Source organism: Manacus vitellinus, unplaced genomic scaffold (genome assembly GCF_001715985.3).
Source record: "Manacus vitellinus isolate BGI_N305 unplaced genomic scaffold, ASM171598v3 scaffold_0_pilon, whole genome shotgun sequence".
Taxonomy (NCBI): Eukaryota; Metazoa; Chordata; class Aves; order Passeriformes; family Pipridae; genus Manacus; species Manacus vitellinus.
In genome coordinates this window covers 24,164,555-24,236,643 of record NW_021938789.1, presented here as the reverse complement: position 1 = coordinate 24,236,643, position 72,089 = coordinate 24,164,555, and positions in this window count along the sequence as shown.

Sequence of the window (72,089 nt, the reverse complement as noted above, 5' to 3'; positions counted from 1 at the left end):
AAAGAGAAATCTTCCAAAGAAATAATAATTTGACACTTTATTTGAAGCCCTGGAGAGAAACACTACTTTAATCTTAGCTACAAAAAGAGGAACCATCCTCTTTAGTTAATAACTCTTTTGTCTCAAAGGATATAGCATTTTTAAGAGCTTAATCCTAAAGCTAGTGAATTCAAGAGATGTCTATTGTCTTTTATTATTGTCTTTTGACTTGTACCTCAGGAAGAGCACAGGTGATATACTGAGCAACTGTTTATTCAAAGTAATGTCAAGGGAAGTTTCTGGCTTTTGCAAACTGTGATCTTGATGTTGCTTCTCATTGAACAGGCTAATTTGAATAGATCTGGTATATGAGAATTTTAATTTTCGTTGCCTTGACTTTTCTGGAAAGGTAATCAATAACTATACTCTCCGTCTAGACAGTGACAAAATGTACGAGTTACTCAGATAAAGTAAGCTCATGCACATCGTGAAAAATAGTTCAGCCTAAGCTCAAAGTTAGAATAATCACAGGTTTGCTTTTTAAATTGAGAATCTAGTTCCTCAACTTTTACTTGATTTGTTCAGTTTGGATTGTCTAGGTTTTAAAGATTTAAATTCAAAGCTTGTCGAAATTAATGGCAGTCTGTCTCTCTTTTTTTTTTAATGTTTCTTTTTAATATAGGTTTACTCTGAATTAAATTTTTACAGGGGTTTGTTGGTTCCTATGGTTTTGCTTTTTACTTGAAGCAGATTTCTTTTGTGGTACATCTTCAATTCCTTGAAGCTGGGATGCTTTTTAAAACCTGTGGTGTTGGACTCCTGTTCTGTTCAAAATGCCACTGAAGGAGAAAGAGAATTAATGGAATTTTGTTCTGTTGTGTACAAATCTTTACCTGAAACATATTTTCTGCTGACAAGGTTAAAAACTGCTGAAACAGAATTGCTGCCTATTCCTCTTTCCTTTTTCCCTTAGCCTGTCTCATAAAGCAGTCAAACCAAGTTTTTGGAGTCTATCTTGATATGCCAAATGTGGCACCGTGCTCTTTGCAGTATCTTTCATTTTTACCTCTGTGACATAATCTTCACACTCAAGCATTTGAATGTAATGTAAAGACTGAGAGAAGCTGAAAAACTTTGTTCTATACTGCCTAAAAAATGATAAAAATGCATTGTATGGAACTCCATGCTGGATAGGCTAGTAAATATACTATATCCACAGAGAAATAGTGAAGTTCAGGAATTTGGGATTTTCTCCAAGCTTGGGAATGGAATAAATTTTGGAGAGGATGGACTGTTCATTTGTGTCCATCCAGAAGGGGTGATTAAATTCTTCTCTTTCAGTCTAAGTCTTATTGCTCTTATGCACCAGTTTTCCTGAATACCGGATTGCTTACCAACTTTAGAGTTAATCCTGCCTTTTCCACATCCTTGATTTCATCTATTCTCCTGCCAGAAGCCCTACAGCCTTGCTTTTCTCTGGACTTTTTTTTCCCCTCAGTCATATTTACTCCATTGCTACAGCCGTGGTGGGGGATACCTTTGCTCTTCCGAGCCTATTGATTTGAAGGTAATACAAGAGCCTCCCAAACCTCCTTCTGTTTCTTTGCATTCCTAAAACCCAGGGAAGATTAACACCAAGTCAAATGCCAGAGCCCTGTTTACACATGTTTGTTCACTATGACCGAAGAGGATCATGAGGTAGGAAGCACTGATGCACAGAAATGGGCTTAACAGATTACTCGACTGTCCTGTTTTTACGGAGCTGCAAGTGCAGAACTTGTAGTAGTGGTGATTTACTCCATTATATTTCCTTGTAGGATATATTTATTCCCTGCTTTAAGATCAAAGCCAGTTCATGTGTTATGTTTTCAGATATATTGCTGTGCTCATGGGAACTCCTCACTTTCTACAGTGTCCAGGGTATTCCTCAAGGTTTACCTCCCCATCCACACAGCCAAAGCCTATGTGAGTTCTTTGAAATGTGTGACACTCTGTAGGTCACCTTTGTAAAATTTTTATTGCATGTTTTCTTATATTTGCAAGGGTCATATGCCTAATCTTCAAATTTTATTTTATTTTTAAATTCATAAACACAGAGATCATGGTTTGACTCTTTTTTTCTTTTCTCTTATGGTTAACAGTAATAAATATAAAAAAAATGCAGTTTCTTCTGATGCAGGACTGTTGGGTTCTTAGCCAATCTTGAATTTTCCATATTATTACAAAGTTAGTAAAAAACTGCCTACACTCTGATGACAAATTGAATGGAACATAACTCTATTTGCAGGTTTTCAGACTTCACATAACAGTAAGGAGCTCACCTGAGAACACGAAAGTGTTTACTGATAAACTGTGATTAATTCCACTCTATTCTTATTGACTTTCTATTTATTTATTTATTTATTTATTTATTTATTTAGAACAAGTGCAGATTTCAATATCATAGACTACCAATTTTCATAGGATTGATTAATGAGCTGAAGTTGCATCTCATACAAAAATGTCCGAGCTTTGGTGAAAGAACTCCTTTTCTTCAAATGACTTAAAAAAAATAAATATAATGCATCAATATTTCTGCTTTTAAAACCATCGCTGTTGGTTGATCTAGTTTTTCAGGAAGATAAAGAATTTTACATCATATTAAATAGCATTTATACTGTATGTAGTATCATTAATATACCTTCCAAACATTAATCAATAATGTGCAATAATGCACATCTTTATATTTTAATAGCTGCTAACTTTCTTGACTGCATTTCGGGGAGCAGGTCGACAAACACAGAGAAACTCAGATGCTGCTCATTTGCAATTCTTTCTTCAATAGATTTTTCTAACACCTGCCCTCATACGTGTGGGCATGTTCCAACACACTTTCCAAAACAATCAGATACTGTACTCATGCAAATATGGCTTTCCCACCCACCCACTCTCCCCCCATCTTTGTGAAAAGCATACTCAATGTAATTTTTCTCTTCCTTTTCCTTTTTATTAAGGAAAGGGTAGATAAAATGCTCACATATTACTATTAAATAGAATCAGACAAGGTCTACAATGTTAAGCCCAGGTGATTAACAGCTTAAGGAAAGGAATAATTACTGGAAATATAGGAATGCAGAATGTGTCATGAAGAGAATAGATTTTTGAAATTTATAAAATAAATGGTTCCACTCTATTTTACTATGAAGCTTAGTTCTTGAAGTATATGGTAAAGATAATGTAGAATTTTAACTTACTGGCTCACTTGAAACTGACTGAGTTTTTTAATTGCTTTGAAAAAACATCACCACCTGCCTAAGACTGTTTATTTTGGTATCCTAAGAGTGGTTGGACTATTTGAGATATCAATCTTTATAACATAACATCCACCAAATGCTATTGCACTTTCTAATGATCCATGAAAACCATGAAGAGACCACTATAAATCATATAGAAAGGAAAAAAATGTTGTTCTTATGGATAGAGAAAACAAAGGTTTAAACCCAGCTATGTGATGCCCTCAGATAACTCTTCATCTTCTCAAGAAGTTATGCTGCATTTTCTGATTCCTTCTGGTAAAATACTGTCCATGTTGTTTTGAAAACTCCAACCTGATTGAAATCCTAAAAAATAAATAAATGGAGTTATGTTTTGCTGACATAGTCTCCTGCAAAAGGCTTGTTAAAATACCTGAGGTATAAACATACCCTTACAGAAGGAAATGAAAATGAACAGTTCTTATGGAAACCCCCTGAGGATTTAGTGTTAGTCTTTGCATTCACTTTGAGCATTGAACCAAGCCTCAGGAATGGGCCAAGTTTCAAACAGCTGTAACTGCTGCAGACTCCAGCCCAGGGAGCAATTTCCTCATAATCTTTTACATAAGGTGTGTCTTCTCTCTCTTTCTGCATTAAAGTAAGCCTGCTCTCTAGAGATTTACAGCTCCTATGCTACTAGAGCTTACTGTGAGCTATCCAGAGTAACAGTTGTATATGCCTCTTTTACAGTTTTGACTCTAACATATGAGTAAAGAGGAAATATTATACAACCAGTTGCCTGGCATAACTAGGTCCTTACATTTAGTTCATATGAGCTACAAATGACTGAATAATGGATTTTGGCTGATAAAAATAAAAATCTTGTAAAAGGGTTTTAATAATAATTATTAAAGTTATTCTCACTGTGTTTTAGACGTAGGAGCAAGACTTCATACACATATATTTCCATGTGAAGTTTCCTTACTTAATATCACTGGGAGACTTCCTTTCAAGAACATGAGTCAATCTGATTGGGGTACAGAAGGCAGTTTAAAGTTCTTTGTCCTTCTTGTGCATGCCAATACACTCAATGTCTTCTGTAATTAGTGCAAATGAAGAATAGCTAGGTGTTGGCATGCAGCTCTTTCAGATATGTCTGGGGGCAGGTTTAAGGTTTTTTAAGACCTTTCTGGCTGTATGAATGTACTTTCAGATTCTGGAACAGGATTTTGAGGTGAGACCTTCCTAATCCATGCTAAAGTTTTGTAACTTATTAGTTTTTAGCATGGCCCAATTGGAAGTAATAAGCTAATATTAAGAATCTCTTCTGTCGTCTCTACCAGAAATTGCTAAAAATTTTGCTTATGGTCTTTTAAAATGTTTCATTTATGGCACTCAAGCCACTTTAAAAGTACTCTGGATCTGTTGTGAAGTTATGCTAGTTGTGATTCTGTGATTTGACTCAGTGCTTGTAGCTGGAGAACCAACAGGGAAGAATGATCTGGAGAATACTATGTGTAAGAATTTTAAATCAGTCCTTGTTCTGGTCCATGCAGCAGCAGAAGGTTGGGGAGTGTGGGAATCTGAGATTAGGAGGCTGATGTTTGCAAGCAGTTTAATGTCTGTTTGTGAGAAACAGAATGACAGCAGCTATTAAGTGATTTTTACATGAGTAAAGCACTAGTAGCACTCACTGGTTTTTGCATCTGCCATCTGAAGTGTTCAGGCTTTATTTTTAGGAGTTAGTATGTCTAGGGAGTAAGAACTTAAATATTGATCTGAGGTTTTGAATGTGCCAGAATGCATCTTATGTGGACACAGCATAATTTAAAGCTTCTTTTTTTAGTAAGTTACACTATCATAGATAAATAGCCTTGGTTACTCAGTGCTAAAACATGGCTTAACCAAGTTATTCATTTTGTGACAATTAAAACACCGTTCATTGAGCAGGTGAAATAGTGACCTGTGTTACTATTCATAAAAGTATCTTCTAATTCAAAGTGTGTCATTATCATGGAATACTCCTTGAAAGGAAAGATATGTGGACATGAAAATGCATGTATTTTGCGCAAGCCATGTTAACAGATACAAAATATCAATTATACTGGTGCAGTGAATTGAATAACATGCAGTTCATTTTTCCAGTTGGAAAGCTGGTTTATGCTGGAAGCCTGGTTTATGCTGGCCTGCCGTCATCCTGAAGCACAAGCTGCTACTTGCCTTGCAGAGCCTGATAATGAATTACCGGAGAAAATAGAACCTATTGCTAACTATAACAACTTCTGGCACTTACCCACACTCACTTGTCACTTCCATTTTCTCTGCCTCCTGTAAGCATAGAGATTTCAAGAGATTTTGTGAAGAAAGCAACTTAAAACACTGGTATTTCACCAAGATGAGTAAATATTGTAAATAAGATTAAATTACTGAAAGTGAATAGAAATATAACCATGTTAATTTGTTGAGTGAGACAAGAACCAGAGGTCACATGAGAACAGGTCTAGTGATAAGATGGGATGGAAAGACTGAACCTAGGTGGAAAGGCAAAGCCCAGACCATGCAGGTGGAAGACAGGAGGTGCTGGTATCTGAATCTCAGAGGGCTGGACAAAAGAGACGTCTCTGACATGAAGGAACCACAGAAAGTGACTGAGGCTTTCCCATTAAAGGCTTGGCTTGAAGGTGGCTGCTTTTTACTTGCTGACCTCACACTGCAAATGAGCAAACCTGTCTAATGACACCACACAATATGGGATTATTCAGCTATATCGTAATAATTTTCCTATCTCTTGCTTCAGCTACTACTCAAGGTTGCCCATTTATTTTAAAGTCTTAATGTCTTAAGTATGGCTATTACAAACTTTCAAGCTTATCTGAGAGCCTAATTTGCCCTGCAAACTTTTATGAGAGATGATAATGCATGAGACTGAAAGAACTCAGCATGAAACAAATTGCATTTCATATGAATATCCAATAGTAGTCAATAAACTTGGGTCCTACCAATTCCATTTTATCAAGTGACCCAAACCTAAATGTATTTTCGTAGAGCTACTGAAGTTAACTTAAACTTTTCTGTGTTTTTTTGTTTTTTGTTGTTTTATAAGAAAAGTTTATTGGATGTTAAAATTTAACATGTATTTTCATTTTGAGGGTTAATGGGTCTAAAGAGTTTGGCAGATATATTCCTTCTAAATGTGCACTTTGAAATTGAACCAATGTTTTTTGTTAGATCGAAAACAATTGCACTTTTTTTAATTTTAAAATGGATATTGGGTATACTGTTATGGCTTTTATGGTAATATGACCTTTCACTCACTGGAATATTGGTCAGCAAGATTTTGATTCTGCAAAAATAATTCAAATTTCTTAAATAAACAATGAGTGATTTGTGTTAATTAGGAGAAAAATTATGAGTGATCAGATGAGACTCCGCTACACGAGCATAGTTTGAAAAGACCCTTTTCTGTAAGAAAAGTTCTGGGAATCACTGTTGATGTTTTCAGTACTTTTTAGTTCATGGTAACGAACTTAAATAAAAGTTCATTACAAAAACAAACCAACCAACCCCCCCCCCCCCCCCCAATTAAATTCACAGTAGGTAACCCCAAGTGCATTTTTACCCTTAAGGTAGATCTGGTAGAACTGTAATGATATTTGATAATGTGGAATTATTTGACTTTATAGATGCTGAGTAGACTAAATGAGAATCAGAGTGATAATACATTAGCGTTCTTCGTTTTCCAGTACTGAGCATGCACAAATAGCATTGTAATTGCTCATTTCTTGGCTGTAATTCAATATATTATGATGAACCTTTCATCTTTGACATCTGGGGTCCCCATGTATTGGAAATAGCTTATAAGTACTGTTTTGTTTTGTTTTGTTTTTTGATGAATGAAAAGCAAAAATTTCTGTAGTGTATTTACAAGGCCAGAAATGGTGACGTGCTAATCACTTAAGCATCAGCAAGTTGGATTTAGCAGAAAGCACTGATGAACACACAATGCATATTGAAGGAAACAGAACAACTCAGGCTTGGAAAATAAGTGATAAGTTAAAATCTATTTTTCTGGGTGGATCTATGTCATTACTGTGCTGAACACGGCACAGATAACAGTGGTGGACTCTTTATCTCTTTGGTCGTCTTTCTGAAAGATGTCTTGAGCTATTTTAAACTATTAGTTGGTTAGAGAATGATGGTCTGAATCAACCACTGGGTGAACCTTTGCACTTATTAATCTGCCAAACAGTCCTGTAAAAAGAAGCAGATGGCAATGCTAGGAAGTCTTATAAAATACTTAATCTTGAAGTGGAATTTTATTCTCATAGTAGGGCTGGGTAGGTGTAAAGCATCCATGTTCTCTCCAGTTATCAGGAAGTATTTGACCTTCTGGAACGAGTAGAAAATTGGTGTTTCTAGTTTTCTATCAGTGCCATAGCAATGTTTTTTGCATACAAAGCACAGAAGTGTACAAGTGTGGTCAGTTTTATAGGGAAGTCATTCAGAATTTAAGACTCACCTTGTGCTTTTTCCAGAACTATTTTATTCCACTAAAAAGACACCGTTTCTATAGGGCACTCCACCTGTGAGAGGTAATGATAGCACTTAAGCTGGTTAAGAAAAATTAATTCATAATGGTTATGCAAAAATATTTCTACCGTTATTCACTCAATTGTGGAAATTATACTTAAGGGATACCTTTACAAGTACTTTATTCAAATTGAAAGTTGAATAAAGAGTCATAGGATTGAATTGTAAGTTAGCAATGCAGTATTCTTTTCATTAAAAACCTACTTCCCTTTAGAAAAATCATATCAATGCTGATTTTCTTCTTGGAAGATCCTCTTAAAATTGCTTATGAGAAGTGAGTATATTTTGGGTAATATAAGTTGTTGTATGGCCTCCACTAGATGTGACATTAGTTCCCAGCATAGCTGTGTTTGATTTATCATGCATTTTGCTTGTGGCCATCTCCTTTACATAGTTTTTGTTGAGCATCTGATTTGAGCTACTGCCAGATGCCACATTTCACAAGGACAAACATAGGGTCTCCTGTCTTTAGCCTGGAACCGTTAATTGTTCTAACCCCTCTTCTCTCACCCAAAAGGTGCCACTTGGTTCGATTTTGAGGCAAATAATTCAGAGAGCAGTAACTAGAAGTGACATTGTCAGCTTTTCTATTCCAGGCTAATAGTTATCACATAACATACAAAGGTTTTGGCATACTACGTACAAACTAAGCTGAAGTCAGAGTCCATGCTGAAATCTTTGTTCAGAAGTTGAATTCATGTCAGCGTAGGAAGTAAAATAAATTATTCTGAGTTGAAGCAACAGTTTTAGAAGGCTAGAAATGAGAATATTTTTCATAGGGCAAAAATTAATTTAGTTACTCCATTTTTTTAACATTTTAATTTAAACTTTAAAATAACCCTTTGGGCTGAGAGTGTATGAGAAATTTCAGCCCAACAGGGATTTTTTTTCAAAGCTAAAAGATAGTGAAAATAGTGCTAAGGATGGAATTACTTCTGTAGAACATTAACTGTGACTCTGTACTATAATTACCTTTCTTAGATGAGACTGCAGCATTTTTGTTGTGGAAATGTCTTTACACTTTGAAGCTACCTCTCAATTAAGATGAATTCTCTGCTGCTTCATGTTTGTCTCTGGCTGGACAGCAAATAGGCGATGATTGTTTTTTTAAGTGAAGGTTATCCAAATCTATGAGGTAGGTTTTATTTTTGAAAGGAAACCTTTGTGATCTTAACAATGACTGTATACTTTTAATTCCCAGCTATATGATCTGGTATTTGGTTCTGCTGATTTTACATTTTTCACTGCATTCTGCTAACTAAGTAATCTAGATGACTCTGTAAAACTTACTGGTATTCTTATTCTTTATCATGCTTTTAATTTTTACCATCTCATGGTAAATATAAGGAAAAGCTAAGAAACTTCTGAAATATGAATATAAAGATGCATAATGCAACATATTTTAATGAAAATATTAGTCATAGCTATTAGCCAATTTCCTAAAAGAAATATGAATTAATTAAAGTAATAACACTTTAATTTTAATATATTGTGGTACTCAAAATAGAGAGAGTAAAATTAAGCAGAATCTTCATGAATACTTGTATATTTTCTAACAGGGCAAATAAATAATGCAGCAATACAGGATAATAATGAGGACAGAATAAACACTGGAGCTTTAGTATAAGAATTATGCATGTTGAATTTTATTAAATGTTTTGCTGAAGTGTTTAATCAGATTCAGATTAAAAAAAATAATTAGTAACATCTGTTGTTATCATGCCAAAAACAGAAAGCAGGATCAATTGCATCTTAAACATTTATATAGACTTCCTGTGAGAACCAAGAACTGTGTCAATACATGGCATGAAGCTTTAACTCACTATTCACTTTTCAAAGAGAAAGACAACAACAGAAAATGAGTGATCTTGTTGGAAACTGCCTTCTTCAGACCTTCCATTGTTAGATGCTGTGCCTCCTACAAGAGAAATGGTTGAGTCTCCATTCATGTACATACGTTTTGTACAATCTATACACCTGGCAGCTTATACATTCTGAACAAACATATACAAAGTCTATAGACGGTTTTGTTTCTGGTCTCAAAGAGATTTATATCAGATAATGGGACAACTATTTGAGCACAGATGTCTTATGTAAGGTAACAGGTTATTTTATAACAATGAATCATAAATAGTTTATTTGCAAGTTCACAATTACTGTCTTGATAATGTTTATGCAATCTCAGAAATAGGTCTTTGCTTTCTCTGTCAATGACTTCATACACACCTTTAAAAAAACCTGCATTTGCATACAGGAGTAATAATTTTCAAATTTTCTTGTTTGAGAGCTGCCCTGAACACTGATATTGGGAAAAATACTTGGAGAATGTTTGCACAGTTTTCTTGAGCTTTCTGTAGGGTACAATTATCTCTGTAGGTGGAGTAGCAGGCTGCATTTGTTCATGCTGAATACACTTCTATGTTAGGTATGTTTTACTAATTTAATATTCTAAGTATTTAATTGTCTTTATAATGGTTCAATCAACCATATGCCTCAGAGGTTACACTGAGAACTTGTTTGATCCCCAGCCAAGGTTTACTTTCAGATTATAACGAGCAGTTAGTAAGTACTCACCATCTGTTCAGGAGAAAAGAGAAATCTTCTATGTCTGAGTGGACAAGTGGGAAAATAATTTGGAAAGCTGATTATTAGTTCATGTAAGTAGATAATGGCCCAAATTTTGTTTAGAAAGAACTGAGAGAAAGCAAAATGGTTAGTGCTACAGACTAGCCCTGTGTATCAATACAAGTACAGCACTAACAGACTAGAAAATAGGTCAGGAGAAAAGGTCCTGAGGCTTCTATTGGATAGCAAGTCTGAATAATTTCTGAGTAACAAATTTTGATTAGATATATGGATTTTTTTATCATAAAAAAAAGATGATCACACACGAATATGTAGCCCAGGAAGCTTGACTATTCAACCTTGATAGTCAAAACTTGATTTGACATGGTCCTGAACAACCTGATTTAACTCGGCCCTGCTCTGAATAGAAATATGTTTAGCTCATGACCAAAGGGCCTGTTCAACCTGAATTATTCTCTGATTCTATGATTTAGCTACATGATATAATTCCTCCAAATTATGTGTAAAACCAAACCACTGGAATGGCTATTTTATTCTGAGGTGAAGTGGACCCAACAGATTATTATTTTTTGCTGCTCTGGTCTTAATTATTCCTTGAAACTGAAATGTGATGAAAAGAAGCAATGTGAGATTATGTGGTAAAAACTACATTCTTATTTCATTTTAACAGTAGGAGAATGAGGTGCTTGTCTTATCTGATGCTAAATTTGATAGCTGAGAGCTTAAGTTAGAAGCCCAGTCTCCAGAGGGTTCTTCTATTGTCAGTGAAGTAATGAGTTGGAGAACCTAAGACAGATACTCTGAATCACCTGTTAGAAGAACAAATTTCATTTTGACTATATTGAGCTTCAGGGAACTAGCCATTTATATACCCACATTTGTTAAAAAGAAAAGATTTTAAGATCATGTTTTGAGTTTTTAGTAAATCATGATCAAAACACTTATATGTTTATGTTCTGGTACTGGCAAAATCTAATTCATAAAGTGTATGCAAGAGCTGCAAAAATGTCTGTGTCATTAGAGATTTCCTAATTGCTTAGGGCTACAACAGTTGTTGGACACTTTGTGCTGAGATAATAAAACAACATGAAAAGTTCCAGTGCTGCTTGCTTAGTAAAGAACTGTCAGGAACACCTTCTAGCATGTGAATATCATGGTGTATCTGTGTGTCAAATGGATGATCTAGGAGCAGCTGTAAGAGCACAGGCTAAAGAAAGAAGTTCCATTATGGAAAGACTATGTCCTGTTTTATCTCCTGCTCAGAAAGGCAGTAGGTTAGCGTCCAGTATCTTGGATTGGTTTGTTGTTTCTGTGTCTTAATTCCCAGAAATGTAGTCTTGCCTTATAGAAAAGGATGTTGCGTGAATCATAATGAAGAAATCTATATTTCTTTTTCTGAATAGCAGATCTATTTGCTGGCTTATATTGTGTTTGGAAAAATAAGTAATTATGCAACTATTTGCTCCAAAGTACTTCGTTTGAGGGCTCATGGAATGGGATTAGCACACAGTATATGATTCTTTTGTACTTTAGGGTTATTCACAAACATACAGACAACTTATGAATCTGTTTGCAGACCCTAAAGGAATGCAGCCAGAGGTGTTTCAAACTAAATCATGTGTTTGCATAAATCTCTTTTTTCTTTCATGTTGGAGAGGTGGTGGGTCAGACTTGACTATTGAGTCTTTAAGCTAATTTATCTGGTGCCAGCATGGTAGTAGAAAGTAACAATACAGGCAATAGATGTTTCTGAAATGTCTTTCTTTATGAGTAGTTCGTGGCATCTGAAATTTTGATGAGCTAGCATTCTTATGTTCACATGCGTTTCAGCCACTAGAATATAGAAAATACTGGTTTTCATAGTCTGTCCTCTGTTGAACTGGTTGTACAATCCTGTCTTTTAGATTTGTGTTGGACTTTCATTTTTAATTTTCTACTTTTAATTTTGAACTGTCATTATTTATATCCTGTGAATTACATTAATCTGCAGATTCTGAAGGTAAATTAGTGCTGCAGTCATTGAGATCACAGTCTTTACAGTCATTTCAAGTTTCTAGTTTACAAGACACAGTAAAAAACTTCCTTTACCCAGAAGTGATTTAGAGTGTTGTGGGAAATTGTCACTCTCAGCTCCCACATCCTGACTTTTTTTGTCATATGGGAGAGGTAATCTAAACAATTTGTGGGAATCTTAAACCAAATATTGATAGGTAGAAAGAATAACTCTTTAATTACACACCAGGATTTCTGTTAATCTATACTGCCTAATCTTGGATTAGGTATTATTACCATAAATCCAGATAAATCTTTTTAGAAATGAGGAAGTTTTTGCTAAACAGAAGACTTAAAAGTCAAATGGTTCACTGAGGTATATATTTCTTCATAGAATTCAAACAGCTTAAATAAAATTTTATATGGCAAAACATTTCCTATAGAACGTGTCAAAATTTTTTGTGTCAAACTTTCACCTAGGTTGATACTTGTTAGCTGTAGGTAGAAATAATATTTTAATGGCAGGTAAATTTATCCTGAAATAGCAGGGGGAGAGAACAAAACAGGATGGTTCATCTGCAGCTTGTATGCTAAAAATTATGAGAGGAAAGAATTAATCAGCTAGCGTTTGGTTGTTTGTTTGTTTGTTTGTTTGTTTTGTGGTGTTTATTTAGTTTTTTTTTTTTTTTAATCTTTAGCTTCTTAGAGAGAATAATCTATAACCAGTTGAGGTTTATTTCCAATGACTCCTCACACAGTACATTTGCTTGTTAAGTAGAATCCTTGCTAAGCTTAGACATTACTTGCAGCTCTACCAGAATAAAGCAGTACTCGAGCTGTTATGAGTTCTGGAGAAACAGTGACATACCCTGCTTGCAGTCACTGGCTTCTCTAGTTTCTGTAGCTTCTCCTCTGACCTGAGTATTCCCACTTGACTCTCTGTTCAACAACCTGAACTACTCTACCCTCAGGCACTTCTCTTAAAGAGGCCTATATAGCCAGTTCTTAAATCAGCTCATGCAGTTGCCAGGAGCTTGCAGGTTTCTGAATTCCCAGAGGAATAACTTTAAGGTGATGAGTTCTGTAAAGACAATACTTTACTGGCTGTCAGATCACTCAAACCCCCCTGGATTTATAATGAGATTAAGAGTTAAGGTGCATGTTGGTTTCTTCACAGAAAACACGGATTTGCAACAATCAAACATAAGGTTATAAAAGAGATAAAATAGAGAAAAGCAGGGTGCACATGCAGAAACAATGAACATTTTCCTTTCTACCACCTTAGGTAGTTATTATAGCTAGTGGGAAAACTGCTTGCTTGCTTATCTACTCTTAACCTGTCTTTTCTGTGACTGCATACAGGGACCCCATGTGGCAGTGTAGGGACTAGGTAATTTCTTTCCTTCCTTATTATTAAAGCTTCTTGATTAACTTTCCTTAATTAGTACGCTCTGTCCTTCGGACTACTTTCTGTTATAACAGCCTTCTAAATATACATTAGCAAAATGACATATGAGAAATGTTACATGCTTATTCTTGGTATTAGATTCATATAAATTCTTTCTATGTGTTGTACAAATACTAACCCTGATAAAACTGAAGAAAATTTGCAATGGATGCTAGGATTGTTTCACGTTATACGTGTTTAGTTTCAGATTCCTTTCTGAGATAATATCCACGTGTATATATATTGAAAAGCAGTGTTTCTGGTCTCATTAAACAAGTATACTAAACACTGATATTTCATTTTTTGATAATGTAATAATTTCTGTGACTAAGCTTTTGAACAATACTGGAGCTGACTTTGAATATATTGAATACTGAATATTCAATATATTGAATATAATTGTCAGAGAGAAATCACATGACTGTTATGTTGCATATACCCAATTCTCCTAACTGCACTGCTTGTGAAGGTAGTTTGGGACATTCTTTGTATAGTTGTGGACGATTTACTGGGAGTAGAAGTAGAATCCTGCAGCTCAAAGACTCAAGAGACATTTGAGAAAAATGACACTCATAAGACCTAATTGTGTATTTTATGACACTGTTCAGCTTTCAAAAATATTAATCTACTGTAACCCAGAATTTTAATAAATAGTAATAAATTTTTATGAAAATTTGAAGAAAGGAAGAAATCTTAGAATGAGAAAATATTCTGTCTCAGAAATAAACTACAGGGAAAATGATGGACCCTGAAATAATAAAATTTTACATTGTTCATATTTTTGAAGGAAGAAATGAATTCAAATCCCTGATCTGTACCATTTAGTGAGAAAACCTAAAGGTTATCCTCTGGAATGTGGTCCAACCATCATTTATTTACTACTTCTGGTAAATGTTTATTGACTATTTTTGACAGGAGAGGTCATGTCAAACTTGCTATTTATATATATATATAAATCTGTTCAATGGAAAAAAACCTACAGAGTTTCTTGAACAGGTGAAAGTATGAAAAGGTTTTGCTTCAGGATGTTGTAATATAAAATGAGATATTTTTGGTATCTCATAAATTTTCATGAAGCTTAACTTTGGAGAGAAAAGAATAAAAACTGACTGGAAGATAGCATGAGCTGGGATCATCTGCTTTTTAAATATTTGCATGTGGATGTTATTGGAGAATGGATTGGATATGAAGCACTCGTGCTGATTGCTACTCAGCTGTTGAACTAGGGAGAGAATTTGGTCCTAAATCAGGTAAGATACCTACCTCCTGAATATCCTCCATCTTTTCACAGAATAATAAACAGTTGAGCCATTCTAGTTCTAACTGCACATTTCTTAGCTGCTTTATTTAAATTAGTTCAATAATTTTCTGGAGAACATTTATTTAGAACATTAATTTCATATGCAATATACTTGGTTTGAAGATGGTATCCTGTATTGAAACAGAGGAGTCTTTATAAATAAAGTATTTGTAGGAAGAGACGAACTATTTTGTAAAGTGAATGCTGATTTTTTGGGGAAAAAAAAATCAGTGTAGTATTATGAATTTCAGTTTTAGATTTGTATTGATGACAAGTCTGTGAAGGACAAAAGGGAGTTTAATAAACTCTTGTTTATGTACCTGATATCTGAGGTATTTGGGGTGACTCAGCTAAGCCAAGACAGACCTCTGTATTTTGACATGAAATTACTCAATAACAAATTTGCCTACGAGTACCAATTACTTCCATCAAGCAATAATAAAAATGTTATCTTGCACTTCTCATGGGATGAGGATGCCATAAACAAACTGTGAATCCTACAGTACCAGGACCATTTAGATGAAGTCACTAAATGTGTAATTGAGTAAGAAATACCTAGGCACCAGCATACTGTTTAGGCTTTTATTTTCTGCTGTTTGCCAATTATCAGTTAGTATTTAGTAGCTGGATTTCATGATATTTATCACTCTGGCATTTTCTGTCATTTCCTTCACTGATCTCTTGGATCTTTCTAAGATGCTACTCTTTATGTCTTAATATCTTTACTTTTCCAATGACTTAAAAAAAGCATCAATTACAGTTTATATTGGGCTATTTTAACCTTTTTGATTTATAACGCAGGAAAAATACTATGGATGGTGTGTTTGTCTATTATAAATATTGAAATATTGTTTAGTTTTTAGTAGTGTGAGCTTAAAATGAAGTAATGGTTAAATAGTTTACACTTCAAGTGACAGCACAATACAATAGCAACACATCTAATGGTTCCTCTTTAAAGAAATAATGTTCCAGCTTTATGCATCTCTGAAGAAAATGGTCCAGCTTAGACCAATTAAGATTTGTCTTTTTTTATACTCCTAGAGCCCAATTTTATACATTCAATTTAAACAAAATCCAATTTAAAATATTGGTTGGCTTGCAAACTCCTGGCAAGAGAATGTGAATTGGTTAAGAAAATAGACCTTTTAATTTTCATATTGATTCTTAGCCCCTGAAAGTCTAATTTGAAAATGCAGAGTCTTCTTGATACCTCTTACAGCACTGGTAGTGGGAGATACAGACAGAATTAACTTTGAGAGAATGTGATGTTATACAAGACAATTTCCTAATAAGATGATAATTTATGCTCACATTTCATAAAAGGAAAATCAAAAAAGTGTATTTCTCCTTATCAAGATTGCTGTAAAACCACTGTGATTTTCGAAATGTGGTCCAATAATTACTGTTATGGATGTATTCTCTCTGCATACCTCATACACAAAATTCTGACTTTCAACTGTTTGTTTTGTCAAGAAATTTACTTCTTTCTAGGACAAAAAATTGTTGTTCAATGGAATATTCTTTATTTTACTATGAACTACTTACCACAGAGCTTTGCTTGTGCTTGTGAAGATGATGTGCATGTTTGTGAAGATGCATTGCTGTTAACTGAAAGGGTAAAAAAAAGCCTTAGGAAAATTTGCATCAAGAAACCGCACATGTTTCATGAAGGAAAGAAATTCTGTCACTGGGACAGAGGCAGCTCTGATGACCATGGTGAAGAGAAGCATGCCCTTTGCTCTCCTAGGCCATACTGATATGGTGAACGTGTGGCAGTATGGGGTCTCTGATGGAGGGATGGTTGGAAAGGTGGCACAATAATTCTCTTAGATGCTGTGTGAGGCATCTCCCTGGCTTTGCAGGAATCAAACACTAGGTAGCAGGAAGACATTGATGAGATTTACCACAAGTAGGGAGGACAGAAGTCCTCACAGTTTCCTGATAAATTTCAGCCTGTATCTATCTTTACTCCTCTTCAGTTTCTTCCATAAAAATCACATTCACCTGCATTTTTATTGCCTGATTTTTTTGATTCTAATTTTATTGTAGCAAGAAAAACCAAACTAGCTTCAAACTAACTGTATAAATATAGATACCAAAGGGATAGCTGAGTACCAGCGTGGCTGCAGTCACTGTTGCCGTTGTTCTCCTCCATTGCTTTTTTCCCCTCCCCTTCTCTATAGTGATCTAAATGGTAAAAACAGAGAATATTTTTTATGCTAGTTTTCATTTGTCATCAATACAGGAGCAGGCTGCATATTCCATTTCTTTGGCTACACGATATCTTAGCTGCTGCCAACCTGATCATTCCTAACTGGAGTTATTGAGTATGTACTTGTGTTGGAAGCTGTGACTTATACAGAGGTAATACGCTAATCAATATATCTTTGATGTACTAGAAAGAAACTGTGATGTTGTATTTTACATAAGAACTCAAGTAATCAAGCAATGAAAATTTTACATTATTGATGGCATTCTTATTAGCATAATTCTTACGGAACAGCAGTTTAAATTTTCTTACTTTTCTAAGTTATTTACAAGGCATATTTCAAGATCTTGAGGGAAAAATAGTTCTCATACTGTTCTATAGGTGAATCCTGTCATTACAATTATTGCTGACAAATGATCAGGCTGCTACAATGGAGAAATATAAAAAAGGTGCAGTGTTCTTAAAAAAGAATGAAAATAGTCTTTTTATGTCATCTGTAATATTTAGCTTGTTTTATTTTTAAAAATTTGAATCTAGCCCCAAAGAAATGCTATTGTTGAGGAAAAAGATGAAATGTTTCCTGGAAGATCTATTGATTATCTGATGCTATTGTAGTGCTATTAAAAGAAAACCTGAGAAAAGTTATTTTACATAGAGATTGGATGATCAATATTAGAACAAAAATGTTCAAGATTTGGCTTTGTGTTTTCTAGAAAAGACCTCAGCATTGTCTTATTACTCAAGAGTCAGTGTGGTTTATATTACTTAAAATTTGCATCACTTGTAATTGGTAAGAGAATTCTATACCTCCTCTGGCAAAGTATACTGTTTTATAAAAATGTTTGCTTCATAGAACATATCCACCTCTGAGCTGCATGGTACTGCAAACATATTTAAACAAAACTGGCAAATCCTAAAATGGTATTTCTTTCTACAGAACAAAAAAGGGCATTTCTTTTAATAGTCTATTTTATGTGGAGCCACTGGGACAGACACTGGGGATTTGGGGTTATACTAACTCTGGTGCAAACCTCCAGTGTGACTTTGTTTCCAATCTGTTAAAATGATGGTAATACTTAGTTTCTGTCACCTGTGATCTAGTTATCTCTGTGAGTCATGAGATTTCCAAGGCTGCTCCTTATTTTGTGTTTATAGAACGAGCAAAACTGAACCCCGATTATGTTTGGAACCTCTAGTTGCAGCTGCTCTTTCCTCTATTACTCTTCACTCTATCCATTCTCTGATGCCTCTGTATGTATTTTCTTTTCTCAACAGAATTCTGATCAAAAGGATAAAGAAAAATTAGTATGAGAAACTGAGTAACAAATTCCATATAGAGGAACATGGAAAATAGTTTGCTCTATTTTGTGTTTACAGTTTGATCAGGAATAAGATTAAATAAAACAACAATAATAATATTAAAATAACATTACTAATAATAAAATATTAATTAATATGATAGTATTAATAAATATTAAAATAGTAAATATTATTATTATTTTTGCCTGAAGTAGCTGTATGCTTGTAGTGGATAAAGACGTTTTACTTTCCTCTGACATATTTTAATTCAAGCATATTCTCACTATATAATTCCATGTCTGTTGGCATCAGCCCAATAGCACATATATAGAAATATTAATTCTTTTTTACAGTGAAAGTCCCTGTTGCAAAGAAGCAGCATATTCACTGCAGTTGGAAGATAATGACATGGTTTGATAAAGAGTGAGTTATTGCTAGCAATTACTGTGGTTTTATTAGAGACTTGTTAGCAAGTGGATACAACAGTTTGTCTACTGTAAAACTCCTATTACTCCACATTTTTGGCACAAGAAACAGTTTTCATTTTGTTCTTTTTTCTGCTTTACATAACTAGTGAACATAAAGGTAAAAGGTAGATAGCAGAAAGTGTCCCTTTTGTGATCTGGGAATCCTATAGTGCTTCCTGTTGCAAGGGAGCTGCCACTAAGGTTGCCCATAAAGGAAAGGAAGTAGAACTACTCTCATCTGCATACTGGAGAAAGGATGGGGAATTCTGATACCTTCCTATATAAATGGCTAAACTGATCTTGGCTCTTATATTTGTATGTATTTATCTGATGAAATTACATGAGAACCTCCAGAAATGGCAATTCAGCAAATCATTTAAACCTACTCTTTTCTATAAGGCTGTATATAAACCCAGAAATTTATTTGCTTATCTTGCCCTGATTTGTTAGCACCGTCAGGCAGAATATTTCTTTTTGAACTTGCTATACATAGAGTTTCTTGAGGGTTTTTTGTTTGTTTGGTTTTGACTCTCATGCAGTTAAAATTCTCATTTAGTAATGGATAAAAGGAATTTTTTAGATGTACACATGTATACACATAGATAGCAATGCAGAACAAGGGAAAATTCATCCTGATGAGATTTGTCAATAGCCAACATAATCACAGCTGCTATTTTTCTTCATGACATCAGACTTGAGACACTCTACTTTCACAGTTTTCTGCAGCAGAGGGAATTATGAACCTCCAGATACTTGTTGTGATTTTTGCATGGAGATGAAGCATATTAAGATTAGTCTACTTGACATAAAGATACATTCATTAGCTTGTGTTTAATGAATAATGCTTTTTTAAAGTTGCATCTAATTATTGCCCTTGTGTAGCAGAAATACATCTCAGGAAATGTATGTGAGCTGTTGAAAAAATATATCTGCCTATTCTTCTTTAAGGACATGCTAATTGTTCTTTGGGGTTTTCATATATATATATATATATTTTTAATCTTTGTAGTGGTGGTCATTTAAAAATGCCTCTGCTTATGAAAAGTACATAACATTAAGGAGCCGAGGACATCTCAGGGAGGCTGTACTCAGAACACACACATTTTGTTTGACTCTTCAGATGTGCTAAAAGAGATCCCGACACATGCCAACATGTTAAAATCCAGAGTGGGCTGTGGGAATTTTCCAGTTTACCTATGAAGAATAGTTGGAGATTAGATGACGATATAAAATTTATTTGAAATATTTTAGTGGTGTTGTAGGGCTAGTCTATGCAGTCTGTTTTTTGTAGTGTCTCTTCAGTATACAAATACATGTAATTTAAGAAGGAACAGGGGAATAATATCTAAATGCTAGGTCATAAGGTCAGGGACAACATAGATCTTTGGTGTTTTACAGCATTGTTGGTCTTTCTCAGTTCAGTTAATTTCTCTCTTTAGTCCCTCATGTGGTTTTTCCAGTTCTATGGGAAAGTGTACAGTAAAACATATTTCTCTTCTTATTTTTGACTTTTCTTCAGTAATACCTTCATAGAATTGAGCAGTTTACCCCAAAAGCAATGTTTTTCTGTGCTCACATGAATGCAAATGCTGCCCTGAAGCTACAGAGCTTTTAACTCCTGATTACTTATTTTAGTACATTTTCTGTTTTCTCTCTCTGCTGTTTGAATGAATCCACAATATTCTTGTTTCTTTTGGTATCTGTGCTTACATTATTTCATCAAGTGACAACTCCAATTTCCAAGGTGATACCCTACAATTCACTAATTTCCTTCAGCTCTTTTAAATATCTTTTAGTAACTGGTACTCCTTGCCACAAGATCATTAAAGTGTGGATATCCTGAACTTAATGAAGTGCTTGAAGGCCTTCTCTCATGAAAAAATGTTTAAGAAAGAAACTGCCAGCTGTGATCCAGCATGATTTTTTGGTCTGTTTTATTGTCATATGAACTCTTTGAAAGATAAAACACGTTCGACCATCATATCTCTAGAAATATTAGTTAATGAATACTGGAGCTAATAATACAGAATGGATATGTTTGCCAGTTTTTTGAAAAGAAAAGTTTATACTAATTTTGGATACGATCTAAACTTTTATTCATAATTACATGTATAACTCGATCTGCTTTTAATATTTCTTGCTTAAAAAAAATATTTTTTGAAAAGGCGTATTACTTTTTGGTTTGTTGTGTGAAACTCACAAGTTCTTTTTTCTAGAAGGGCACTTCTTGCCATCACCTCTTTCCTTGTCTGTTTTTGGAAACATGTAGATGCCAAGATGATTAAAGAGGTCTGGGATGAGGGGAGTGAGCCAGCAGCTGGTACGGTATTTAGCTCCTTGCCAGGTAAAATCATGATACTAAGATATGATTTTAATATAAAAAAGGTAAATTAATACATGGATTAGGATGGCATTATGCTGCTATCTCCAGTGACAGGAACAACAACTTTTTTAGGTGTTCTGTTTTGTTGAGCTCCAGTTATCTCTGTGCTTCTCTCTGCCTGGTCTTCTAAATACAGTCTCAGATGTTTCCTATTCATTCCACTTTATGAATTCTATTTCTCAAGCCCTGTAAGGTTATGACTTCCCCCCATTTCCTCTTTGCCAGTGTTTTGCAGTTTTCTCTCAATAATTCTGTGCAATCTTAGCCGATACTATTTTGTGTGGCATTTACTTTTCCTTGGAATCCATAGATAGAATTGCTGAGTTTAAAATGATTGAAAAAAATAAAAGCAGAAATTTCATACAATTTAAATTTATCTTTGATATTTTCACACTTCTGTATATTTTTTCACATTTTTCATATTCCCAACCAACACGAGTGTGACTTGTTGGACATTTGGATAGTATACAATGTTAAGTGTTCAAGACTTCATTCAGTCCTTATGAACCAGAAATATTTACCTGCATTTGGCTTAAAGTAAACAGACTTTTAACTAGTAGGAACATTCTGTTAGAACATACTGTTCTCGTTAAACAATGTAGGACTAGATTGGAAATCGTTGATATCATCAGGAAACAGCAGATCTGTCTGTTTGCTCTTCCCATACTTGTCCTGAATTCAGCATCCTGTGCTGTTTTGTGAAGTAAACAAGTGAAAATTGACTTTGACAGTGTAGAGTGTCTTCTGAATTTTCTGGAGATTTTAACTTCTTTTATTTAAAGATGCTTTTTTCCTTGCATGGCTTATACATGAAGACTATTAAGCCAAAACAGATTTGCTTAAAAAGAAATTAAGTTTTAATAAGATGCTTTGCAGTAGAGCCCTCTACACAGATCCCATTCAAATATGAGAGCAATAGCTATTTTTATAAGTGCAAATTCTGTGAGCTAGCAAATGTACATATAAACCAACTTAAAGTGATTTCAGCATGTGTACAAAACAGCTTATTACTGAACGTCACTGCATATGTTCCTTACCTCTTTTTTGTGTCAAGTGAAAGAACAGCTAACTTTTGACCCTGATCATAGAGAAAGAAATAAAACTGTGAAGGATGAATTCAACCAAAGCACACTTTTATTCATTTAGTTCACCCTTGAGCTGCCTGGCTTGGCCACACTGACCCATGCAATGCAGAGTCTTGTTTCCTCTCCAGTTTTTTCATCAAGTGAAAGTTACCGTTGTCTTCACCTGTCTTGGCTTTAGCTTGCTACTGCATATCGACCCATTTTTTCTAGAATATTAAGTAGTTTGTAGCAACTATATTGTTCTGAGTGTTCTAAGGGTTTTGGCTACTTTGAATAATGCTTTTTTTGGATTCACTTCTCATTCCATGCAGCAGAATAGACCCTTTCAGTGCAATAATCTAAACCTCAGTTTCCTTTTCTTCCTATCATGAGCTGAAGATTTAAAACAAATCTATCAGAACACCTGCTTTAGCTGAGAGCTTAAACAGTCAGTCTTTATTTGGTACTAGCTAGACCACTTAGGAATGGATGACTTTCATGTTCATCGTGGTGATGCAAAACAACTAAACAGGTGTTCCCTTCGTGTCAGCACAGACAATATATTGCTACATAGAAATAATTACATTAGGTTAACATGGTTAGAGTTTCTCTGAGCACCGGGCTTCAAATCTGAACTATAGATATCGAATTTTGTGAGTTACTGATGCTTGGGTTTCCTTCCTTCCTGCCTGCCTGCCTGCCTATCTCCCTGCCTTCCCTCCTGCCTGCCCGCCTCCCTCCCTCTCTCAGAAGAAGCTGGCTTATTACCTTGTTTGAAGGGATTTCAAAATGGTATTTCTGAGTACCATAACTATTAGGCTTCATGGTATGGCATGAAGGTGCAAAGGAAGGAATGCCATTACCTAACTTCTCTGGAGAAGCCTAGTTTTTTGAGGGAAACAGTATGAGAGGAAGCATGACTGCAGGTTGGTGACTAGGGGAAAATAAAATATTTGGATTCATATGAAAACTTCCTGTGGACTTAGTTAATTCCATTGTGATGGTTTCAGTCTAGGCCTTCCTGGAAACCAGCTTGTAACCAGGAAGGAACTGGGAAGGTGACCAAGGAAGTATTCCATGCTATTCCTTTACGTAACCTAGGGTATAAAGCTTCGTAACCCCAGACAAGGTCGTATCACCACGTCATATCACGGCATAACTACAGGCACCCACGCCATCGAAATGACTGGAGATGTTTTCTCCATGGGCGCAGAGCAGCAGCCGGCACTGACCAGAGAAACGGTGGCAGAGAGCCAGAGATAAGACCTGGACTGAAGGAGCAGCAGAAACAACATGCAGCACCTCAGAGAAGACTCCTGGAAAGAGAGCCGAGGAGAAAGAGAGCCAGCAGCCTGAGAGACAGAGTTCTGGGGGTAAGACTGTACCAGCCCCCCAAAACTCCTTTGAGATCCCTCTGAGAAAAGAGGGAGATGGACTCCTATTATAGGAGAAGAGTTTTAGACATGCAGCACCGGAGAGAGAGAGAGAGGAGCTAAGAAGCTCAGAGCGTCCCGGAGCTGGACCGGGACGGCCAGAGGAATGCGGGGGGAGTTGACCTTGGTTCTCCCCCCTTGCACTGCTGCCACGGTGGCAGCCTGAGAGACAGGGCACAGAGGCCCTGCAAGGAGCTGAGTCTCCTGGAGATACCAGACCGTCACGAAGCCCCCTGTGTCTTCGTGATATGACGTGGTGAAATGACCTTGTCTGGGGTTACGAAGCCCACGGAAGACCCCTTTGCCTGCGTCAAGGGGGCCGAGGGAGCTTGAATACCTCCCTCGTGAGTGCTGGCAGAAAGCCAGCTATCAGCTGCTGCATGTGGAGAAAACAGACAGACTGCTGCCTCAGAAGATGCTGCTGCTTAAGGACTGGAAGGGATCTGTCCTTCTTTCCCTCCTGGACTTTTATTTGGAGGGGAGAAGAGATTTGATCCACTGTAAATACTATATGTCGTGGTAGAGATAGTTGTGATCGTGTGTATAATGTGATGTGGTATTTATTTGTATAGTCATTGTAATATATCCCACTTCTGACACCAAAATTGTTGTGCAAGTTTGGAGATTTGGCAGGAGGCCAACTCCAAACTTGCACACCATCCACCTCCTTTATTTTTAAATAAACAGCTAAATAGCTAAACAGTGGTACTATACTTACCTTCCTTCCTGCAAGCTCTTTTTCTAAACATGGGGAAGCTGAGATGCACAGAAGTGAAGAGCTGCATCTCTAACACATCATTCCTGCACGCAGTCAGGTTCTGGGAGGTTTGTTAGAAATAAACTACTGTTTAATAATTTGGGCTTTAATTTAAAGATCAAGCAAACTATTTCTTATTATTTTGGTTCTTTTAAATTATGTTTTATTATGAAATCAGCTGTGGTGATGAGCTGGAGCATCTGGGTTAGCCTGATCTAGAGATGAGCTACAATACTGCAAAACTGCCTACATTTGCATCAATCAGGATCACTAATGTTTCTTGGTAGCAGTGGTGGAAATGTGTCAAGTCCTAATGCAAGGGTAGGTAAAATAGCACTAGCTATTTTTTCCTGTGTGTTGTACAGGTTAATTCTCCAGCAGCTAACTTCACTGGCGTAACACAGACAGTAACCTCATCCGGCGCTTCTACTTTCACTGAGTGAGTTGCCTGCATTGGTACTTATCTTTGTAGCTTTAAAATGGAAAATTAAAATTAGAAAAAGATGTAATTCATAAGTATGTAACTAGTTTTAAATTGCAGTTCCTCTGGATAATCAAGTCAAGCTTCTATCACTCCTGATCCACTTAAGAAAGGATTGAGGCTAGATTTTGACAGTCTGTGTCATTACAAAGAAAACTTGAAACTTTAGCTAAAGCAACTTTGACCAGGTGTCAAGAAAAATTGTCAACAGTCCAGAAAAATTATTTTGTTGCACAAGCCTAAATTGTCCTTTTGGTTTAACTTTGTAACGTGTTATACTTTTTCACAAAGTCACAAGCAGTTGCATACTGGATAAAATTATTACAGGAAGACTTTTATGATTGATGTGAAACTACATAAACTGAAGCAAGTGTTTGGGATTCCAGTATGATTTGTCTATGCATCTGTGCATGTGAATACGCATGCATGCATGCACTCTTTTAGACGTAATCTAGACTTCGGGGAAAATCAAGAAATTTGTATTAACTTCTTTATTATTTTGTTTCTGTGACATTTGCATATATGCATTACTTTTTGGGTAACCTAAAATAGTGGTCCTATGCAACTATTAAGCCTGGATATCAAAGAAAGATTGTAAACGTGCTCAAAATACTAGCTAAAGCACATCTGCACAAAGCAGTTGAGCTCTGTAGCTGCTCTTTCGATGTTGCTTAGTACTGTTGGAGGAAATATTCTTGCTTGCTTTTTGAAGTAAGTCAGTTAAAGATATACAATGGTATTAAGACTTTGATAAATGTAGGGTTGTCTTTAAGACATGTGAAAACTGCTGGTGATGCAGCCTGATAGGTTTATGAAGATCTTGGAAATTATTGTACAACAATTTTTTTATTATTATTATTTATATTATTCTCTTGGCCTGAAGTAATAGATTATGCATAGAAAATGGACTGATGTTGCAACAACAAATAGATCAACTAAGAGAACACCCTTTGCCTGAGCTATCTTTAAAACTGAATGGGAAGTTGGATGATGAATTGGATAGTCTGCTTCAAAGGACAGATATACAGTGTCTGAATATGAAAAAGCATAAGTGCATGAAAGCATGTCATAACCATATGTAGTGCAGGCTGCTCTCAGTGATAAAACAGTTTACTATTGTCTTTGCCACCAACAAAGTATGTCAATTTAGGGTCTGATGCACTTGCTGCTTTATTTATTGGAGTCTATATGCAGTATAACATCTTGCAATGCCTATTGCTTAAGAGTAAAACCACAAAATTTCTCTTTGTCTTTATTAAAATGTAAACCTGCTTCCTTCAGTTTCTGTCTTTGATGCTTGCCTCTTGTAATTGTTTCTGAAATGCGCAAAACTTATTATGTATTCGAACCTTAATTTATTTGCAGTTGGAGGACTGAAGAGTTTAATTAGCATAACTATTTAATGGAGACAGAATTCAATATTCCTCAGAAAATAATAGAATTATGTTTGAGTAAAGTTCAAATGAAACCAAAGTCTTAAGCTTCTGGCTCCTGTTTTTTTGGATGAAGACTAAGCTGACTTTTGTACATCTGCTTTCTTACCTAGATTGAGGTAAAAACAACTTAAAGCAAGCTTATGCTAAATAATAAATGGTCTTCTAGAATAGCAGTTTATAACACCCAAGAACCAGATTCATTACATGAAAAGGATAAAGCCTGATTTTGAGAACATAGTGGGCCTTGCTTGACATTAGATAAACCATGATTCTGCCAGAAAAGTTTAACTTTCCTCACAGTATCTTGATTTAACTTTCCACTCTCCTTTTTGTTTGAGGTGTTCTAATAATCTTTCTGTAATATTTCTTTTTTTGACTCTCTTTTTTCTTTTTTTTCTTTCTTTGTCTCTAGGGGTTAAAATGTGTGGATATTGAAACATGCTGTATGTTCTTAATTCTCTATGCTTCTCTGCTGTGTCCTGCCCCTTTGTTATGGATGTTCCATGGTTTCATCAGTGTAGACTCTTAACTCTCTAAAAGCAGTAAGGTGGAATAAGAATGCTTGTTCTTGCCTGCTGTGTGGAAATTCCATTGAAATGAGCCTAAACTAACACCAGATGATGACTCTGTCAAATCAGCTGTGGAGAAACCATCTTTAAATTTAGGCTCAAAAACCAAAGGGAAAGAAGCTAAGTTTTTCTTCTGATCTTGGAAATATTTAGTACTTTACTTTTTCAGACCTGGTTCTCTAGAAGGTTTGAATGCTCTTAATGCTCTTTAAAAGATCAGTTTGGAGAAGGTCATAAGGATCTTTTTCATTCCAATTTCTAACAGTTCAGTGGTCAGGATATTTGCTTAGGGTAAAGGCAAACATCCAAATCTCTTCTGCGAGTTGGACATAGTCTGCTAAAAGACTACACATTCATGACCACTACAACCCTTGCAACTCTTACAACCCCAAGTCTTGGGCTTTATTTGTTTATATATTTAATTCAGATTTTTAGTACATTTGATATAATTCATATTAACATTGCTGGAAATGGCTTTATAGTGGTGGCCACATTTCTCTGCAAAGGGAAAGAACAATGTTTTTTTATTTCCTATGTGACAGAAAGGTCAGATAATAACTATCCAAATAACATCTTCCATGATTACAGCAAAGCTGTCTTTTTTACAGATAATATGTCATTTCTGCATGAAGAGGAAAAAAAGTAGTAAGTCAGTTCTCCCTTACTGTTGGAAGCATTGAAGTATATCTCTAGTATACAGGAGCATTTGAAAATCTTTCAATTTAATAGGGACCTTGCTTGATTCAGTAGATATCAAAACATACCAAGATAGACAACTTGGCATATCTTCCAAATGTATGAAACTAATTCATTTGGACCAAAGACTCCTACTGTGAGACAGGTTTCCCTCTTAAAAATGAATAAATAAATAAAAATTAAAAAAATTTCCCAGAGTTCTGTAGGTTTTGATTGGATTTTTTTAGAAGTCTTTATCCCCAGTTATGGTTTTCTGTGGGATATTTTTCTTTCTTCTTTCCTCCTCATTGATTCAAATGGTCTAATACTGTTTTTTTTTTTATTAATATTTCTGTGTTCCTATTTAAAGGAAAATAGAAACAATTGTAAAACAACGTACTACAAACAACATTCAAAGTGAATACAAATACACTTTTTTGTTTCCTAGAGTTTATGATTCCTTCAGTTGGAAATTTTCCTACTAGAAAATTTTTTTCTTCCCGGATACAAACTCGGTAACTTTTTAACCTTCTGAATTTCTTTTTGCTGGTCAATGGTCCATGATAGGAATTGGAAGCTTTTGTTTACCATCTCTGAGTAGGATTGTTTGTGAATGGTTGCAGGCTCTATCTGTTCTTAATACCAGAATTCAGACACTTTTGCTGTTTCTTGCCACTCTTAGACCGCCTGTCTCTTTCTAGTCTGCTATTATACCTTCATCCACACGTTTTGGGGAGTATTTGTTCATTCTTGTTCCTTATTTTCAAGATTTTCCATTAAAAATAGTTAGGAAAAGCTTGATAGTGCATATTATACAAGGTTTCTAACATGGCAACTGATTTCTCCTTGGTGGACTGTAAATTTTGAGCTGTCCTAAATCAAGGACCTAATCATGTTTTGCAGTGAAAAGTTGTGAATATATTTTATTTGCTGTTTACCCTCTTCTGCCTTGATACTGCTGGAACAAAAAGAACCAAATACTACTAAATCATGCTGGAAATATTCCTGTTTTTTGCCATCTGTCTAGTTGTGTTTATCTTTCTAGTTTAATTTTTTTTAAGGATAAAAACTAGTTGTATGTTCCTGAAACACCGGAGTTGTTAGAGTAAGCAAACTTGTTTGTGTGTGTTTTCTGAAAGATAATTTCTATTTCCGACTTAATTTTTTTGAAATTTTAGTTCTGGTAGGTGTTGCAAATCATGACTTTCTTTAGTGTATAAATGGTTGTTAATATTTTTTCATATTTTTAAATATATGACATAAGGTTTTAGGATTTCACAAAATTAGTTTTTTCTCTATGTCAGTATTTAGGAATATTATCTACGTATTTTTAGTTTGTGACCCAAAAAAGATATTGGCACACATTTCGGAGTAAGACAAAAGCATGGTAAAAGCATGTTTGTTTATAAATGCTGTATAGACAAAAAAAATGGGCAAGTAATGTTGTCTTTTTATAATTATTAATGTTGTAGAATATTTTCCATATACTCAAAGTATAAAATATACCAAGAAGAATAAAATAGAGTTTCATCTTGCAGAAATTGGAAACGAGATGCTGGAAAGCAGTAACAATGAAAGGGACTTGGGGGTCCTGACTGATGGCAAGACATTTTCTGAACAATTAATATACTTAGTGAATTCTGAGCTACAGGAATGCTATATCTGTTCATGTGCTGGTGACAAAAGGGTCAATGTGCTGTTAGTTCCTGAGGGTTGTTATGTAGATGTTGCTCTGATACAACTCCTGTTTTCACATTGCTTATTTGTGACATAAGTCTGACTTCACTATTCTGTCACTTGCAAGCTGACAGAATAAGTGACTTTAAAAAAGTGGACCGTTTCTGGTTGATTTCAATTCTAAATAAGATATGCCTGCTGCTGTTTGGAATTATTCGTATTTGTATATAAGAAAATTCAAGAAACTCATCAACAATGAGTTGTACTGGATATTATTTTTTATTAAAATGACTTCACTTAGAAAAAAACAAGTCTTCCAAACATTTCTCTGTTTTACTCTTTTCTTGGTCCTATATCATGAACATGGTCTCATGTTGAACAAATTAACTGCAATTTCTGTCTTCAGACTGAAATAACTTGCAAAAATTTAATAAATCATGAACTGCCACAATAGCAAGCAGGCCAGCCTTGTCTGAAACTTCTCCCTATTGACCCATGTATAGAGACATGTCTTCTTCATAAGTCAGCAATTATAATTAATTCAGGGAATACTCCTGTGAGCCTCCAGTGTATAAAAGCTTTGATGGGAAAGAATTGAAGACAAAGAATAGGAGGTTCAAAACTCTTTTTTTTTTACAATCGAAAGGAATGTACTGATTAAAAAGCAATGCAATTCTTCTCCAATGTATTTGTAGGAGATATGACCATGGAGAAGGAAAGAGATTTTACACTCAGTGATTAATCAGGTTTTTCAAAAGTGTGAGAGTTGCTCAGTTGCTGTCAAACATGTAGTAAAGTTAGTGTCCACTGTTACAGTGTTTCTGAAAATCAGACCTGCTGTTCATTTGAGTTCATAAGCTTTGAGTTCTGTGAAGCACATTTACACAATATCAGTTCAGAAAGTATATTTATATTCTGTATAAAAGAAATGGCTATAAATGTTGACAGACACAGTGAGGAATTCAGTCACATAAGGAAACATCTTATTAGGTCGTATTTAACTAGTTTCTCTTTGGAAAAACACTGATGATTTAATAGTATTTGAAGATACACAAAGATGCAACATGCTTCTGTCATGCTCATTCACTTCTGTTAAACATATAGGGAATAGTATGAATTGTGAAGTGAAAATGCTTTTTTTTTTTCCACCAAACTCTTACAAATAATAGAGTGTAACTGGAACTTAGGCTTTTTAAATTCATAGATTATTAGCAGTAATTAAATCTAGAGTAAAAATTAGTTGTATTCCCTTTCTCTCCATGAATGTGTATGCATATATGTGTATGCATTTTTATGTCCTCCCTGGCAGTTCTCTCCCTTTTTTCTCTTCCCATCTTTCCTCTACAGCCCCTTCCCCATCCCTGCCTGCCCCCAACCCCATCACCAAATGAATATCTGAAGAATTGTGGAATTTCTAGTAATAATGTAAACCTGTGGCATTGCAAATTTTCAATTCTCCAGAGTTTTACTGCTTAGGTCTCAGAATTTACTTCTTGCTCCCACTTTATTTTTTTCTCCCCTTTTGGAAGATTATAAAAATAATACCAGTGTGTGTAAGTGGATGGACAAAAACAACTCTCAAATATCTTAATTTTTATATTTATTTGATAATCATATGCATTTTTTTCAGTAATATATTTGTAAATATTGCTGCTCAAGTCTGGGTTGACTAACTGGCATCTTCATTGTCTTTCACATGCTGTAATTTGTGTTTTGTAATAATGGTTTTCAGCTGTTGTATTTGTTTAAAAAAATCCTGCTGCTTCACAGCAATATGTTCTGTTTCCCTACTGACTGAAATACCAGTCTTTTCTCTGACTGAAATATTTGTTAAAATATGTATTTATTTTGAAGCAGCTTATTTTCTTCTTTAGTTATGAAATAAAAATTAGTAAAGTAAATCAGAAGAGAAAAGAATTGCAAATGCCACAGGATACTTGAGAAGAATGTGTTTTCTAAAGTCTGTTGTGTTCAGCTGCACTTGTATGTGACTTTTGTTTAACTATTAGGAGGGTCAATGGAAACAAATTCCCCATTATTGAAAGTTAAAGCTTCCTCCGCACTTATACTACAGTTGAAACCTCTATATTTCCAAGTAATTTCTAAGGACAAGACTATTTTTTTGACTGGGTATTCCTTCATCTGTGCTAATCATCCTTTAGTGTTGAACTACCCCCAGACAACTGGGTCTGGATTTAAGTGTAGAGCTAAATCATCGTAGGGCTCCTCCTTTAAGACTTTTATTTCCAGCGATGGGAATTGGGATATCTGTTGTCTGCCTGTCCCTAAGCAGGTTCACTGTCAGCAATTATTTAAATTAGAAAAATAGAGTAACTGAAGGCTACAGAAAAAAAATAAAACCCCTGTTATTTCAGTGGTTTAGGGGTAAAGATTTCACCTAGAGAAATTGTCCTTAAAGGAAATGCAGTCAGATTGGATTTGTGTGGAAAAACACATATGCACAAGGGAAAATGATTATTTCATTCCTGACAAGGGAAGGAGAAGAGGCTATTATCTATGTTGCTCGTGAGGAAGAGTTTACAATGTAAGATAATGGAAATTTTCCTGTTGTTGGTTTTGGATTTTTGAAAGTCTTCCAGTGTACAGAAATATATATTTTAAATTGTCAGTTATGTAACAGTCCTCTGATTTTGCTCCTTGAGAGCTGGTGACTTGCACCTTCTACTGAATTTTTTGGTCTTCATCTCTGAAACAACTTATCCAGCAGATGCAAGAGGCAAAAATTACTTAAGCTTAATAATATAAACAGCAGTTAGTGACTTGTGATACCTCTTTCTAGCATAATTCATAAGAAAAATTCACTGTAAGCTTTGAACAGTTGCATAAATCTGTTTTTGTTGTTCGAATTTTCATCAGGTTTAGGCTTTCTTTCAGAAAAAAGTGTGTTCATGAGTTATGATACCATTTAAAATTTTTTTTAGACATTCTGTTAGAGAAAAGAAAAATAATTTGTTAAAAGAAATTGCCTGATACGTACAAGAATCTGATCAAGCAGAATGCTTTACAATTACAGTTTTATTAATTCAACATATCTAGTCCAGTAGAGGGAGCTGGAATGCTATTCTACTTTGTGTTTGTACTAGAGATAGTTTATCCAACAAAACTATATTTAATTTCAAGGTGATTTTTACCTTTAGAATGCCAAATTATTTTCATAAGAATTGTCTTTTAGGACAACTAAACAGACAGAGTTGACTTTCTTTAACCTTTTCTGTTGTTTCTATATTACAGAATGGTTAAGGTTGGGAGGGACCACAGTAGGTCATTTGATCCAACTTCTCTGCTCAAACATCCTAGAGCACATTGCACAGGATTGTGTCCAGATGGTTCTTGAATATCTCCAGGGAGGGAGACTCCACACCCTCTCTGGTCAATCTGTTCTAGTGCATGGTCACCTGCACAGTAAAGAAGTTCTTCGTATTTCAGGTGGAGCTTCCTGTGCATCAGTTTCTACCCATTACCTCTTGTCCTATTACTTGGCATCACCAAGAAGAGCCTGGCTCCATCCTCTTGACACCCTCCCTTTAGATACTTACAGACATTGCTGAGGTCCCCTCTCAGTCATCTCTTCTCAAGGCTGAACAGGCCCAGCTCTCTCAGCCTATTCTCATCAATGAGGTGCTCCAGTCCCCTATTTGTCTCTGTAGCCCTCCCCTGGATTTGTTCCAGGAGCTCCATGTCTCTCTTGTCCTGAGGGGCCCAGAACTGGATGCAGCACTCCAGATGTGGCCTCACTAGGCCTGAGTAGAGGTCTTGTTGCATTCCCAGATGCACCAATTATATGGGTTACACTATAAGTTTGGTCTTGGTTGCAATCAGAGATTCACCAATAGTGCAGTTGAACATTTCAACGTTAGAAGTCTGGTCGAGTTCAATAAGAACTTTCATGAACCACCAATAATGTGGTTTATTGGAACAACAGATCATAGTTTCTTTTACATCATCTTTTACATTATTTACATAAATTCCCTAGACCTGCAAAATATAAGTGTGTATAGCATTATGTACAAGTGTTCTTGGATATACTCCGATGTAGTTGGAGGCATAAATCTTACCAGAGAGACGTCCTCTGGGGAGGAGAGAGGAGCAAGCCCATCGACCTGTCTCTAAGGTGGTCATATTCTCATCCTCTGCTATAGAGGATTTCAAATGCCAGTTCATACTTTTGGAAGAAGTGGAGCTGAACCTGTAGCCAAATATTCTGTTACAGCCATCATAAATGGGGAGGTGGGAAGGGGAAGCATGCAATTTACACATAAATGAGGGATAGGGACTAACAGAGAGAAATAAGAAAACCCACAGTCCTTGCCGAAGGGCAGAACAGGACTGTGACACCTGAGGTTGTCTGGCCACCACCTGACAACCTATCAATGCCTCAGCATGCCATCATGCCCACAGAAACCCCTAAGCCTCACGTCCATGGCATATGTCTCGTGGAAATCCCTTCCATCTCATTTCCATCTCATTATGGAAATCTCTTCATCACAGCACATCTCATGGCTATAGACCTCATTTCCTACAAGTGGTTGTTCAGTGACCGTGTTTACTGGTTTACGTAGAGTATTATCTTTCTAATGAAATGGGATCCTTGAGCTTCCAGGACAGCCCTGAGAGGGTAAAACCTCTTGTGCCCATGTAAACAGTCTCGTATGGCCACAGCCTTACAGAGCACCAGGCCACCATGTTACAGTTTGGGATACTTCTAAGACTGGGTCTTCATATGGGGCAATACTTTTACAGTCAAGTAGCAGCAGGGGTTTCACAGAGTTCTGGGAAACAAGTTATGAAACCTTTCCTACAAAATGCTCCAACTAAAGATACTTGTTAAAAATATCTTTTCCATTCTTCTTCCATGCGCAAGGAATAAATATATCCAGAATCAAAGAGAGGTTTCTATCAGTTGTTTCTTTGTCCTTGTTTATGCACTATAGCTGTGCTACCTCTCCATGGAATAAAAAAGCACGTAAAAACCAGAAAGGATGAACTAAAACACAAGCAAGGAGAACTGAACACTCTTTTTAAAAATGGAAGAATGTTAAAGTCTGGCAGTTGGAAGTGTATGTGTTAGTGACGTTTTGCATACACAATACCCAGACCACAAAATTGCTATATGTCTGCTTAGCTGATCTTCTCAGACAAACTGCTGTGGATGTAGACATGTCCTTTCCCACTGTATTGCATCCTGCAAAGTTTATACCCTGCTTTGTCTGCAATTAGAACCCAATCCTGTGGTATTTTATACCCAAATATTCACAGGAAGTATTATAGATGAATCTGAATGAGAAGTTTTAGGTTGACAAGGTATTATATTTACAGATTTCTTTTAAGACAAAAACTACCCCCATTTAGCCATGAGTGAAAGAAAGGAGAAGGTACAAAGTTATAAAAAACAGCAGTAATAATAATGCCCATTACAAAGTAGCCCAAGGAAAAAATTGTAGTGCAACAAAATCAGTCAGATAAAAAAATGCAAGTAATCTTTGCTTCTGTTTTTCTCCATAAGGCAAATTATGTCTTTATTCTTGCAAGTAGAGCAACTGCAATAACTTATCCACTTTAGAAATTGAATATTATTAGCTAATTTATCTCCTAAAATTTAGTCATGATAGTCAGAAAAATTCATCTTGATTACATCGCATGAAATGTAAACAAATGTAAAGTCAGTCAGTCAATACAAAATAATACCCATAAAAAAGACAAGCATTTTTTCTAATCAGTGGTGTACTGAAGTAAACACAACTTAGCTGTAGCACAAAGGGAAGTTTTACTATGGTACTGAGAACTCAGGAAGCACCATCTCTTTTCCAAGTTTGAGACTTTTAGAGAAGCTCTTTAATATTATGTCACATATCTCTATCTCCCAACATTGAAAGCATCTCTGTTCTGAACAACATGGGCACAAAACCTCTTCAGAAGGACTGAAGCAGTTTCATCTGCATTATATCAGCCTTTCTCCATGGCTGAGTATGGTGCTATGATTACTGGAATGTTTCTTCCTCTCTCCCATGAATGTCAGACTTGAAGTGCAGAAAGCCATGAAAATACATCCAGGAAAGGAGTTATATACAGCTGTTCATATTCAATATTTTCAGCTACTGGAGATGATCAGAGCACCAACCATTAACAAAAATTCCTATCTGAACATCTCTAATTTTTTTAAAATAATTTTTATTCTCAGACACTCACACACCCCCCCCCCACTCTCCCAGACTTTTAAACTAAGTCTAGGGCAACGGCACATATGTGCAAGGACTATACTTATTTACTTATAGCATGTCTCAAAGGGCTGGAGATGAATTACATTTCTTTGGCTACAAGATTTCCTCAAATAACAATAAGTCTATGGAATACAGGTTCAATAATATTATTAGGAGCATATTTTAATGTAGATTTTGTACATAAAGTAATGCTGAAATTTGTGTTTGTGTGATATTGTGTATACAGGGACACATAAATGCTTATGCTTCCATCTAAAACAGTCTATTGCACGAAGAAAAGTCAATTCTTTATCTCTTGTAGTATAAATGCAATAAATTGCTTGGTTATAACCTGTCACTCAGTTGGTTGGAAAAGCATAATAATAAGATTTTTTGCCAATATATTCTGTTACAGAACTCTACCAGTACACATTCTATGTTTGTTGTCCCCTAATTATTCTGAAACTTTGGTTTCTTCTTTCCCATTTGTGTTACTATATCATTATTTATTCGAAATTTCAACCTCTTCAGTAAACAGTATTTTAAGAACTTTGGTTAAATACAAATTTCCTATATTCAAGTGCTTTTTAAATTGATTGATAAGGCCTTTCTTCCATAAGTAGTTAGAAAGCACAGTTTTATGCCCAGTTTTCCATTGTTTGAAATCTAATAAATTATTGAATTCAGGCTAAACAAAGGTCAAACAATGACTCATTGCTTCTGATCTGGAAAATGTTGCTCTTTGACTTTTTCTGTAATTGCTAAGAGCTTTTTGACGTAAGTGATCATGGTATGAAGAATTGATGGCCATATTTCTAGTGGTTTAGGATTCATTTGTCAATAGTCCTCAGAGTTTCAATGAATATATTATCCAGAGTTTTTTGTACTCAGACTACAGTTCTGCAAAATAATGTTGCATTGCTTTATGTCACTGCATTTTTATGTACTGTGTAATATTTCCTTATTTTTGTTGCTTGTTATGAAGTAGTAGGGAGAGGCTATGAATGAAAATGTAGATCATTGTACAGGGCACTCAGATATGGGTAACTTTATTTTTAATCAGAGCAGATAAAATCTCCAAATGCCTCTGGAGCTGGAAACGTGGAAACATAGCATAACAGCAGAGTTAAAGTCCTTAGTAGTTCTCCTAAAAAATAAAGACCAGATTAAGGAAAGTTTGATCCCCTACTTTGACCATAGCCTCCTCCCAAAATTTAAATTTGAGACGTGTACCAGTTACAGAATGGATTCTTCACTTCTTTTCCTTTATTCTGTAGCTTCAACTCAATTTATTTCCCTGTACAAAAAGCACAAACTTGGCCTACTTTCCAGTCCAGCATTGCAATTCTGCAGAGTGACAGTAGGTACAACGTACCTTGCAGCATTCTTGGTAGAAATGAGTCAGTAGAATCGTGTCTGGGTACCCTGTAAGTTAAATTTATGTCTGTTGTTATTCAGTAGCTCTGAAAGTGAAATAAAAGAAAGATAACCCCGACTTTTAAGGTTTTACCTTGACATTGTTGCCAATTTCCCAGATAACAAGTGTGCTTTGAAAAACATCAAATCAAAGCCTCTTTTCATGCCCACCTGTAGTCCTTGCAAGACCCTCGACATCAAACTTTCCATGATAAAATACCTACCACTGTAATAATATCACAGCAAAACACCAAGAGACTGAACAGTCCTTGCAACTTAAGAACTGAATTTGTCAGATTATCACAGTGTCATATTAATTTGCCACATTTTTGAAGCTTAAAGCATCCTAATAGGAATTGCTGCAGAATAATAACCCTTAAATGGCAGAGAGGTTTACACCTGTAGAAGCAAGCTGTTGCCCCTGCCAGTGCACAAGCTCCTTCGAGAGGGAAAGAACTCTGCTTTTAAAATGTGCTTAATCCTGATTATGAGGATTATCTTTTAGAAACCTATCAACTGAGAAAATAAAGGAAAAAACTATGAAGAAAAATATAAAAAGAGCACAAATCTGCTATGACTTTAAAAGTCCCTTAGTTAAAATCATGACTATTCATGGATTGTTTGCTTGATAAACAAATGGAAGAAACAAATATATTGCTTCTACAGTATAGAGAAAAATCTCCAGTAACGCTTTTTATGCTTTATTCAATATGGCACTAGATTTCTGCAGGTTGGCTTTTTTCTCCCTTATAAGTGCTTAAAAAACTTGCTCCATTGCATCATTCTTTTAAATGTCATTATGCAAAACTGAAGTGACAAAAAACACTCTCACTTTTCTTAATGTGACCTCATCAGCTACAATTCCAGACTAAGCTGTCTAAATTGTTGAGTCATTTAGCTCAACAAGCTTTACGGTACCATGGGCTACCTTTTATTCATCCCTTTACATCTCGTTATGCACCTCCTTTTAATCACTAAAAGTGAAACCTCAAACCAAAATGAAAACCAAAACCCCAAAAAACCCCAGCAAAACTGAGAAGGCCTACACTTCATTCCAAGTCCACAGGGGGAGCTTATGCTGTGGTGATAACCTTCTGAACCCTGAGGCTTTTTCTTCTTTCTTCATGACTCCTTACACATCTTTCTTATTTCCAGCCACGCTCTGCCAGCTTCTGCTCACATTTTCATCAGCTGTTATCCCCTTGCCTTTCTTCCTTGGCTGGTGCCTAAGTATCACCCCTTACCACCCATTCTTATTGTTCTTTTTTCCTGAACAACTGCATTTGCTTTCTTGTCTCTATATTTTCCCCTCACACACCTGAGTCCTGCTCATTTTAGTCAGCCCGATTTCCTTTCATGTGACTAATATTGACCCTTTCATATTTCCTGGGAATCAGGACAGTTCAGGGAACAAGAAAAAAATTTGTAAATATTCTAGATTTTTAAGGTTTTTAAAGAAATTTGCTATAATCTATAACTTTCTATTTTTTAAAATGAACAACCTCCTCCCCCTCCCCCTAACATGTGTACAGGCTGCATAACTTTTTAATCTAAGCAGAAAGAAAAGAATGCTGACACACATTTCAAGAGTAACAAACTAATTGGTTGCCAGGAAAGGTACCTGGACTGATGCACACCCCACTGATTTTGTGAAGAGCACCTGTTTATAACACCTGCTCGATACAATAGCTAGTGCAACAGATGACCCTGAATGCCAAAGCTTCAGAAACTTTCCTTCCAACTTCTAAAAAGTGGATGGTCATGTGACTGTGCTCATGACATTCCCTTTCTGCACTGACATAGGAGTGTGGGTACTGCCTTTCCTGCAAGATGATCATTGCATCTTCTCTCTTCCTGGTGAAGAAGGGAGTTCTTATGCTTTTTGTTAGCTCTCAAACCATGGATGTACTTTAATGCCCCAATACAGAAATGTCTGGTCAGGCAAACAGGTGCACGTTCTTTTGCTTTGTTTCCACAGAATATCAACCAAACTGAATCCTGCATTCCTTTCTGCTGTTTTCTGGTCCTGCACCCTTGCTCTGCCACTCTGCTCTGTTGGCACACTGTGATGTTCCCCTCCTTAAGACACTGAAATAACTGAAAAGATTCTCTCTACTCTGAATTCCTTATAAAATCGATGTTGCAGTGCCTGAGCAACTGCTTTTCTGTTACAAACTGGTTTTGTGTTAGTTTTGCTGCATAAATGTTTAGAAAATATAAGATGATAAACCTGTAAAATATAGACATGTTTTCCATTGGCAACATCTCTTTTTGGAAGTGTTTTCATTTGCCTGACTAATTATCTACTAATCCTTCAGAGAGTAGAAAATGCTGGAGTCTATTGAGATTTATATCTCTTTTACTCTAGTTTGTTAACTACTTTTAGCACCAAAATGATGGGGTATGAAAGTATGGTCTGCTAGGCTCAGAACCTCCAAGCTTCTGCAGGACTCTTTTGTTTTCCTAAGTGAAACATAAGTATCCACAATTTATCTCCTTTAAATTCATTGCAGTATGACTTATTCTGTTAAGTTCCTCAGGGTGTACTAGTTGTAGCTATCATTCAGCACTTTAATTAAAAAAAAAAGGAGGGGGTGGTTTGGGAGAGTGGAAAGAATGCTGTTTGGCCAGATATCATTCTATATTACTGAATACCTTTCCTCAGTCCAGATATGTTGTTTTGGTTTCAGTTTTTTTCCCACCCTTAACATCAGTGTGGTTGTGTTCATGGTGCTTCATGACACTCTGCATTTCAATATTCAGGTGCTGCATGTTTAAGATAATATTAATTAAGACAGTTAATCAAATTCAACTCTTTTTGGTGTATGCGGGTGACAGGAAAACATAGAAAGAAGTCAGGTTCTTCAAAGAAAAAAGTGCTCTGAGTATAAACAGTCAATCCCTACAAGTCCCTCATTCACATATCCTTGAGCAACCAGTAGAGTGATTTCAAAAGATACTCTCTCTTTCCTCTGCCAGAAATCTACCATGTTTTTTGTGAAGGTATTTTGCTCATCAGAAAATTGATTCATGTTCACTTACACAAAATTACTCCTAAATGAATATGAAACAGTGAACCTCTAGGAAGGAGCCGTATCTTGTGATATCCTTCATCAGTTGCTCAGACCTTCTAACCTGAAGATTTGTTTTACTTTATCTCACCTGTTCCAAGCAATTGATAAAAAGATACTCTGTCAAAGTTGTCAAGGTGAGAGGGATTCCAGGTTTAAGCTGCATGAATAAGACTGTTGTTTGGTTTATATATATTTAATAAATCTTCTATTTATGAGTTGTTATTTTAAGTTAGATTGAATGAGATGTTTCTAAAGTCAGGGTGAATTCAGAGTTTATTGGAGTTATCTCAAATATATGATTGGATCTTATTGGAATTTATTGTCAAACAAATATATAAAATTTTGCAGAGATTAAGAAAAAAATCAAAATGCGACAAAACTCATTTTCTTCTGAAATGAGAGCAATGACCTGGGAACCATGGGCTTCTGGTTATTTACTGCAGACACTCTTCTACAACTGTGGAGCTCAATTTTAGTAGTAATTTCAACATTTACTCACCAGAAGGGCTGAAGGACTAGTTTTGGTTTTTATATTTTTACTCTGTCTGATGTTTTCAGCAGACCTTTACAAACCTGGTTTATATATCTAATGTCCAGCTTGTATGAGCACCAACATCGTATCAACCCTTTCCCCATTGTCCAAAGGAACAGTAATTCTAAAACATGGTGTCCCTACACAACACAGAAGGTGGCTGAAGGCTTATGACCAAATAAATCATATAAGATCAAAATGTGAATGTAGAGAAGGACACAAATGGGTAGAGAAGATACTCTGAGCCAACTCCTGCTTCTGTTTAATAGATGGTTTTTTTTAAATTGCTCTTTGTTTTTAGCATCAATTTCCATATGTTGCCATATAATCTCACTCTTACCAACTGTGTTACTAAGGACTATATCAGAAATGAGAGGTAGGATCCTTCAGTTGAGGTATAGCTCTCCATCCAGCAAGGAGGATACTTTTGTCTATGAAATTTTCCAATATTTCCATATCTTGCATTTATTGTCCTGCGAGAAGTGCAAAGGAAAGTGCTCTATTGCATCTTCCATAGCTCTTTTTCTGGTTTATCAATATAATTTTTAATTTCTAAGTTTGCACTTCAAAAGTACTTGCAGTATGGATTAATTTTTCAAATGAACAGATTATAAAATCTGAGTATATAATTTACTATTTAAATATTAATAAAATATCTAATGGCATTGAACCAAAAATGGATCAAATCAACTCTGTGTGTCCTTTCAGATAACTGAGTACATAAGGACTGTATAACTTCTTCAAAGAGTTGAGTGCCTATTTGAAACTAGATTCACGTAGTTCTTACCCTCACTGCCTTCAAAAATCCCTCATCTGCTGTTTCTGTTCCATTGGGTCAGGAAATTAGGCTGATTTAATCTAGTGGTGTTAATCATTAAGACTAGTTTTCATACCTGTTTTTATGTCTGAGTGAGGATCTCTCCTTAAGAAGCAGTGTCCCTTTCAGGGAACCAGCCATTGCTTCGGAGGTTCCTGAGACTATGTCAGGATCCCGGGCTCCTTATTCACACTTTGTTAGGTGTACTTTGATCTATCTCTCATCCCCCACCCTTCCCCATTGATTCTCCCCTAAAAATGGTGGTGTCTATTGCTTGTGACTTTCTTTAGGCTGCTTACACAACTGACAGGTTTTTACCCCCGTAAAAAGAGACTTGTCTGTAAATTTATCTCTGTCCTTTTGTAGACTAATGAAATCTTTCAAATTCTCTTTAGACTCTTCTTGGTGAGTTTGTTGAAGGCAATAACCTCGGGATTCAGAAGAGAATTTCATTAAGCTCTAGGAACCTGAAGCTATCCTGACTTTATTTAGGTATTTTATTTTCTGTTCTTTTTTCCTCTGTTGTCACAGCCAGGGTGAAGCTGTCAGATAGGTTTTGGTCTCAAAGGACATATCCACTCCCTGTACCTCCCTCCTGCCTCCAGCATATGTACAGTTTTAATAAAAAAGTAGAATTAGAGATTAAAATGATCATTTGGTTTATTTTTCTGTGGATCACAGGCATGTCATCCAGATATACCTATAAATAAATTAAAATGTAAGGTGCCCATGAGGAATGATTTTTGAGTACTGATACTCCTAGAGATGTGGGTTATTTGCAGAGGCACTGGATCATACACTGAAACATGACCACTGGCTTGACCTTCCCTTTGTACCGGTTAGCAGAAGTTGCTAGCTGCCAAGGTGTGGGAAGAAAAAAACTTCTTTTCCATGAAATGAACTAAGTGAATTTTCATATTTAAAATAACTAAAAGTCATATGGATGACTACTTTGATATCTCTGTTGCCTCATATATCCTCTCTGTCGTGGGAAAAGAGTATTGTTTACTTAGTGAAATACTATTTTCTGTATATTTTTCCCCTACTTTTTGATCTTCAAAAGCATGGGAACGTAAGGACGTTATATAAATATATTATATAAATAATTTAAATTAAATGATTTAATAAATAAATATATATTCTGTATAATTTATATAAAAATTATATATATATAATATATATATATAATATATATATAATATAATATAATATAAAGTTCAGCTAAAATTTCAGTTATTGTAATTCCAAGGCATAAGGCCTGTTGCAACACAGCAAACAATCTAAAAGCTGTGATTAAAATTCTGGAAGGACTAAAAAGAGAAATATGCTGAAACTAGAGATGGAAATTTAGAGTGAAGTCTTGAAGTTTATCAAGTTTATCAATTATTAATACAGAGTGGGAGCAATGAAAAGTTCATAAGGAAACCATAAACTTTTTTTCCAGCTGGAGATTCCTTGGGGTGAGCTGCTAGTGAGTCTCTAAATATTATTGATGCTTGGAATGAAGAATGTGCTATAACACTGAGAAGTACCATTGGGACAAAAAAAAAATGGCTTGGAAAGGCTTTTGCTGTAAGTGCTATTTCTGATCTGGTGTGTGTTACTGCTTGGCTCCAGGAGGACATGGAGCACTGGAGATCACAGAAGCTTCAACAAACCATGTTATTATGTCTAGCACTCTGCTTACTTGATTTTTTTTTAATCTCTCTCCCCTAGCCCTACACAAAATTACAAACAGACAGAATTAAAAATTAATGTTAAAACTGTGAAAAAAATACAGACACTAGATATATATCTTGTGTACTGTAATAACTTTTCAAGGCTTTTTTTCCTTATTCATAGAATAAATATTTTCCAAAAATACAGGGTTCAGAAGAAAAACTTAATGTGAGGAACAACAGTTCAATTAAGACCATGAGACAAAATGATTAATGTAAGTATATGAAATAAAATTTAAGGTGGGCTACAGAAAAGCCACAGAACATTATTATCTGAACTGATTTTTATTAAAAAAGTTACCTGGAAGGGTTAGTCAATGAGCTGTTTTTGGACTGTTCCATTGTTTTTCCAGACAGTAACAAAATTACTCTTATATTCTTACTTTTTTTGCTGTCTCAAAGGCTTTATATATCAATTTTTTATATGCAAAAAAATTCAAATGTTTATTAAATTAATAAATATACAAATTCACAACTTCTCTGCCATCGTAGTTCCAAAATATGACAGATTTTTGTTGTACTTACTATTTTCTAGGGATTTTCAGTGGAATTCTAATGGTAGAATAAAACAAGTATTTGGTTTAAAAGCCTTTCTTGAGAACAGATTTCCATATTGACAGTGCGTACTGCAAGACCTTACTTTACTAAGTCTAGTCTTTCTGAAAATAATTTAACAAAACAAATACTACTATTTATCAGTTTCCAGTGAATGTACTATGCATTGAAAGGCTAGGGTCTCCTGACTTACGTCAGGTTATACAAAAAGTACTGCTGAGACTGGAAGATGAAAGCAACAATATTAATCAAATTGTGAAGCAAAGGGTCATTAAGGAAATAATTTACAGAAATGGGCATCTCTAGTCTATTAGCCACAAATTGCTACCAGGCACTCAACAGCTCTCTGTGAAAAGAAGGCTCATCACTCACACAGATTTTTTAGGAACAATTATTCTTTAGTTCTTTAACAAAATTAGGCCAACCAAGGAGGCTGTGTTGCTTAAGATGAAAGACATGAAAAATACCAGTTTTCCTCTTTTGTCCCACATTAGATTTTTTCCATGTGCAAATAGTTTTGCAAAATGTCCTGTTTTATGAGACAATCTACCTGCATTTTCACCCAATGTGCTCTTTCTATTGCCTGCAAAGAAGAATTTTGTATAGTTTTGGTATACTTAGCTGTTGTAGGGGAAAAAATATATTTAAATAGATACAAGGTACCTTTAATTTTTGAATATGCTTAGTCTTTCACAATTGACCTGCTTCTCAAGCCATATTAATTCCTTCTCTGAAAATGTGGACAAAAATTTAGATATGACTTATGCCTTTCTGAATGCCATGAAGAAAACTGTGATCATGGTTCAGCTTAAAGAAGCTTAAGTAGGTATAAGGTGTTGGATGCTGGTAAAAACTTACTTGAGTCTGGTGTCTGATTTTTAATATGTAGTTGTAAAATGCTTTTCAATATTTTTTTATAATTGTATTTTTTTGCTTTCTCTGAAAGAGCAAAAACAATGGGAACTCTACTTGAAATATCTTTTAAATGAGCTTACCAGTCAAGAAAATTCACAGGAATAGCTTCACTAACCTGGGAAAGAGAAATTGAGGAAACCACTCAATTTTTTACCCAGCTTTTTATGTAAACAAAAAAACCCCTGTTAATATACGTGGGAGTCTTGGTTCATGCTGAGAGTGTCTAGTAATGGTGGTTTCCAGCTAGAGTAGATAATGCATACTGAGATAACTTTTACCAGATTATACTCACTGAGTTTATAGAAATTTTATCCCGGATGCACAGATTTTAAGACTTGTGCACTGCATCACATATGTATGTGAAGAAAGCTCACAAATCACATCACAACAGCAGAGGAAAGAAGAATTTCTGAGCTTTATAGTCTGTGGGAGTTTTTTAAAGTATCGGTTTTGTCACAGATCATCAAACTTACTCAAAATGCATGTGTGAGCATCATGCAGTGTGTACTTGTTTAGTTCAGTCTTTCTGTGTTATGCATATGTTCTGTGCCCAGACCTTTTTAATCTTTAGTTAATTTGATGTCACAGGCTTGTTTGACTTGCTCTGAATAAACATACCAGGTGAGTTGTTTATACTAATATATATATATATATACACAGATACACATGCACAAGTACTTGAATCAGCACATTAAACCTACAGCTGATGTGCTTAGAAAGAGGTATGTATAGAAGAGCTGAAAAAAATCACTAACTTTAACATTTAAGCACTGAGTGGCATAGTTTCATACTCTGCCAGTTGTCCTTCAATATTTCTTCAAATAACTCACTAAGTAAAATATCCCAACAGCTTGAGGGTAGCTGGATATGCTGAAATAATGCTCTGTTTATTTTGCTAATTTTTTCTTCTCGTTGCCTCATTCTCTTACCTTCCTTACCCTCTAACGTATTTTCTTTTAAAATTTTGGTTTATTGTCACTTTGTTTTATTGTCATTTGCTATTTCCCAACAGCAATTAGGTACCTGTTCCTTGGTCTCAGAGAAGACTTCACTTAAATCCATTTGACTCTAAAGTGACTATACTTATCCCTGCTCAATTTTATCTCAAAGTCCTTGGACCAAATGATTGCTTTGTTTTTTCAAGATTTGCTTCTCAGATTTCCAAGTCTCTTTCAATATTGTTCCAGACCTGTCCACTGTACTGAAAAAAATGTTATTAAATTCTGTATTTCATCAGGATTAAAGTAAATTTTCAAAAAAATTTTTTGAGTAGCTCTCTAGAACATAACATCTGATTAAAGTCACTACATAGAAACATGATTAGAAACAACAGTGTATCACTTAATGCTACTGCAGTATCATGGTGGACAGCATATGGCACATTTACTTTGTTTTGAAATGATTGGAAAAAATATAAAAGATATCAATTCCCAAACCAGGGTTATAAAAAGTTGTTAATAACAATCTTCCTTCACTAAGCTAGGACAACTAAATTCCATCAGATCTGAAAGACTGGAAACAGTTAAATTTCCTGTTGCATCTTCAGGTACAGTCATCTGTTTGATCCAATCTTGTTGAAGTAATGTATGAAAGTAGACAGCTCGTTTTTTTTTTTTTTTTTTTTTTTAATTTCCTTCTCTTTTCCTCAGGGAATTCTTCAACTTCTTCTAGTCTTATTTATTCTCTGTCCGGGCTAAAGCCTTAGGTGAATTAACTTTGCAATTTAGTTGGGTCTCCAAAAGTTAGGAAAAGTAGGATGAATGTAGTATTTTTCTTGCAATACAAAGGATTATTGATTGATGAAATAGATCTCTGTACTCATAAAAAGCTATTACAACTTAGCATGTGTTCAGTGGTCCCAGACACATCTGTGATTTTCACTATCCATTTAAATCAGTTTAGGATCAGGCATGCTCTGGGAGGAGTGTAATCTGCGTTTTTGTACTTACACAGTATGAATGTTAAGTGAACTGCATCCTTCCTGTGCTTACCTTTTGCAATATTTTCCTTTGTACATTTTTTAAAATTACCATTGTGAAACTTTATAACTGGGGGTTGTGAAAACATAAACTTGATCATGTGAAATTTCCTCCAGCTTTTGTTTTTAGAGCCTTGAAAATTATGTAGTAATGAACTTACCAGGTGTAAATTTAAATGAGTGAATTGCTTTGCATCAATAAATTCTTGTATTTTTTTTAATACAGCATAACTATTAACTTGTTCTAAATAATCACAATTCCTGAAGGCTCAGTGAGTCCTGATATGAAGAAAGAAATGTATTTTATTTTTCCTTGACTACGTTGAAACAGTCCAGTAAAATTCACATTAAGGTTATCTACAGATCCAAATATATTTTTCACAGTATTGAGTCACAATGTCAATGCTTTAAAGACTACTTGATGTAGCATCCACTGCATCCTTACCTATTTGAAAGAGAAAAATAATCTTTTCTTCCAGTCTCTATTTCGTTATGTTTTCTGGATCTTTGATACAATAATACAGTTGTTACAAAGTATTTCCCATTATTTGAAATTAGAGTGGGGCTGTCATCAGTGTAAAACACAGTCATAACACTAGTGAGGTGTTCCCATGTGCTACATCTTGGTGTTAATTGAAATAGGATACTCATCCATTCAGCAGGCAGTAGTTCAATTATTTTTCCTGATAGACTTGTGTTCCCTACTAAGCCCTGAATAGTCTGTGGGCTGAATGTGTTTTCAGTACTTCCTGATATTGTAATTTTCTGTGACCAGTTTTTTAAAATAACCATTGAAAGATGGATGAATTCTGCAACATATCCTTCTATCTTTTATTTTGCTGTCTAGCAGTAAAATGAAATCTGAAGTAATGGTACAAATATTCCCAGTGCTCAAGGTTTAAAAATGGTTAATAGCTGTCTTGTGAGCAGCACTGGTAGGTGTGCATGGAATTTTTGAGAAATGTGTGCTAAAAATAGAAATGTACATTTAGTAGTTCATTGACTGCTTAAAATAGGGAATCATATTACAGCTTCTGCCAATGAATGTGAGTAGCGTCTAAAATGTCAGTTATACAGACCATTTCACAGTCCAACTGAACTTACCTTCCTTGAACTAATTTATTGAGAGGGGCACATTTATTTTACTATTCTGTATTTGGTTGCTTGGTCAGTTAAAAAAAAAAATCTCTAGTCATTGCAGCTCTTTAGGATGTTATGCTGATAATAGAAGCAAATTGACAATATCTACATCAAGTCTTAGCCACAAAGTAATTTTTCTCAATTATTTCCTTGGCAAGATAAATATGTTTTTGTATGCAAAACTTGGTGCTGTATTTAATTATCTCTGTAGATACAGCACATCAATAAGATTTTAATTAAGAACTTCTCTGGTTATCTCTTTAGCAATCTGTTTTGGAATAGGATTGTAACTGCTAGGTAATGAAGACTGTGATATTTCAATTCTATTTTAAAGTCAATTTTACTATCCCAATCTTTGGCCTTCTCTCTCAGAAGTTACCATCAGAAATCTTACCACAACTTTTAGATGAAGTTATTTTCACTTGTCAGTTTTGGTAATGATAAACGTAAACTCTTGGAGATTAGATTACAGCAACAGTGAAAGTTGGTGCACTGGTATTTCCCAGGGACGAAAAAATCCAGACATTTATGCAAGGTATATTTTTACTGTGTTTAATATATAAATATTTGGAAATAATAATTTCAACTGACTTTTAAAATTTGTACTAAATCACAAAACAAATATATGGGTAGGATATAAAATTAAAATTTCAGTAACTTCTATAATTTTTAATTTTAGTCAGTATTTTTATATACAAAGAATACTATGAGGGCTTTGAAGTAAAAATATATGTGTTCTTTCTTTTTGTAATCAGTACTTATGTGCTCTGGGCCATACTAAATAGCACTGAATAAAAGGAAAGCCATCTTTCTCTCAGGGCACTTGGAAAAGTGATCTGAGAGCCTCAACCAAATAATGTAGCTCTGAAGCAGAGTCAATAGCATTAAAACTACTAAGCACATGAATTGCATACCTATTTCGAATCTCTATTTATTTATAACACAGAGGTGATGTGCGGTGCTCTTATAAATCCTGTTATCAGAACTACTAACAATATATCACACTGATAGGGTTGCAGCTTAAATGCTTGAATTTGTACTACAAATTGTGACTTAATTCAGAATAGGTTATAGCCCAACCTCTTCTATTTGACATAATTTTTCAAACTGTGAATGGAAATGCTTATCTTGTAACTGAACCAATGCTCGGATGGGTCAAAAAACCTTCAAACAAACAAAACCAAACCCTCCAAAACCCCCAGCTCGCAGTATATATCAGCTCAGATGATGGCTTTTTATGCTACTGAAAGATGGTGAATCCAGGCAGAAGTTTCTTAAATGAGTTTCAGTAATGTTCCTTCCATTGCCTTCCTCTCAATCTAATTTGTGTTTTGGTGGCAAAAGCAGTGCTTCTATGTTTGTTTAGACGCTGTTCCCAGAAGAACCCTACCCTCTGAAACATTTTTAACATATAAACTTTACAAGGCAAGATAGATGGTTACAAGGAGGCCATCAACTACTGTAATTTTTCTATAGTTCCTTGGTATCTGATAGATGTAGGAATTATTCAAAGTCAGCACAACACAGACCTGTAGCTCTATGTACCTAGCTGTGTTGACTTAGGAGTTTGTTAGTCCCAGAACAATAAAGTATAGCTAATGAAGTATATAAAGTGGGTATCAAAAGAGACGATCCTGCATCCATCAAGGCACCTTGTGTGAATTCTCACAACTGTATGCAAAAAGGTTTTCCTCTCAGTTTTTCTATTTTACTCCAAAACTTTGTGGAAGATAAGGGACTTTCCTGGTCTATCACATATAGCTTGGGTTTTTTGATCATGGCTGAGGACTTTATGTAGCATATTGTAGTGGATTTTATGTCAATAAACTGACATTAAATTACTCATGACACTAAATATGCACTTAAGATTTATTTTTATAGTTATTTTGGTTTAGTTCTTTCAACCTTTAGCTGTGTTTTACCAGTTACTTCTACTTTGTGCTTAATTTGCAATGAAAAAGGGCAGTTTCTCATCCAAAAGTACTTTTGATCTAAATACATTTTCAGAGTATTTTCTTATTAAGCATAATGCTACTCTACAAAAGTATCTTTTTCTCTGAGTGAATCTTTACACTAACAGCAATACTGCAGTGATGTCCCATTGTTTGTTGCATAAGAAGAAAGAGTATTTCTTTGCAATGAATAGATAATTTTAGTAACCACCAACAATAGAACTACTTGGCTTCTAATGGCCGCATGTTACAAGATGGAAGTGTTTCTTAATTTCTTCTTGTGCATTTGAACTACTGCCTGATTTGTTGTATCTCAGGAAAAATGTTTCTGTTTCTAAGGGAAACCCTAGCAGAAGTGGACTCAATTCCCCATACTCAAGTTATCTATACCAGTCTCTTAAAATTATGCATTGAATTCTTTATCATGTGTCTTACACTTTGGAAGAAGTTTATATATCTTGCTCTAATTAACATTGATCTTGTTCCTGATGTACTGAGCTCTCCGTGGAGCTCATATTCTCCTGAGCTCTGTTCAGGGAATTAGAGGTGCACATATTCCAATTAAATATTTAATCAGACTCTTAAGAATCTATTTTCCTCTAATCCCCTTGGTACAAATTGGAGTTTGGTATTGCCTTAAAGAAGATAATATGGAAAAGATGTGCTGTGAAAGAGAATGGTATATTTTCTGATTTTTATTCTCTGAGATACCATGATCTAGGGATAGAATCAAGACAAAGGTCTAAATCTTTCATTATAGATTTCCATTCTGTATAAATATCCTCAGCATAGATGGTGGAAGTACCAAATGTACCACTACCACTATGTGCAATAATACACACATAAGTAAAAAACCCTTCTCTTGTTTCGAAGAGTGTGCTGACTCACACTTACATTGTGTAGAAACATGTATGCAGAGTGGAAAACACAAGGAAATCAATGAGCTGCCATCAATCAGCTTGATGGGTGCTGGTGCTAGGATTTGCAACAGTGAGGGGTCATGCATTAAAACAAGTAGGGTGTAAATATGTTTGGCAAGTGGGTTTCTCCTATTTGCATTATGTGCCAAAGAGAATGCTCAGAATTAGTACACTAATTTTCACTAAATATTTGCTGTTTAATTTCACAAAACCAACATTTATTTTCAATCACATAAGTACAAGTATGCTACAGGTTATTTGGGGAATAAAAGGAATACTGCAGTGATTTATGTATACTTCTAACTGAAACTAGATCACTTCACTACGAGGGTTGTGTCCATGTTCACACTAAAAATTCTTGTTTCTTCAGGGAAAGTGAAATCAGCACAGTGAGAAACAGGTTTAGACATGACTCAATAATGCAGAACATTGTCAGCGAACTCTGTTGTGCATTGTTTATGAAATAGTCTCTGCAGCTCTGTGGAAGGTGGACATGCTTCTTAGGTAGTGAGTGAGTGTGGGGGTCATTTAGATGCCTATGATGTGAAGCACAATAATCAGTATACTGAACTGGATGTTGTCCAACATGCTAAATAATAGGAGGGAAACATTGATGAAAGATTCATTGTATACATTTTTTGAGCCTCCAGCTTAGGGATGGAGTTGACTCATATTTTTCAGGGAAGACCCTTCCTGGGCATTTGTGCACCAGAATCCTTTACAGACTAGGTGATGTGTGTGAGTCCTTTCAAATATGCGTTGTGGATTTTGTGTTCTTTCCTATCTTAACCTTCATACATTCCTTTGTCTGTGTTCAAAGCCAGCCATTCTTAACCGTCATGGTTTAGTTTGTTTTAGAAGGGGACAACCTTTTGTCTTTTAGTTACTTCCACTGAAGTTGTTCAATTTTGCATAGGATTACAAGAGGTCTGCTGTGTTAAAGGGAGTGCTTGGGCCACTAAGTACAGATCTATAGTTCTCTTGCATTGTAGCCATAGCCACCTCACACCATTACTTGAAGTAGTTTAGCCTCCATCTCAAATGGCATTAGGGTTTTTGATCTAAAACTTTCTACAGAAGTTCCAGCACATCATTTGTCTGATACTTGCAAAGTATTAAACATCTAGCCAAAGTATATTTTGGGAAACTGGACAAGGCAGAGAAAGTGAAGAGTGAATCTCTAGCTGTGCAGCATTTAAGGCTTGGAAATCTATAGGAATGCAATAATATACTATGAATAGGACAGGTGTTAGGGCTATAGGGCATATCTCCTTTAGGGATCCCAAGGACATTTGATGTAAAGCTGATAGGAGGCTGCTCAGTGCTACCTGTCCTAAGATGCTGCTGGGCACGATGCAAACAAATGTGTAGGTGAGACACGCTGAACTCAAGTGGACCTGGCTTACCTGTTCCCGCTGACACTGCTTAAGCTGGGAGAGTGGACTAAGTGTTCTCAAGTTGTCCCTTTCAACCTAAATTATTTTGTGATTCTTCTTCTAAAAAGATACAGGAAGGCAATTTGTCAACATCTATTTTAGTGTGGGATGAATCTTCTTCTTAAGAAACATGCCTCAGAATTCCTACAAATACTACATTAGGTGTCTAGCTCTGAGACAAATACCACGTTAGAGAAGTATGCTGATTAAACTTAAGTGTTTGAGGGACTGTGGTCTTTCAGATGTTAGCACTTAAATTTTGTTTTGTGAAGGAAGGGGTCTTGTACTTTAAGCATGTGTTGTTATGAAGTCAGAATAAATTGGAACTGCTATTCTGCAGAGTGAAAAACTATTTTGGTTTTCTACTGTACTCTTAACTTGGTGGTGGTTTTTAATATTTTACTGGTGGCTACTTTGTAATATATACTGCAGCCCTTAGGTAGCTGAAGGATAACAGAGAAAATTATTTATTAGGCTGAGAAATATAGCTACTATACAAAGGCAACCAGCTGGTCTGAGTAAGTGTATGATGTTGCTTAAGAGGCAAACTTTCATTATACATGTAATGATAGCAAAAGATCAGTTTTATATTTCTGGGTTAATGAAGTATATGCGAATAATCTATTACTAGGCTGCAACCCAGCAGACCGCTCAGTCCTGTAACGTTACAGTGGTAATGGCAGAAAAGAGCGAATTGGTCAAAAGAAAGGTTGACTCATGTCTTCAGTCCACGTTTGAATAAAACTTTGAATAATGCCCTACTTTACCAGTAAAAATGACCAAATACCTCTCTGGTGGAAATATTAAAATCTATGCCTCCTTTAGTTTCAGTATGCTTTCCACATTTGATGATCTTAGGTTGTAATAATGACATAGAGATCTGCATTAACCAGTGATAAAACAGGTACCTATTATCTTTATGTAATGTTAACTGAAATCAGAAACATGGTCTTCTGATAGACTGTTGGGTCTGTTTACTATTTTAAAAATAATTTTCTGGGGCTCCTATAAAAGGTGGTAATTCCAGGATTTCCCCTCCGAAGTTATAATATACAAGTATCTGCCTCTAAAATATTTTGTTTCTGAGTTTATTTGGCTATCAGATAATTACTAGTACCTTAATGTAAGCTTTAAATTGATAACGAAGAAAGTTAAGAACACAGAAAGTGGTCCTATGAGCCTTACTTGTATAAGCCTTTCCTCTTCTGCCTGTCCTTCCAAACTTTGTCACCCTGCCAGGTATAAAAATGATGTTAAGTCCTGTCATGAGGATTAATCCACTTGGATGATTTCTCAACCCTTTAAAGAGGACAGTTTCTGAAAGAGTAGGAAAGTGATGCCAAGATGGATATGCATGAACTGATTAAAATAGAGAGGGTTATTATGAGATTATATACCAGAATGTCTATGAACCATAGTCTACCTTCATGTGATAAAGCTCAAAGTAATATAAAGTTTTACAGTACTCTTGAAAAATGAGAGTTGGGATTTTAGTGATTTTGCTATCTCATTCTTTATAGCTGTTGATGTCAGGTTTGGCTATGGCCCAGTTAAAGATAATAGAGGAGTAATTTTCTTCAGTAATTTTTTTAAACTATTTTTTCATTTAAGTGTTAGCATTTATCCTCTGCTCTATCCAATATGAAAACTTAAAAAGTGTTGAAAAGAGGTGAAACACAATAGAACAGCAATCCCACATATGAAGACATTCAAGTATCAAAATACAGTTTTTAAGAGACAGAAAATTACAGCAAATATTAAGAAATCAGACAATAATATATAATGAACTCAAAGACTAAATGGAAACCATGAAGTGTTAACTGCTCATATCTAGGAAGAGAAATGAACAAGTGAGTAGAAGCAGGCAAGAAACGGATAGTGCTAGAAATAGCAATGGACTGTCATAAAGGGTCTAAGTATTTAGAGATTCATCATCAGGTCCTTAAAAAGAAATATACCTCATATTCCAGATGTGACTTTGCACTAAAGTCATATAGAAACATCTTCTAGAAAAGCGATATGCTATATAATTTTGTTCTTGCATTTGCTACTGTGATTTTTATTTTTCTGGTTTGGGAGTCTGGTTTTTAAATTAGATGAATGCACATTTTGGAAACAATTTTTTAGAACCGAAAGGAGCAGGAAATATTACTAAAATGTCTTTAGCAAACAACGCACAGCAGGTGAGGGTAATCCATCCATCCACCCATTCATAACTTCAATACCATGTCTAATGGTATTGTCTAACTCTTCAAGATGTTTGACAAGCAAACAATAAATCAGCTTCTCAGACTAGGCATTTTGAAAGCAAATTTTCTATCCCATAAGCAAAATCCATAGTGGAAAATCATCAGCTTCAGTAATATTTCTACCATATTTTTGAGTCACCAAGAGTTACAGAAAAGAACTAGAAAGGTGTTTTAGCTGATATTTTGCAAGCAGTCATTTAAAGAAGGCTCCTTCATAAGTATTTTTTTCTTCAAAATTTTCTCAAGAAAATAGCATCTAAAAAGCAAATTGTCACCAACTTCAAATGGGAGTGTCATTGTGTGTCATTCAGAAAGTGACTTATTTTTAGGTTTTTTTTTCTAAGCACTGAGAGACCAAATGTCTACTACATCTAAGGAACAAACAATGACATGGTATTACTAGAAGAATTAAAGAACTATCACAAAGGCTATTTCATTGAGTCTAAATTGTCTGCTGGTACTGATTTTTGAGAGAATATGATCCCTACAAGCAGTAGGTAATGTCGATTGTATTGCTAAGGAGAGCAGTACAGTATCTCGGTCATATGACCTGGAGAATCCCTGTCAGAGATGTGAACTATAATCACAATAAAACTTTATCTTTTTTTAACTTCCAATAATTGTCTCTGTAACAGCTTTGTAGATTTATTTTTAAATATTTGTAACTTATTTGTAACATAAATAGAAGCTGCTTACTTAGTGTCTAGCATATAAAGATTTTAGGGATTTGTAACCTCTTTTTGTAGCTTCTGTTCTCTTAGGGAGAGGAAATAGGACCATTTTTCAATCCTGTTGACAGGGAAATGTGCATGGTCTCACGTGCCACTGTAGGTGAATTGATATTGCACACTGAAAATTTGTCCAGCTAGAGATGAGATAAATCCTCGGTTTTGTCTATGAATTTTCTATACTTGTGAAAGAAATCAGTGAGATCACGTGTCTCTTACAGAAAACAAGACTTGAAGTAGAGACCTTGCTCAAAGGCAGAATGAAGGGTATTTGTGATAGGTATTTGTTCAACTTCCTTCTGAAAATATCCAGTGATGCAGATTCCATGTTCTCTTCCAACATCTATTTTCTTTACCACTGAAAAGATTTTTCTTGTATTGAAGAACTCTTGTAGGAGAAGTATTTTGTATTCTGAATCACTGATCATTCACACCACTCAATTGTCTTACCACCATTTGATTCATATCCTTCAGTTGCTGTGGCCAGACTGGAAACTGTGCTAGTCTATGCTTGTAAGCTTTCAGCTGGGTAGCAGGAGAGTTATTTCACACATTAAAATGATGTTTCTATTTGTGTGTGTGTGTTTTAGCAGCTTGATGTGATTCGTGATGACATTAGGATTCACTTCCTCTTCCCTTGACTCCACAGGGTGTGATGTGGAATTTTGCCTCCATCCTTAGTAAACTGCATCTTTTTCTAGGTATCTCCTCCCAGTGTGTTGTGTGGTTTGAATCCTAATTGATTCTGCTGTCTGATGTGCTTGCTGCTGCATTCAGCTTGCAAATTGAATGCATGTACTGTTTCAACTTAATCACTAAAAACATGTTGAATAGTACCAGAAGCAGGACAGACTCATGCAAAACATTTCTTTGTGTGTTCCCCAATTTGACAACGAACTAGTGATGACTATTCCTGGGCAGTATTGTTTCTAATTATTTTGTTGTATAAGCATGTTATGTTAAACAAGTGTTAAAAATCTGGATAAAGGAAAATACTTTCCTCCTACTGCATCTGCCCCTGTACCAAACCCTCTAACTCTCCCGCAGAAAGCGAGGACATCAGTTAAATATTAAACATATTTTATCTTTCATAGTGCCCACCAATCTTGTCCTTCTCTGTGCTTACTGCTTGTCTTTAGAATTTTTTTTACAGTATTTTCCCAAGATTTAATATTTAACTGGTCTATACTTCTCTTGATCTTACCCACTTTAACTGCATTTTAAGGGTAACCCAAGTAATTTTTCTGATCTTCTGTACCCCTCTTACCCCTTACTAATTCTCAAAAGTGAAACTGAGATTGAGTCCTCTAATTCTTAGTATGGTAGGCTGAATTTCATCAGCACTTTGTAGTTAACTGAGAATTGCTAGCTAATACTATCCCTTTTGTAATCTGGTTGTTGATGCTAGTTGTCAGCAAGTTTGATCTATTTCAGATATTTGTTGGAAGCTGAAGCTGATATTAATAAATGAAGGTTTCACATTCTTGGTTTTGTCTGTCAATTAGATTTACTTGTCATTTCATTTCTTGCTTTCCACTGGTGTGTTTGTGGAATATTTTTTCCTGCTACCCTTTGTGTCTCACACCTTTTATAGATGATTTTGTGTAATGGATTGTGACATTTCTTAGAGTAGGGAACTCTGTCCAAAGATTTGTACTTCTCTAGTCTGTATTCAGACTACAAAATCCTGTGATTGTGTGGTGCAGGGTTCCTGATAAGGCATCATTGTAGCATCTGGAGAAGCTGGTAGTCTCACTAGAGGGAATGGAATCTTGTCATTCACCCCTTCAGTGCAGTAAAGTCCCCATGGGGCTTCCCTGGCCGCAGTGGAGAAGAAAATATCTCTAGCAGAAAAGAGTGCTTTTTGTGTATATGCACAGAAAAAAACAGAAAGAGAGAAGATGAAAAAAGAAAATAAACTCATTAAAAAAGATGAATTCTTGCATTTAATTGATCCCACTGAATCCATTTGCTTAGTTATTTAGAACTCTTCACCTATTGATGCTCCCCAGGTAATCATTCAGCAGTAACATTAACTCTTCAGTGCTTGCCAATACTAGTAGAGTACTTTCTGTTTTCCAAGGCCGTGCTGCTTCAGATAATTCTGAGCAGCCTCATTGTTACTTGTGAAACTGTATAAGAAATCCAGATCTAAAAAGTGATGCAAAAATGATATCTTTTACGACTTCCTCCAAAGACATTCTTCAATTGTATTGATTAACTGACGATATGGAGCTTTCTTCATGCTAATTTGTGATGTGAAAATTTTAGCATGAAATTATGGATACTGTTTCCCACAGCATTCTCCTGGAGAAACTTGATGCTCATGTTTGGATGTGTGTGCTCTCTGTTGGGTAAAAATCCTGGCTAGATGGCTGTGCCCAGAGCGTGGTGGTGAATGGAGTTACATCCAGCTGGCACCAGTGGTGTTCCCCAGGGCTCAGTGTTGAGGCCAGTCCTGTTTAGCCTCTTTGTAGATGACCTGGACAAGGGGATTGAGTGCACCTTCTGTAAGTTCTCGGGTGAAACCTAGTTGAGCAGGGGTATTGTTCTGCTGGAGGGCGGGAAGGCTCTTTGGAGGGATCTGGACAGGCTGAATCACTGGGCTGAGGCGAATGGTGTGATGTTCAATAAGGCCAAGTTCTGGGTTCTGCACTTGGGTCACAACAATGCCATGCAGCACTACAGGCTGGGGGAAGAGTGGCTGGAAAGTTGCTAGGCAGGGTGCTGGTTGACATCTGACTGAAAACGATCCAGCAGTGTGCCCAGGTGGGCAAGAAGGCCAGTGGCATCCTGGCTTGTATCTGAAATAGTGTGGCCAGCAGGACCAGGGCAGTGGTTGTTCCTCTGTACTCTGCAATAGGGAGGCCATGCCTTGAGTCCTGTGTTCGATTTTGGACCCGTCACTGCAAAAAAGACATTGAGGTGCCGGAGCATGTCCAGAGAAACGAAGCTGGTGAAGGGGCTGGAGCACAAGTCTTATGAGTGGCTGAGGAAACTGAGGAGAAAAGGAGGCTCAGGGGGGACATTAGTGCTCTCTACAACTACCTGAAAGGAGGTTGTAACAGGGTGGGGGTCAGTCTCTCATGTAACAAGTGATATGATGAGAGTAAGTGGCCTCAAGTTGTACCAGAGGAGGTTTAGATTGGATATTAGGAAAAATTTCTTCACAGAAGGGCCTGTCAGACAGAACAGGCTACCTGGGGAACTGTTTGAGTCACCATCCCTAGAGGTATTCAAGAGACATGTAGATGTGGCACTTGGGGACATGGTTTAGTGGTGAAGATAGTAGTGTTAGGCTAATGGTTGGACTCAACGATATTAGAGGTCTGTTCCAGCCTGAATAATTCTAGGAGTCTGTGCTTCTATTTCTTCCATATGAGCACTGAGACACATTTGTTATGTTAAATAAAATATATGTAATAAACACAACAGCCACTTTATCACTAAAAAAATGCAGAAATATCTTCAACACGCAACTATTCATAAAAATCTAACCAGAAAAAGAAGTTCATAATAAAAAAAAAGCTTGCTTTAAATTCAGCAGCATGAAATCCTAAAATACAATCTAAAAAAAGATGTTATATAATTATGGTAAATTTATGAACTCCGAAGTTGAGAATAGTTTTAGTCTTTGTGTGTTCCCAGAATGTGAAATTGGTCAAAGATGACCTGTTTATTGCAGAAGCCAAGGTGAAGTGAGAAGAAAAAAGATAAAATCTGATGTGTGTGTGACTACTGCTGGTTTTTTTTTGGTCCTGTGAAAGCTGTATGCTTTATAACACTACTTAATTCTGAAGTATTTTTTTACATTTCATCTGCCATCAAAGTAAATACATTCTTGACTTTGTCTGATGCTTCAACCAATGTAACATTCTCCCAAGAGAAGCAGTTTTTCTTTGAGGGCCATCAGAAGATTCAGTGTTTGTTTAGCAAGACGTTCTAAATGCATACTATCCTGGAACTGATTATTCTTTCATATCAGAGAAAATCAACTTAAAACATTAAAGAGAGATGTAAGAGGAAAAGAGTTCATGGACGTAATATTTGCTTGCAGCAGAAATGGCCAGAGCAGTGACAGCACAGTGTCACAATTGTTTAAACTACCCCTACCTATATAAATAGCAGTTCTGCCATGGAGACCCGGCTCTGAATTTGTTGGTAGTGAAAACACTACAAGACACCTTTACTTTTGCCACAAGCCCTGTGGAGACTCTAGTGTAAATTCAATTTCCTGCCTACCTTTGGGGAAAAAGAAGGAATGCTTGTTCTCTGACACTGCCAAACACTTATATTCAAACTGCCTCCTGGTGTTGATTTCAGCAGGCACGTGGTGCTTTGGGAGTGCACTGGGGATGGACAGGTGGCTACTCCTCTGTCCTTCACCCCGGTGGAGTAGGATGTTGGAAGTGGGATAGCAATTACATGAATGTTTTCAGTCCTGTATTGCTAGCGTTGCCTATGCTGCTCTACTAAAAAACTAACACTCCTTCTCGAAGGTGTATAGCCAAAGGGATGAATATGTCTGTTTAAGACTTGTTACTAGAAAAAAATAAATGTTTACTATGTAGTTTTTATCATGTGGATAAAGTAGAGAGGATTTGGTCCTTAATAAAGACTTACATCGTAAAGCAATGAGATTCTACATTGACTTTTTTTTTAATCAAACCATTACAAAAGTGCTTTTTAAAATAAAAATGTTTCTGTCTCATTACAAGCATCTACACCAGGGTAGATTTAATGTGTGTGGCTTTGGAACATGCAGAAGAACCAGTGTCCCACAACCCTGATTTTAGTCACTGCAATACAAAATTTACAGTTCCTGCCTCCTGATCTCCTTTCTCTAGAGCTCTTGAGTGGCATAAAAAGTGGATGTGTCTGCCTGCCAGGTGGAACCCATTAGTGTGCATGCGTGAAAAACTACTATAAAAGAAGTGGTGAGAAGATGAGGTGTACGGTTTGTGAAGATTTTAATACTTATTTTATTCTTTTGTTGGATAAAGTTTATAACTGTATTCCATAGCCAGCAGCATTGATGTTTTTGTTTTGTTGAGTTTTTTAGTTTTATTTTGCTTTGGTATTTTTTTAATCAAAAAATTTGGGATTGAATGTCATTGTGACTGAGTACTTTTTTAAAAAAATAATGATATCAGGCATAACAGAATCCCCTCCCCCCCTTTTTTTTCCCCTTAGACTGTGTACTTGTCTGACAAAGAGGAAAATTGAAAGATGTAGCTAAAAGTAATGTTAAAAGAGAAGCACATAGACTATATTGTAATTAAATTTCAGTTGGATCTTGAGGGCAGAGAAAAGTGTGTTTTGTGTATGTTGGGTTCTATACTTCAACACACATGCTCCACCATTGCAATTGTTTAAATCTTGTAGAAAGGACTTAACAAATGAGGAACTAAAACCATTATCACTTCCTCTCCCTTTAGTCCTAGAAGGCTAAAGTAAATAACAAAAAAAAGTGTTGCTTTATTTTGTCTGTTTATATGAATAAAACAGATAAATAAAAAGTTAATGATTATTTCAGTTGTTCCAAATGTTCAAGTACACAGACAACATTTATAAGTCATTCCTGCTTTGCATTTGAGCTTTGATTGAATTTAACCTTGTTAAAAGGAGCAGAAGGGGAAAAATATCCTCAAACCAACTCCTCTCGTAGCTTGATTTCTTCACTCCCCACTGCCCCTTGCCTGTAATGCTGCCATTCAGGATGTATTTTAAGCTTGAGCCCGCAGAGTTGCCATTCAAACTTAGCGTTTACTGATGGTTACCACAGAGTGGCATCTCAGATAGCTTCTGAGTTTTCCTATGCTTATCTCCAATACCTCTCAGCATGAGTAAATTATAACTTTTAATGGTGAAATTAGACTTCAGCTTGAAAGATAAAACTGGCAATTTATGTAGAAGTTGCTTAATGGTTTTTGTGTTTCCTGATTGGCTCAGGGTATTTTGCATGATCAAATAGGACAATCTTTCTCAGTAGAAATAATTTGCAGAGTTTTGCAGAGGCATGAGATGTATTTTAGCTGAACTTTATTATCCAGCTGAGAAAAAAAGAACAGCTCTTTTTATTTGAATCTGGTCATCTGTTTGAACATGATCTCCTTTTATTATCTGCTGCAGTTCTCATGGGGACATTTAATTTATTAATGAAATTAAGTATTTTCATTATCGCCTGATTTTCACGTGGAAAATGTTTGTTTTACTGAAAATTGAATTTCCTGCTCATGGAATAGATTGAGGAGGGCTGTGTAATGTGCTTTTGAAGGGAAATGTTAAGTATATAAATCTGGAAAAAGCTTAAACCTTCATATTCCTCTTCTCTAACTTCAGACAGGGACAGTTTTAGATTGAAGTAAGGTTCATACTGTCATTTTCGTTTTAGTTTTGTGGCTACATATTTTTAGTTTTTTGGTAGCCTGAAACAAAGGTCAAATGCTTCTTCATTTTGGTAAAGTTTTTCTTGAGATTTCAGGGGTAAAACATAAGGCAGATTTTCTAAGCATAACATATGCATCCTTGATACTGTCATGCAATTAAGACACTTTAAAATTGCTAAGTGGTTTTACATAGTATAAAATGTTATGCTCGTACACTTTCATTTTCTGTCATGGTACAGCAAAGGTGGCTAACTGAAGGTTCTTAGTAAGCAGATATATAGTGGTTTAGGATAAAGTATTTTTCCTAGCCAATGCAGCCTCTTTCCGGGATACATTTACTCTCATGACTTTTAAGAGGAAGTTTGTAGCAATATTCTTAAACTATCTGTTTTCTTAGATTTTCTGTCTCTGGTCTTTGCATAATATTTTACTCTAAAGCTGTGCAGAGATCTCAGTCTTAAGGACTTCAGCTTAGGTCTCTGTCTAATTTCAGATCAGTCCGGGCTATGCTCCTGGCAAGGGAATCTTCACTGAATAGGCTAGACTTTCCAAACAGGAGGTCATGCAGCATATTTTCTTGAAGAACCTTTGCATTTGTGATCAGCTGTGTCCTCTGATTTACTCTCATTACTAGGAAACAAAGATGGTAGAGAGCGACTTTATCTTGAAGGGTTTTCTTAACCTGGGAATATTTCTCTGGTCATTTGTGGGCTTAATATAGATTCTGGCATGGCAAGGAGTCTATAATATTGATAAATGATTTTGATTATATGCTATGTCTTATTTCTGTCTTAGCAAGCATAGCAGCTGCTTGACACAAATATTAGAAAGGTGCTTCCTAGAAATGGAGTCCCAGAGCTGAATTGGGTTTATTGACATAATTTTGCTTTGCTTCTGCCATGTGCAGACTTCTTTTAAGAAAAAACTACGCTGTCATTTCAGTAGAAACTGGTCTTTGTTTCTGTATTAGAACAGATGAAAATATTCAAAGTATCCTAGTAAATTGATTAAAACAAATAGTGCCTTTTATTTCCTGGTGATAAATTGTGATCTAAATTAAGATCACAATTAAAATACATAATTATTGCAACAATTAAAATTGAGAGCAACAGATGGCTTATTACTTAAAATGATGTTTCACAAATCAGACTGTGAGTGTTAAAAGGCACTAATTGCCACACTTTAATGTTATTTGGCTGTAAAATCTGTTTAAAGTTATCTTGTTGACAGTATTCATGGTTATGAATTAAAACAAAGCAGGAAAGATATGCATATTTTTAAAATACATATGCAATTGCTTCCTGTAGTCTAAACAGCACACAGACCATAGAATTATGTGGTCTGAAGTGGGGCTGGTACATCATGTCTTCTCCAGTATTCCACAATCTCCTTCAATTATGAAATGCAGTTCTACAGAATTGCCTGACAAAATAGTCCCGGGATTGAGTGGACAGATGGCACAAGTAACAGAATGAGTGGTGGTATTGCAGTGATGTAGTTGATCCACTGGCCACTGATCACCTCTCTTCTGAGATGCACCATCTGTATCGTGGCCAAGTGTGGCTGGGATATAGAAGACCCTAATTTGTTTCCCTGCTCCGAAACAAAGTCATGCATCCTTCCAATGAAGTGGCACTGCTGGCTTTTAAGTGTGGGTATGTGTATCTTAAAGCTTGCATGAGAACTTCAGTTGTAGATGGAAAAAGATGTCCTGATTTAGATGATATTTATTTTCTAACCAATTTATATTGGATATTTTTTGTCCAAACTATAATATAAAACTGTAAGGGTATTTTGCCAGTGGGGATATATTTTTTTAAGTTTTGTCAATTTTTATGATCAAATGTCATTAAAACTTATGTTTTCCCCTCCAACTTCTTTGTGTCCTAACAATATTTTTTACAGGAGCATAAGAATTATAAAACAGCAGTATTTACTCTCACAGCAGGAGTTAGGGGCCAGAGAGAAAACATAAAATAAAATTACAATTGCATAATTGCTAAAAATAAGAAAAATAAATATTTTTCTGACTATTTTGATTTTTAAATTGGCCTATTTGGCTGTGCGATTACAGAAACCAGACATAAGAAACAATTTTTTTGTGTTCATAGCCATTAAAAAGAATTTTACAGAGTGCTCAGTAGGAGAAGAGACATCTAAAGTTCCTACAGGGAGAAAAAAACTTCTCTCTTTACAGATAAACCCAGAATTAATTTCACACTATCCCTTCTTCTTTTATCCTCAGAGGATTGTATATGAGAAACAAAAGGCAGAACCCGGTCACAAGATTTTTTTTCTTTTCTCTCCCCTTCTGATTTTGGTGTCCAGCTACTCTGCATTTTGGAAAAGTGAAAGATGTGCTGTCTTGAAACATGAGCTAGTTTTGGCCTGGAATTTTCTTAGCCGGGTCTGTCCACAAGGAATCGAACTGTCAGTAACTGAACTGTGGTTCAAATGTTACACATTTTACTGTTACTCTTATTACAGCCAAGAGAGGTATTGCTGTGCTCACTCTTAGTTGTAGTTCTTAAAGCAGTAAATGGAAAATCAGGGGGTACTATTTAATCTTTTCTTCATGCTTACTTGCTAAAGGTGTCTGAGAGTGCTCAAGTGGAGCATCTGTGGGGCTGGCCAAGCCAGAGTCAGGAGAGGTCTTCGACTTGACATGTGCAAGATGCTGGGGAACAGGCTGCTTGGTGCTGCTGTTGACAGCAGCAATGCACCTGTTCTCTACACCAGGCCCAGGAAGACCAACCTGCCTATTACTGCTGCCTCTGGGAGAAGGGTAAGTAAAGTAGATCAGTGATCATTTCTCAGGAAACTTTTAATCCCCTGTGCTGGCTGCTGTCATTCCGAGTCCTCCTCATCCCTCTCTAGTAGTGATAGCAGCAGCAAGACTGATCTCCTTACTCTTGGCTTTTCTTCTTCTCCTCGTAGTTTCAGCCTCTTATTCTTGGGGTAACATGATTGTGTTGTAAATGTCTTGCTAACTTTGGCTCAAGGTTTCCTGAGTTTTAACTGCAGGTTTTTATTGGACTTTAAGTGTGTAGGAAGAAAATTTTCCTGCTTGCCTCACTTTCTCTATTGTGTAAGATAATATTGACTACCTGTACTCACTTTGCTGTGGGTCTGTGCAAAGTATTTTATGTGCCTTAATGGAAACACTGGAATTTAGATCTCATCTAAGCATTGAAATTATTTGCTTTAAAAAAGACCCCTACCAATAAGGCAAGCATTGGTCACATACTGAAAAAATCTGTGTTTAAAATGGAGTAAAATATTCTGTTGTGACATTGGTGAGGCAACATTTTTATTATTCCCGTGTGTTTCTACAAAACCTCATATTGCAATACAATGTCAGCAGGTGTTTTATTGGTAGAGAATCATACAGATGAAACCACAGACTTTGTTTTTTTGCAGGTTAGAAGCATATGGTGAATTTAATTTAAATCTTATGGAAGTTTAGTTGCATATGGAGCTTGGCTTGATTTACAGGATGTATTCTGTAGTCATTTTACAAAACTTGTACTCATTTTTCATGGGTAATGACCATATGTTTCTACTGCATTTTGAGACTATGTGGCCTCCATCTGGTGGCTAATTGAACACCCGAAATTTCTTGTTACTTGAGAATTAATGATTCTTTGTAGACTAATCAATGTCTGATGGATAGAATGCGGGTTCAAAGAGAGAGGAGGATGGCTTTTCAGTAAATGACTTACTATTTATATGACTGTTCCATGGGAGGGACACAAATACATGAGTGAATTCTTGCTGTTTAACTGATTTTTCAAGTAAAGTTAAGAGTGATGTGGTGTTTGATAACAATAAAAGCATGCACAAATAAAAAAAAAAAGTGAAATGCATATTGAAAGGATATCCTATGGATTTAGAGAAATATTCTGATTACAGATGAAAAAATATCATCAGTCATAGAATCATAGAATCATAGAATCAGACGGGTTGGAAAGGACCTCTGAGATCATCAAGTCCAACCCTTGATCCACTACCACCACAGTTGCTAGACCATGGCACTGAGTGCCACATCCAGTCTCATCTTAAAAACCTCCAGGGACGGAGAATCCACCACTTCCCTGGGCAGCCCATTCCAATGGCTGATTACCCTCTCTGTAAAGAATTTCTTTCTAATATAAGTCCAGGTTATATAAACTGAAGTATGGTGTTAGATTTGACCTGTTGTGGAATATGAATGTTTATGGAATTTCAGTCAGTAAATGAAAATGGATATTCCTATTTCTAATCTTGATCTTTTGTTCTCAAGTTTCAACTCAGTCTGACAGTAAAGCAGGAGTTAAATTTATTAACCTTCTTTATAATGTGTTTAAAAGTGAATGATCTGTACTGATTTTATAGATTATACTAAAAGCCTAAGCAACTGTTTCTTTAAATGTATGTCTTACAGGAAAGCAGTAGGGAAACTAGGTGTCTGCTACTGTGTTGTCTTTAAGCTGTAGAGTTCTGCATAAATCTTCAGATCAGTCAAAATCAGAAGCAGAAATCGATATATATAAATAATCCTCACTCAAATGATAATACAGTGAAAATGACAAATTTCCTTTAAAATTTTAGTTAAGAAGTTTTTTTTGTTTTGTGTTGTTTTGGCTTGTTTTTTTTTAAATAATATAATTTTTTTCCTCATGGTTATTCAATATTTTATGAGAGGTCAGTTTTCATGTCCAACTGTATTCTTCAAAGGAACAAGAAAAGAAACTCAATATAGGATAATTTAAAAGTTTATTAGCAAAATCAGTAATGAAAAATAATAGCCAAGATATAATCTAGACATTCATTAAAGTGTAAAATATTAAATAAGTATAAAATAGACATTTGTTTTACAGCCCGGAGGTATTTGTAGCTTTCAGGTGCTAGCCATCACCATGTTATAGTTGTCAGTCTGATCTTGATTATAAGGAATATGCAAACCATTACAAAAAAGATCTTGTCAGTGTTTGTTAGCACAGATGTCTCAGCAGTACAGGAAAGAAAAGTAACATTGGTCAGTACAGAGGAGGACACAATCATCAACTTCAGGTAACATTTACTGGAAATGTTCTGAGTGATTTATTTTACAGAGCAGCTTGTATCTTTGTCAGAAATTTTCTGTTGCCAGGAATTTTTCTTTCACCAGCTAGCAGGAACAAGGCTTTATTTTACAGATGTAATCTGTTGTCCAGGGCTGTACAGTTACTGCGTGTGTTTTGTGTTAACTTCTGACAAGGAAAGGAGATTGATCTCCTTCCAGTGACCTAAGACTATAGCCTGCTTTATGGACAGTGTTCTTAATGAGATGGAAGGCTCTCTGAGGATGGTTCCTGTAGGTTTTGGTTTTTGGGGGTTGAGGGCAAGAGGAGTTGTCTAAGAAAATAATTCAGCTTAAAAACTAGAGATTTTTCTAGTCCCTCCTATTTCACTTAAAACAAAAAATTGATTTTAAAACAAAGTGAAAGCATATGTGAATGACCATAATAGTCTGGTTACATCACTCACTTGGGTGGTAAGATACCCACATTAGTTACTCAGAAGGATATTTATGGATATCTCTACAGCTTTGAATGATTTTAGGAAATTATGTCTTCGCATATTTTAAAGGAATTTAATTTTTAGTCTCAAAAATAACTGATTGTGATGAGAATAATATCTAAGAATATTTTCCTTTTGGTTTTATCCTAACCGATTTTTATTAGTTTTCAATTTGGATACCAAACTTTTAAGATTTATATGCATGTATTGTTAACTGTGAGCAGATATTTCTGGAAACAAGGTACAGTCCACAGTGGGTCTCTGTAGCAAAGATACTCAAGGGATACATTCTTAAAGTGGCAAATTCTGTATCTGTAAGGGCAAGTCTGAATCTATCAACAGAGGTGAGCTGCAAGAAGATGCCTAACGACATTAGAAGACTAATATATCTCACATACATGTATGGCCCCAAGAGATCAATTATTTATCAGCTTTGCCTTGCAAGTCTATTAGTGTGGCCATTGGACTGAGAGACAGCATTTCTGTCTTTTATCCCAGATGCATTACTGTTATCAACTTGGCATTGAAGACTTTAAAGTAAACCAACAGGTATCTTTAGAGTTTTTGTACACATATATTTGCCCTTTGACGTGTTCAGCATCTCCACACTTCAAGTAGGCTTTTAGAAGTATTTAACATTGAGTTAATTTGTATTCTAACAGGTAAGCTGGTAATTGCAAACTCTTTTAGTAAAAAGATGTAGAATAGTGTTACTTTGATACAGGAATGGCAGCATGCGTTAGAAGTCATGGATGGTTTATTCAGGTGTCTCCATGTAAGAATGCATGCATTTGTCCTCATTCAGCCTTCCCTTTGTCCCCCCTCTCTTTTCCCTGAAGACATACACAGAAAGATTGTTTCCATGGTGTTTTGAAAAATAAATTAACAAACAGTAAACTTTGACAGTTTCTGAACCTTCCCACTCAAATCAGAGATTCAAAACTTTATTCCTGTATGCAGATCTGGTTTGCATGAGGGAGACCATCTTAGGGTTCCAATTTTTGTCCTTCATGTTTTTCATCAGTGTCACAATCCCTCACTCGTGATCTTGGTGTGAATTGCTCTGTTTTCAAGTACATACTGTGTACTTCATACTATGCATGCTGTGCCAAGCACAGTGGGACCTCATTGTTATTTGATGGATACTGCTGCATCACACATAACAAACAATTTTGAGAGAAGGTATTATGCAATCGATTTGATTTTAGTCTTCTAAATGTCAACTATTGCTATAGAGATTCAATGAGACTTGAGAAAATATGGGACAACTCTAATGCAAATAATTCAATAAACTGAATACCTTATTTACATAGGTGTCTTCTTCAGTCTTGGGTATAACGGGTCAGGCTCATTACTACATCCCTGAGTGGATGCTTAAAGAAAAAACTCAAAAGCTGACAAATCATTGAAATGAAATGGAAAACAGTTAATTTTGGATCTCTCCTTTCTGTAGTTCTTTAGCATAGTTAATGCTTTCTGAATACCAAAATTGTCCCTGCTGAGAGTCAAATTGGTGGTAAATGTAGAACACATGATGTATTTTATTTCTTGTTTTCCGTCTTTGTTGCTGTGCAGTAATAAAGCCAGGTTTATCTGATGCAGTTTTGTGATTGTATGCAATGAAGGCACTAGTGGAAAAATGTAAGTGAGAGGAAGTGTTTCATTTACCCTGTTTATAAAGATGCATTTCACAATCATGGTTCTTAAATATTAAAAAATTAGTTTTTACATGCTAAGGAAATATGCCCTTGAAAAGTACATGAAACCACTGCAAATCAACTGTGCTTAATTTATCTGTCATGGAAACAGTGTCAATTTGTGCTGCTCCCCCAATGCTCAAACAGACCAGAGAATTTTTAAAGCCTTTTTGAAAGTGATGTAACTACCAGACACTTAACACTTTTTTTGGTGTCTAGCTTGAATGCTCTCATAGATCTGGGTTTGACAAGATTGCTCAGCATTTTCTGAAGGCGATATCCACTTAAAATACTCTCAAAATGCTCACTGAATTGCTCAAAATGACTAGTCAGTTCTTAAATGTAATGGCCTTGGCCTTGCACTTTAGTTGAAGTTAGGCCAAATACCATTAGGAAGTGAATGAAGTTTTTCTGAACAAAGTATTTTGACTGATTTACCAATTCGTCCTTCAATCTATCAGAGGATAATGTCGTAAAACTATTGAAGCTTGAGGCTTTTTCATCTAGAAGTAGGCTTGAGTATTTAAAACAAACATCATGCACTTCATGCATGGTAGGAAAGAATTCCATTCAAGAAGATTCAAGAAGCCTAGGAGAAGAATGAAATAAGAAAAAGAATTCAAATTTCATGTAGAGCACAGCAGAGAGGTGCTTAGCAACAGTTATCAAAAAAGCTTTCTGTTTTAAATAGTCAGTGCAATGGGTGTTTCTAAGACTTCTCTTGGGAAAGAGGGGAAAAAATGAACCCAAAACATGAAAAAAACAAACCCCAAACACCAGGAATGTAAATATCTTACAAAAGGTGAAAACCTGACACTGCTGTGACTTCTCAGCTGAATGTAATTCTGAGAAAATTGATCCTCTTTAGCTCTTCTATCTTTTATGATGCTTACAATATCAGGAAAAAAAGAAAAGAGTTAAAAAATTACTAAGTATTAAAAATGCAGACTCCAGATGAATGTGGATAATAGTAGCATCAGATGTTTTGTTTCTGATCAACAGTCAGTTCTGATCTCTGTATTCTTTACTATCTGTAGCTTTTACAGGTAATTTGCACTGTAATTGTTCTTCTCATCTTTAAATGGGACACACTAGCATTTTTCACATGAACAGCTGAAAAGGACTGTTAGAGGATAGATTTTTGTAATAGTTACTTTACGGTTCCTTTTTTGTCTACTTAGCTGAACAGTGTTCAGTACTTCAGGTACCTATTTTGTGAGGCTGCATTTTGGAGGGTATTTTCCTTTCTGTTATCTTATTTCATTTCCTCTCACTCCCATCCTTTCCACTTAAATTCCATTCTTGTTTCTGTTTTCCCATTGAAAATAAGTTTTTAAAAATCAGTTCCAGTCTGATCTCACTTTGCAAACCTTAAGCTTGCAATGAATGTTCTAGACTTGTACAGATTAATTTAAGTAGACTGAAATGTAACTGTAAATTGTATTCTGAATGCAGTGTACTGTGCTGGGTCGTATTAGATGTTAGATGTAGTTGGAGCAGTATCTACTCATGTAGGCATCCAGGTTTGGTTGCTGAAATCTGTTTTAAATTAAAACTGTATGTGTCATAAATTCTCTACTGGTTTGAAAAAAACTAGCCATTTTGCTTGGTAGCACAGGGTTTTGTGAGCCACCTACATAGGTGTTCCTTTGCCCACCTTGTTCTCTCCACTGGATAGTTCTTCTTCTGGGCTTTTCAAGGATTTCCTGAGGGTAATCTCCAGCTGGGTCAGGTGCAGATTCTTCTTCAGTAACTGTGACAGCCCTGGAGAACAGCGCTCCTCAGGAATGATATCCGCAGCTGTCGGAGTGTAAGAGGAAGGAGTTTTTGCAGACATTATATTTCTCTAATGGATTTTTCTAATGGATGAAATAAAAGGAACTGTTTCTTCTACCTGCTCCACATAAATCTCAAGACCTCTTTGACTCCAGCTACTGTGTTCTGATTGCTATGTAAGACTTTCTGACTTTATTCTCATGCTTTCAGGAGTTTATGTGAAACATAAATTACTAGTTTTACTCCTGTGGTATTTATATGAGTGTATACATATTTTTCTTAGGCTCCTTGGCTTGAGAATAAATAACAATAATTACATTATAGGCATGTTGTGTTTATCTCTCATCAGCACCAAGTTTCTCAGTGTACAGATTTAATCAATTTTAAAAGCAAACTTGAATATATTAAGGCAAACAAACCTCCCTGCTCACGAATAGAGACCTTGTGATGTGAAACAAAAGGTTTCTAGAATGAGGTAACTGATTTTTAATCACTCTGTGTTTTTCTTACATTTTAATTGCATAATGACTCCACATATGTATCGACAGAGGCATTACCACTGTAAAAGGGAAGCAAGTACAGAGGACTATACTTTATAAAATTGTTAACTGCTGAATCTTTTATGGGAATACTAGAATGCAGATCCAGAATAGCTTGTGAGAATTATGGAACAGAGGACTTTACAACAGCTCAGAGATTAGGAGGAGGTGGCAACCAGACCTTTCCACACAATGTTAGCCAAAACTGGCATATTTCAGTATGTACATGCACTGATATAATCACAACTGCAATAAGAAAAGGTTGCATGGACAAGAGGAAAGGTGTGAGACGAAGTGCACTCCTAGAGCACTTTTAAAGCACTTGAGTAAAGTGATAAGCACAGTCTTTACTGGGTTAAAAACCGACTAGATTGCCAGACCCAGAGAGTAGTGGTGAACGGTGCTACACCCAAATGGTGGCCTAGGTGTTCCTGGTTGAGAGGATCAAGTGCACCCTCAGTAAATTCGCAGATGAAAGTTGGGCGGGAGTGTTGATCTGCTGGAGGGTAGGAGGGCTCTGCAGAGCAATCTGAACAGGCTGGATTGATGGACCAAGTCCACCGGTATGAGGTTCAGTAAGGTGAAGTACTGGGTCCAGCACTTGGGTCATGACAACCCCAGGCAGTGCTACAGGCTGGGAGCAGAGTGCCTGGAAAGCTGTCCAGCAGAAAAGGATCCAGGGGTGCTGGTCAACATCCAGCTGAACGTGAGCCAGCAGTGTGCCCAGGTGGTCAAGAAGACCAATGGGAAGTGATAATCCCTCTGTACTCAACACTGGTGAGGCTGCACCTTATATGCTATGTCCAGTTCTGGGCGTCACACTTCCAGAAAGACATTGAGGTGCTTGTTCAGAGAAGGGCAAAGGAACTGGTGAAGGGTCTAGAGGGTGTCAGATGAGGAGCCACTTAGGGAGCTGTGGTTG